Source organism: Mus musculus, chromosome 15 (genome assembly GCF_000001635.26).
Source record: "Mus musculus strain C57BL/6J chromosome 15, GRCm38.p6 C57BL/6J".
NCBI classification, from domain to species: Eukaryota; Metazoa; Chordata; class Mammalia; order Rodentia; family Muridae; genus Mus; species Mus musculus.
This window is the reverse complement of record NC_000081.6, coordinates 54,550,979-54,623,067: the sequence shown is the minus strand read 5'-3', so window position 1 is coordinate 54,623,067 and position 72,089 is coordinate 54,550,979. Positions and strand designations below refer to the sequence as shown.

Below are 72,089 nucleotides of genomic sequence, written 5' to 3'. Positions count from 1 at the left end.
TGTCAGGGATTGGTTCTTGCCCATGGGATAAGGTCTCAATTTGTGGCAGTCATTGGTTGGCCATTCCCTCAGTCTCTCCTCCATCTTTGTCCTTGCATATCTTGTAGGCAGGACAAATTTTGGGTCAAAGGCCTTTGGGTCAAAGGATATTGGCTGTACTTATCCCTCCACTGGGAATCCTGCCTGTCTATATGAATCCTGCCTGTTAGGAATTTCAGCTAGAGTCACAGCCAAAGAAATGTTAGTCAATAAATAATTTAAAAATCCAGAAAACAAAAGTAGAAGTAAGCAGGTGGATAATTTGGAAACTTAACAAAAGAAGTGAAGTTTATTTTCAACAGATGATGGTCTACCAGTCACTCTTTGTTTGTTTATCTACCTATTTATTTATTTATCTATCTATTTATCCTTCTACCATATATTACATCTCAACTGCAATTTCCCCTCCTTCATCTTCTCCCAGCTCCTGCCCCCATCTTCCTTCTCCTCCAGACACACTCCTCCTTCAGTTTCCCTTTAGAAAAGAGCAGGCCTCCCAGGTATATGAACCAAACATGGCATATCAAGTTCAGTATGACTAGGCACCTCCCCTCATATCAAGGCTGGACAAAGCAATTCAGTAGGAAGAAAAGGCTTCTAAAAGGAGGCAAAAGGGTCAGAGGTAGCCCCCATTCTTTCTGTTATGTTCTCCACAAGAAGACCAAACTACACAACCATAACATATTCACAATGCCTAGGTCAAACCCATGGGGCCTCCGCAATTGTCCTGTGAGCCCTTAAAAGCCCAGGTTAGTTAATTCTATGAGTTTTCCTGTGGTATGTCTGGCTCCTAAAATTCTTCTTCCTCTTCCTCTTCCTCTTCCTCTTCCTCTTCCTCTTCCTCTTCCTCTTCCTCTTCCTCTTCCTCTTCCTCAGGATTCAGAAATCCCTTATTCTTTTCTCCTAAGGCTGAAATGGCTTGGTAGCCTATGGTTTGTCTCTTCTGAACCTTGGCACACGAGAGAATTTACATAACTTAGACCTTCCTGCACAGTTCCCCCTACACTTTGGAGGGCCTGAGAAGGTTCTTTTCGGATGCAAGTCAGGTAACTATTCAGCTAAGTGCCTGGATGTGTGTAAATGGACATATTAGATATTCAGGTTTTCCCCAGGGTCTTTCCCCAAATCAAAGTTCTCTCTTTGGTTTATAAACTTGTGTGGAGTTGAAGGCAAACAGTCTGGTGCTTCTGACTCATCTGCATTTAACTCATTACCATGTTATTCTTTTACAGTGGTCTGAAGTTTAAGAAATCTCTTGGGACTTATTTATTTAAACAAGAAAAAAAAACCCATTTAACTTTAAAAGCCCCTTTTAACTTTTTCATCTTAGGAGCAGGAAATTATGATTTCATAAATACAAATAAATGAAAAAAACCTAAGTCAGTTGGCGGAATAATGACTAACAATGCTTGTGTTGCTCTTAAATTAACTAAGTAGATGCCACAGATCCACACCACAAGAAAACAGCCTTGGCCTCACAGCCAATGGGTGTCTCTTTTGTAAACTGGAGCACATCACAGTGCCATAGTTTCCCACTTTACTTCTTCACTTTGTCTCAATGTTAGGCTGTCAGACCTTAGAGATTCCTAAAGTATCAGTCCTGTAATAAAAAACAGCCAAGCCATGACTGCAATCACGCTGACATGGTCTGAATAGACCTTTGTAGGAGGTCGTTTCATTGGTTAAAGAATTTGGGGTTAAAAGACTGGGTTTATGAAAAAGAAGATCTTTATTGGTCTATGTGACACCAAAGGTCACAGGTAAAAAGGAAATGCAGGTATAAGAGACACAGAAGCTCAAACACGAGTCTCAAATTTAGAGATGCTAACAGCATTGATGAATGCCTTCACGAAATGGCAGCATGGGTAAAGTAACTTGACAGATGCTGCCAGGTTCCAGTGGGGCCCTCTGAGGATATGCTCTTGCTAGTATCTCTGTATTTGAGAATATCTAGGTCTTAGACTAGGCCAGAGGACAGTCCTAAACCAAGCCTTATGCTGAAAGCTCACAGTTCTCTCACTGGCCTGTCCTCAGCTGTGTTCTACACAGGGATCTCATGGATTGACTGAGCCATGCTACACTCAGCAGGATGGAGATGGAGAAGGAACATTTGTTAGGTAACTCAAGGCATTGTTTCTACAAGAAGAGACAGTAAACACTGAGTGAAAGCTATCCAACAACATTTAATGAAAGCAAGCAAGCTTAAACAGTCATAGATAAGTAAAGAGTTATGTAAATGGCCACACTGCACATATTCATCTGACATTTGAATCTCCACGGAGAAAGTGGGACCACAATTTGGATCAAAGTCCCCATTTTGTCATAAATTACCGAGTCCACTCTGCCAAGTCCTTTCACTTCCCTGCGCCTCAGTATCCTCATTTCTAAAAGGAGGGGCTTGGACTCCGCGTTCCCTCCAAGTTTCTCCCCCTGGCTCTGAAGTGGTAATGATCCCCCAGCTTGCCAAAGCAGAAAGGGAAGACTCTCCTGGCCTAGGATTTCATGGAAAAGAAAACGGAAGCAGACCCAGGTGCAGGGCAGAAAAGGGAGCCAACAGCCCCTGGGCTATAAAGTGAAGGAAGCAAGCAGGATGCTCAGGGGACTGAGGTCAACCTCAGGACAGGACATCTTCACAAGCTGAAGAGCACCCTCCAGGTTCCTTGAGACTCTGTGAAAAGAACACACTGGAGCAGTGGTGAGAGTTGCCATAGAGAGGGATAAATAGACTGTTGTTTGGTGCAGTAACTTGGATCCTGCCATACGTCTTCTCACACTCAAAATAAATATTATATATGGCTTCCATCAGTGCTGCTTAATCCAGAAAGTAAAACATATACAGTGTCTTTTCTGAGGTGTTAGAAATATAATAATTTGGAGCCTGAGAGATGGCATTGTGATTAAGAGCAGTCTGCTCTTCCAGAGAATCTGAGTTTGATTCCCAATACTCACGTGAGGTAGCTCACAACTGCTTGTGCCTCCAGTTCCCGGGTATGCAACACCCTCTCTGGCCTCCCTAAACACCTCCACGCAAGCAGCATGCGCCCACACAGAAACATTTCCATACACACGATTAAAGCATCACTGTGAAAAAGAAATGCACTAATTTGACATGCCCTTACTCTGATGTAGAGTTCTTAAGATAAATGCATTTTTGAAACTGAAATTTTCTTCATATGCTAAAAAGGTAACATGAATTGCATATGAGCATCTTATACATATATGTGTGTATATGTATATATGCATGTATGTATGTGTGTGCATATATATGTATATATGTATGTATGTATGTATGTATGTATGTATGCATTAGTTCCCCAGTAAGATATGTAGTTGCTTGCATTGAGAGAGAAAGGTTTCAAAGATCTTTTAGTTCAGTTTATATTGGAGTTTTGAAATAAATATTTGAAGAGTTTTTAGGATTTTGCAACATTGGGTAAAAAATCTATGGTCCATGCACACCCCCAGTTAACTGACATTACATCAGGTAAAGTAAGAAAAGAGGAATAGAGTCTGTGACGTCATTGAATACATAGTTGTTTTTTGCTATTATTTCAAGGTATGTGGAATTCAGTACCTTGCCTTTTCCCTCTCTGTGAATTGATGGTGTTGGAAACAAACGGTCCTATCCCTTTTGCCACACTACCTGTGTTCTCATCTCATTCCCCAGCTTTTCACTGATTGGCTCCCATTAGTCTATGAATGATGCTCCAGCATTTGGTGGGCTGAGTTTTCTCCCCTGCTCTTTCTTTACTGCTTCTAGTCAAGCGGTACAGACCCTCTGTACATAGTCTTCCTTTATTTTTATTGGTCTGCTTTCCCTCTCCCTGCTCTGTACTGTTCCTTTTCTCTTGTTCTGCATGTTTTCATTGGTGAGTTCATGGATTGCCTACTGAGTTTATCGGCTTCCTGTTGTTTGAACAAAGTACCCGAGATTATCACCTTAAAAAGAATTACTTTTGGTTCACACTTTGAAAGATTTTTGGCCAATGGTTGGATTTTGTTGACGTGTTCTTCTTGGGCCCGTGGTCTATACAACTTGGTGACAATAATTGATAGGCTGGGAGGCAAGTGGGGACTAAGGTCCCAAAACTCCCTTCAAGGGCATGTCCCTAATGACTACAAAGTCTTCCACTCCATCCCTTATTTTATCAGCCCCTAGTAGCACCTCAGGGTAAGGAATAAATATTCAAGATATGGATCCTTTGGAAACACTTGAAATCAAACCTAGGGCCCCTTTCTAGGTGTTTCTGTCACTTGCCTATTCACATCTCCAGCTTGGAGCTCTGATCTGACTCACCCAAATAAAACCAGGCCTTCATCAAGACTAATGAGTTTAAAGGAAAGTTATTTTATTTCCCTTCCTTCTGCCCTTATACCCTCTGATCCTCCACCCACAGACAGAGACATAGAAACACAGATACAGACAAGGACAGAAAAACAGACATGATAGAAAGACAGACAGAGAGCAGACAGACGTGCGCATAAGCATGTTTGTGCACAGCTACTTAAGAACAACTAGCCACCCATTAACTCAAGAGAGAATCCTGAATGCAGGACTATCAGTTATATTTAATTTATCTTTCCTTTACACTTCTCGTCTCTGTCATTTCTTTTACCATTTTCTTAATCATACTTTCTTCACCTATCCATGTCACTCAGCAGCCTCCGAACTCCCTTCCTTGTGCCCCATAACCTCTCTTGAACCCATTCTTGCAGGTGCTGCTGCTGTCTTTCACAAGGTGTGACCAGGGCAGCACTCTGCCCCCGTGTGTGAGGTCCTGCCCTCAGGATTGAGGTCACAGTTCTTACAAAGATAAGACCCTAGGTTTCATGCTTCTATGCTCCTAAATTCTTCTTTGGGTTCCCACTATGTAGTATGACCATAGTGGCTATTTATAGTACTCCAAAGTCTATCCCCACTTTCCTCGTCCCTTTACAGTTGTCAATCTCATTTTCTAAAGCTACTTTATCCTCTCAAAGCTTAATTAACGTACATTTATGATTCAAATTCAGCTTAGACATCTGTTCCTCCAGGAAGATTTTTTTTTCTGATTATGCCCCGTTAATTAAAAACAAACCACCCCTCAGTAAGTTCTAGATCAATATGCAGGACCTCCTCCGCATACCCAGAAAACTGTATTTACAAGATTCTATTATATCATGGTTTATAACATTCAATTTCTTTTGCTGGATTCAAGCTGTGTGAGTAAAGGTCAGGAGGTTCGTATCTTCATTTCTGAGATCTGTCATTTCCTTCATGAAACCTGCGTTGCAAGATGGAACAAATATGCTTATTCATGTGCCCATACATATGTACACAGACCACACACATATTCAGCCTTCGAAACACATTCAATATGTTTTTATCAGACCATTAACTCTAGGAAATGATGTTTTAATTTTCATAATTCAAATGGGTAGTTATTGCTCAGGATAGGTAAGGTTATTTTTTTAGCGAACATATCTAATCTCAGACATCATGTAGCCTCAGCTCATTACATGGCCCTAGCAGGATAAACCTAGCTTGTGTCTAGAATTGTGAAAAGTATCTGTAATATTTTCCAATCAGAATTTTAGAAGTGAAGATTTTCAGTTTGTTTTTCTATATACTGGGATCCACATCAATGACAAGAAGTAGAGTTTAATCTCTTTCACATGTTGAATTAAAAAATATTCTAGATAATCAATGTGATTTATTTTCTCTCCTACATTATCATTGTTAATAGTTAGTTCTTTGAAGATGATTTAATTACATGCATGTGTTGGGTAGAATGTGAAGACAAGATGCATATGGACAGTGTGTTGTGACCAAAACAGGGGAAGAGATGTCTCCATTTCTTTTTTTTTAATTAGATATTTTCTTCATTTAGAATTCAAATGCTATCCCCAAAACCTCCTATGTCCCCCGCCCTGCCCCCCAACCCACCCACTCCCACTTCCTGGCCCTGGCATTCCCTTGTATTGGGGCATATGATCTTCACAATAACAAGGGCCTCTCCTCCCATTGATGGCCGACTAGGCCATCCTCTGCTACATATGCAACTAGAGACACAGCTCTGGGGGGGGGGGGTACTGGTTAGTTCATATTGTTGTTCCTCCTATAGGCCAACCACAGATTTTAAGTTGAGTATTAACATGTAGTAATTGTACTCATTGGTTGAATATGGTGTGATATTTGAGCATGTGTATAGCGTCTGTTCATCAAACCAGGGCAGGAATGATGCCCTACATCTCCTTATTGCTACTTTGTGTCTGGATACCTCAACCCTATAGATTTTTGAGAGCTCTGGTTATCCCAGCGGGTGTTGCTTCTATTACCTATGACTTTGGTATCTGCTATTCAGCCTCCGTTCCCTTCTAATTATCGTCCAAGTCTTTCGACCTTAAGCCCTCCCTGGCGAGCACATAGCCAAGCATCATAAGAAGCCTTCCTGCCCTGCCTACTCTCCTTCCTAAACCATCACCTCCCCTAGCCTGAATGCTTGCACAGCTTGCTGCTGCCCCCCTTTCCCTCCCCCCTTAACCTGATACATTGCACCTGAAATGTATCCTACTAAGGTCATTGTGTTACCACGTGTCTCATAAACTCACAGAATAAAGAAGGAAACCTAAAGCTCACCACTCAGTGCCTGCTGCACACGTGTTTCCAAATTCCACTGTGACGTTGCTTTCTCATTATCTTCATGGGAAAGCCTTTGGATCATGCATTAGACTCCACTGGACCTTTTTATTTCTTCTTGTTCCTCATGTAATAGGGACAACCACTATCCCTTAGGGTTGTTTAGTGATTGAATGAAGCAATAGGCAATATTTGAAAGCCCCAGTCACATAGTCACACATCCTGTCTGCCCTTGTTATTATTGTGTTGCACTGTTAAAAATACAAATGATAACTTTCTGACACTTCCATTAACATCTCCTCTTGTCTGCATCCACAAAATATGCCAGTGTCATCATTCAATGTCTAGGATTTGTTGAGAAGAGAGAGTTTAATAAAAGGAACACAAATACTGATGGCTGGAAAGCTCAAAGACAAAACAGCCAGAGCTCAGATCTCTGCAATGTGTGCCTCCAGGTCTTATCCTTCAAACGGTGGCAGGACCTTACTGTCTTCAGTTTTGTTAAGTTTCACTGAGACTGTCAACTATGAAGCAGCTGATCTGAGGTGCTATTAGCAAAAGATGGGAGAACCTGTCTTAGTCACTGCCAGGTTTTTACTGCATTCTCCCTTTTCAGCAAAAGAATCGCCAAAGCCTTTGGTTACCTCCTGATGGAGTTGTCAGGGTCAGTTTAAATCCATTGTATTTCTTTTTCTTAAATTGTATTTTATTGATTCTTTGTGAATTTCACATCACATATGCCGGTTCCAGTCCTCTCTCTGTCCCTTCAAGTTCCCTTTGCCCTTGCAGAGGGGATCCCATCCTGTTGAGAAGAAAACAAAAATTTAAAAACAAACAAACAAAAATCCATTTCACCATGGAAGCTGAAGTGTGTCACACAGTGTACCCTTTTACTCAAACAGCTCTACTTACAAGTGTTCATTGCAGTGAGTCAGATTGAGTGGCCAAAGGTATCACACCACATTCTGGCACATTTACTGAGGACAAGGGTCACACACACTTGCCTGTCTTTTATAAATGCACTCAGACTTAATTGCTTGTAATAGTGCTATAAAAATGTTATATTATATAAAACAATTGAACTATAAAATCTAGAAACTTGAGATTTAATTAGTACCCCAGTACATTGTAAATACCTCCATTAATGATGATTGAAAATAACATGATTGCAATAAAGTTTATATTTAAGTCAAAAGTTTTACATATATATGTTCCATTGCATATGAATATATACTCCATTGCATATGTGCTATATATACATATATATATATATACACTATATATGTGTGTATGTGTGTGTGTGTGCAAGTGTGCATGCATGTGTATGGCACGGGGCTCTTGTATAGTTCAGAGAACAACTTGGAGGAGTTGGGTCCTGGAGATTGAACTCAGTTTGTCATGCTTGATGACAAGTACCTGTCTTCTCTGAGCCTTCTTGTTAGCCCCAAATATTGTTTAAGAACCAAATAATATTTCTTCCTAAAATACAATTCAGCGTCAATTGTTCCTGAAGTTAACTTTTTAAAAGTTGCCTTTTCCCCTATTATTTTTGGAGTTAGCATTCTGAATAGAGAGGGGAGCCATGCAGAAGTGCAGTCTTATTTTTATTGAGGAGTCTCTATTCACCCTACATAGATGTCTTAATTAGGGTTTTACTGCTGTGAACAGACACCATGACCAAGGAAAATCTTATAAAGGACAACATTTAATTGGGGTGAGCTTACAGGTTCAGAGGTTCAGTCCATTATCATCAAGGTGGGAGCAGGGCAGCATGTAGGCAGGCATGGTGCAGGCAGAGCTGAGAGTTCTACATTTTCATCTGAAGGCAGCTAGTAGAATACTGGCTTCCAGGCAGCTAGGATGAGGGTCTTAAAACACATACCCACAGTGACACAGCTACTCCAACAAGGTTATACCTCCTAATAATGCCACTCCCTGGGCCAAGCATATACACAAACATCTCAATAAGGAAGGCATTAATGGACCAACGAAATGCCTCTACTCAAGTGTAGCTTTTTGATGAAGTGAGTTTTACTGGAGTTATTTAAACAATTATGGTGGAGGGGTTACTAACATGGCCGTTATGCTAGCAGGAAGTTTCCTGCTTAAGGCAATTGTTAACTGCTTACATATCCTTTGGGAGGGCCAGAGCCTCTCGTGCCTAGTAAACTGCTTTGTGAGTCCACTTCTCCTTCCACAAGTGAATGTTAGTGGGTCCTAGCTTACGTGGTCACAATTACTCTGGCCTGCAGGTTGGGGGAGGGATACGTGGGCACAGGGCTAGGGCTAGTCCCCATATTAAAATACAAGGTATGGGGAACATGCATGTCATTCCAGAGAGAGAGAGAGAGAGAGAGAGAGAGAGAGAGAGAGAGGAGATAAAAGCCCAGGGGCCTCATGCACAGCTACTCTAGCCAAGCAATGAGCTGCAGGTTTAGTGAGAGACCCAGTCTCACACAAACAAGGTTGTGCGTGATGGAAGAAGATCTGGTGTTAACACCTGGTCTCATAAATGTACATGTGTGCACAAGGAAGTGCACATGTGCACATAGCAAGTACAAAAGAAAGCAGAAGAATAAACAAGACATGGCAACGTCCATGCCATACATGGAGGCAGAGCTCCACAAGGAGCCAGAGCTCTACAGAAGAGAGGGAATTTATGGGACAGAGGGAATTTGATGTGTACAGCCGTTTTGATTTCAGGGTTAGAATGAGAGGGAAGTTTGACTTTTACAAACCAGAATGATATGGGTAATGCTAGCCTCAGAAGAACAAAGCACGGCCCAGATAGATACCTCTGGAGGGAGTCACTGGCTGGAGCCAGGCCGCTTTGCTCAAACAATGAGTCAAACACAGCTGCTGTGATTCTTAGGACCCGGACAGACTCATTATCTAGACTGCAGAGAAAAGTGGAACTAAAAATTAAGAGATTTATCTCTAACCATATCCCCCAGCCAGAGTGGAAGGTGTTTTAGCTGAAACTCAATTCAATGCTCCTTTTCTGGAGCCAACAGACCAAACTACCTGGAGAATGACCCGATTCTGGTCACAAAGACAATGACAAGAAGGCTTACCATGGACTTTTCCTTCTGCGTGTACTCCTATTGTGGAACGTAAGTCGACTTTCAAGGGCACTGTTAGTAACTTGATCACTGTGAAGGGTTTTCGCGAAGGAGGCATGTTTGCTAAGGGCGCCCCGTGTCTACTGTTCAAATTGTATCTGGGGTCATAGTGAATGATACCAGGAGGTGTTGGAAAGTCAGCTGCTCGTGGTGACATGTGGAGGGTCCAAGAACATACAAAACACTGTTATGTTCAGTCCCCAAACCTCTGACTCCACCCCCACCACTCCCTTACTGCCCTGTGAAAACAAGTACTTTAATCATATTCCAGCCCTCCATTGCTTTTCAGCCTTGAGCTCTGGTCGATGCCTAAAGAGGGGCTGAGGTTCTTGGCTCTCACCCAGAGTAGCATGTTACACACTGCCGTAAAGTTTCATATTTCCCAGAGGAAAGAGACTCAGAATGGAAAATATTGCTGAAGTTTCCCACCCTTGAGCAGCTGCCTACCACATTTCTAAAATATATCCTGAGCGCCCTCTCCTGACTGCAGGGAAGCATAGCTTAAGGGACAGTAAGCATCGGTTTTGTTGTTTGCTTGTTCTTGATCAATCAGAATAGAAATGGAAATTATTAAGCGATCAAAAGAGAAAAGCAGCGAGGCCTAAGAAGAAATCTCACTTGTGGCTTTGCAATGCAAATATCAGCCCCACCTAATGGGTTCCATGAAAAAGTATTCTCATGCTGACCTGAAGTCTTGTTTGGGGACATTTCACCAGAAGAATTGATCAACTGATCATAAATAGCTACTGTGAGTGACCAGAACTCATTTAAGTTCTAGTTAGGGTTGGGCAGGGTTCAGTAAATTGTAAAACAGAACCCATGAGAGCTTAAAATGCAGTGTCACATTTTAAAGAATTCAAGTACTCACTTGGTAGCTTAGTGACCATTAAAGTACTTTAAGAAAGGATGAAAAGTTTATCAGGCTGGGGTATGAGAACTAAGATAGACAGAGATCAAGGAAGAGGTCCTCTTTTTATTGTAAAATACTCTGTCATTCCTTCATCAGATTCATGGTTTGAGACAAAGATTAGAAAGTCACAGCTCAGCTACTTGCGACTGGTTCAGGGCTATTACTTTTCAAGGCAATGGATGCCATTGCTTGCTGGCTGTGACACACTTCATGACATAGACATGGCTATATTCTGGATGTATTGCTGTCTTAGTTAGGGTTTCTATTGCTGAAATAAAATATCCTGTATGACCAAAAGCAACTGTGGAGAAAAGGCTTTATTTGATCGTACACTTCCACATCACAGTCCATGATTAAAGGCAGCCAGGGAAGGAACTCAAGGTCGGAACCTAGAGGCAGGAACTGAAGTAGAAACCAAGGAGCAATGCTGCTGACTGACTTTGCTCCATCTGGCTTGCTCAGTCTGCTATCTTGGGTAACTCAGGACTGCTTGCCTAGGGCTGGCACTAATCATAGTGGGCTGGGCTCTTTTATACCAATCACTAATCAAGAAACTCTCACAATTAGTTTACATGAGTCTCCTAGCTTTTAAGAGGCTCATTTATACATTGGTCAAAAATGATGGCCATGAGAGAATATACTTGAAATTGTGAAGATTAAATTTGATGTATGCACAATTCTTAAATTAGTGATTAGCACACAATCTATGCTCAATAAATCCTATTGGCTATTTTTTATTCTGCAGCCAAAAGAGGGGGATCACTCACGTGTTCAAAGCTCTGTTTAGTGAAAGAAATGTACACTCTCCTTTTGCAATCATCATGTATAGCAGGCTGTAGAATTATAGTAATTTTAAACATTCGTTGATCTGTCTAATTCCTTCCAAGTTTCACACAACACAGGGATGCGAATTTGTTTTGTAAAACAGGTTATATTATTTGTAAGATTTTTTTCATATAACTGTACCCATTTCTTGGGTATAGTATGATATTTCAAAATATATATAAAACGCCTGATAATTGTGTCAAGGCAATTAGTATAAGGCAGCCTATCTTTACTGTTTTGAAATATATAATTTGTTATTGTTAATTTCAGTCTCCCACTGGGCATGAGAACACTGGGACCTTAATCCTGTCCAGGTGCTATTTTGTACACACTACCTAAGTTCTCGCAATCGTCCCTCTGCCTTCTCTGTACCTGAAAAGCCCTGTTCTACTCTCTGAAGTTGATTCTTTATTTATGTGCCTTCAGATCTGGTCTCTAAAAGACAGCTCAAAATGTCAGAACAGATTTGAATTTTATAGGTTAATGGGAAATGTTGAGGAAGGCATAATAAAAATCCTTATGATGGATATAGAAAGAAAGCGTCATTATTCAAACTGAAGGGGGAAACCCATGAATTCAAAGCAGTCCGGCAATAAGTGATACCCCAGCAGCTTCTCTCACCCCAGAAGCTGTTCTGCGTTTGCTTTCTTTCCTCTACTGTCCATCCAATCAGTGGTCCCGACTACAGAAGACCACTCACTCGATCATGTGGCCCGTGACATGTCCCAAAGTGGAAAAGTAAGGGGAACTTCAGGCTTATCATTTGAGGAACGGGACCGCTGTCAGCCATAGAGTTATTGTATTAGGATGGCAGTTCACTGTACACTGTGGGTGTCACTCAAGGGATTATGGGATCGAGCTGGAGCCCCCTAGGACAAAGCACAGTTTCTCAACCTGACCTGGATGCTTAACCTCTGCTGACACATACCACATGAGTCCTGCAGGCACCACCCTCTTAGCCTCCATGCGCCATCAGAGCAGGAGCCTCTGCCCCGCCCCCCCCAAGCACAATCTCTTCTTTTGAGCCTTTACAAGTGGATACTGCTCTGTCATAACTGGTTCGAGTTTTTTGATTGACTTTTCAGAGTGTCTGTCTATTGCTTCTACCAAGAAGCACTCTGATCCATTTCCCCTTCAACCAGATTAGTTAGCTTTAAGGCCTTCTTCCTAAGGGTAACTAGTTTTGTGATGTTGCATGTTTACTTCTGTGTCTGTCTCTTCAAGGAAAGCCACTGTATGGAGTCTCCTTCACCATCTTACTCCCCACTCTTGGACAGTGACCACCTACGTTGGCTGTCCTTAGTTGTTCTGAATGATTGAAGAGAGTTCTTCCATTGTTCAGAACTTCCAGTTCACAGTTGATACTGAACCTTCCTGGTAAAGCCACCCTTTGGGCATTACCGTAAAGAATGCCCCAAACTCTGCAGATTACTCTGCAGATTGTCAAGACAATCAACAAAACTTTCCTTTTATACAATATCAACTCCTAATTATAATTTACTGAGTGACTAGAGACTAAGTTGCCACCAAGAATGGCAAGGACTACTGGTTGCCATTAGAAGCTATGAAGTTTGAGGGAGGCTGTGGGTCTCAGAGGAAGTCTGGCTCCGCTGAATCTTGATTTCCAACTTCCACCATACAGAAGAGTGGTTGGGTTGTTTTAACTATTAGTCTGTAGCAATCTGTTACTAGTAGCTCTCTTTCTCTCTCCCTCTCCCTCTCTCTCTCTCTCTCTCTCTCTCTCTCTCTCTCTCTTACACACACACACACACAGAGAGAGAGAGAGAGAGAGACAGACAGAGACAGAGAGAGACAGAGAGAGAGACACACACACAGAGACAGAGAGAGAGAGAGAGAGAGACATGCACACATGTAGAGGGGATTGAACCTCTGGCCTTATGAATACTAGGTAATCACTCTACTCCCGAGCTGCCTAATATACCCCTGCCCAGTGTACATTAAGCCAGAAGCCAGACCACAGCATTCCTCAATGGTTTCCCTGCTAACACAGAAAGAGTCCCTTGCAACTGATGAGAATCTCTTTCTATAAGCTTCACCCCGACCCTGCTTTTTCACCTTACCTCACCCAATCCTTTCACTCCTGATTCTCTAGACACAAGATGCTTTTCTTGCTGGCGCTTGATCATACCAGATGATTTCTTAACAGGACCAGGTTATCAGCCTCCCCTTCAGCTGCAGGATTCCTCTTGTTTATTCTGTATTAGTCTTTCCTTCCCATCAGAGGCTAGAGTTCCCTGCCCCTCCTATACGCTACTTGTTTTGATTTCTTCTCTTTAGCACTCGTGAATATTTACCTCAAAATACACAATAACCATCTCTCAGATTCCATGAGAAATTGCCCCAGGACACTCCATGGAAACAAATCTTCATATGTCTAAGTCTCATATGACCATAAAATGGTCATATTTGCATATAACCTATGCACATCTTTGCATATACTGTAAATCATCTCAGCATTACTTATGCATTAAATGCTATGTGAAGAGTTGCTGTGCTATATGGTGTAAAGAATAATAGCAAGGAAAGTTTGCTTATTTAGTTCAGACATAAAATTAAAAATTTAAAATAATATTTAAAAATATTTTCCATCCATGATCAGTTGAACCTGAAGATATACAGAATCTCAATCTACAGAAGGACAATTATATTTTACATATATTTAGTGCCTCCTTGCCCTTAAGTGGAAGCCCCATGAGAACAGGCACCTCATTTTCTTTACATCTAGAACACACATAAAAATTCAAGAAATGCATGTTAAATGAGTGGATGGATGAGAGATCTCTTAAATCTTCTGAGTTTTCCCCCACTGGAAAATTTTCAGAAAAGCAGAGTTCCAAATAAATGTCCAGATTTTGAAATTTTAAAAAGCAAAGTGTACTCAGTACTCTAGCAACTAAATTGCATCCCTTAATAATATGAGTTGAACAATGTTAACAAATTAATTTCCTATTTACTTGAAATGAACTTGAATTTACTTGAGATTCAAAGGTAAAGGAGCCCAGAAGCAGGTAGAAGACATCTAGTCATTTCAGGATTCAGGCTCTCTATTATGCTGGTTTGAATTTGAGTAGCCCCCATAAGCTCGTAGGGAATGGCAACAGGATGTGTGGCCTTGTTGTAGTTGGTGTGGCCTTGTTGGAGGAAGTGTGTCAATGGGGCAGGCTATGAGATTTCCAATGATCAAGTCAGGTCTGGTGTCACTTCCTGGTGCCTGGGGATCCCGATATCGAACTCTCATCTACCCCTCCAGCACTGAGTCTGCTTGCATGCCACCATGCTTCGCGCCATGATGATAATGGACTAAACCTCTGAACTGTAAGCTAGCCTCTAATTAAATGCTGTCCTTTATAAGAGTTGCTGTGATCATAGTGTCTCTTCACAGCAATAGGAAGCCTTAGACAACTATTAAGACATCAAATTAGCATATACCATCAGCAAACATGATCTAGTGGAGATCTAATGAGGAGAGCCATCCATGCTAATATGAAGGAATCCCTCACAACATCCCTGTACGTCTGCTTTAGCTAGCTATCTGATTTCATTTTTTTGTATTGGAAAGGTAAGTCTGTTCAAATTTCTTCAGAGAACAAGAAGAACAACTCAGAAGGAAACAAGCTACAGTTAGTTACTGGAAACACAGTAGATTTATATGACACTTAAGAAGAACTGGTGTTTCTTTGGTTAATGGTGAGTACACTTAAATATAAGATTTGACAAATTTTAAAATCTCAACTGCTTTATTGGGTAAATATAACCAGTATAACAGCAAGTAGGGACATGTGAGGAAGCACTCCTATAAATGTAATGATCCAGATCACAGAAGGTATAGAGGGACAGATAATGACAAATGACAACTGGTGGTCAGTATAACTGCTGTCCTACAGAAGGATAAGGAAACACTGAGGGTTAACAGGGAACACAGAATGTGTCAGCCTGCCTTATGATGAGGATATGAGCTTTTAGAGGAAAAAAGAAACACAAATAAGAAGCCCATCCAAGTTCCCAAAAGTTTATTGATGTCTCAAATGGTATGTGCTACCAAAGAAAATATGCAACCCTAAACTCGTGGCCTTGGTGGAACCTTGAGACATGGGATGGGACATTTGAGTGATGGGAACCCAGTGGATCATGAACACTTAATTCTGTTTGCCCTCCAAGTATTTTGAAGCATTTCCAAACCCTTACTCTACAGTAACGAACATTTTTTTTCCAGTATTATTTTTTATTAGGTATTTTCCTCATTTATATTTCCAATGCTATCCCAAAAGTCCCCCATACCCTATCCCCACTCCCCTACCCACCCACTCCCACTTTTTGGCCCTGGAGTTCCCCTGTACTGGGGCATATAAAGTTTGCAAGTCTAATGGGCCTCTCTTTCCATTGATGGCCGACTAGGCCATTTTTTGATACACATGCAGCTAGAGTCCAGAGCTCCGGGGTACTGGTTAGTTCATAATGTTGATCCACCTATAGGGTTGCAGATCCCTTTAGCTCCTTGGGTTCTTTCTCTAGCTCCTCTATTGGGGGCTCTGTGATCCATCCAATAGCTGAATGTGAGCATCCACTTCTGTGTTTGCTAGGCCCCGGCATAGTCTCACAAGAGACAGCTATATCTGGGTCCTTTCAGCAAAATCTTGTTAGTGTATGCAATGGTGTCAGCGTTTGGAAGCTGATTATGGGATGGATCCCCAGATATGGCAGTCTCTAGATGGTCCATCCTTTCATCACAGCTCCAAACTTTGTCTCTGTAACTCCTTCCATGGGTGTTTTGTTCCCAATTCTAAGAAGGGGCAAAGTGTCCACACTTTGGTCTTCATTCTTCTTGAGTTTCATGCATTTAGCAAATTGTATCTTATATCTTGGGTATCCTAAGTTTCTGAGCTAATATACATTTATCAGTGAGTACATATTGTGTGAGTTCCTTTGTGATTGGGTTACCTCACTCAGGATGATGCCTTCCAGGTCCATCCATTTGCCTAGGAATTTCATAAATTCATTCTTTTTAATAGCTGAGTAGTACTCCATTTAGTAAATGTACCACATTTTTTGTATCCATTCCTCTGTTGAGGGGCATCTTGGTTCTTTCCAGCTTCTGGCTATTATAAATAATGCTGCTATGAACATAGTGGAGCATGTGTCCTTCTTACCGGTTGGGACATCTTCTGTATATATGCCCAGGAGAGGTATTGTGGGATCCTCTGGTAGTACTATGTCCAATTTTATAAGCTCAACTATAATATAGAAGATTCTGATTTCTTAATTTTCCTTTAAAAAATGTAGCCATTCATCCCACTGTTGCCAAGTGATAGCTTACTTCTGCACAGGCTTGATCTGCACTTCCTGGTAGCTATCCGTGTTGACATCTAGTCATGTGCTTGCTGGCTGGCCACTCTTAGCTTTGCTTTGGACTCATTTCGTACAAGTGCTAGGACAAATTTTAAATTGAGTTATCTGATTGAGTTATAAAAATATTTTATACGTTCTGTATACTATATTCCTTGACTTTTCCCCATTCTGTAAGTTACCACTTCACATCCTTATAGTACCTCTGATAGCCAACTTTTTTGTAGTTTGTCTGTTTTATCCATTTCTTAAAGTCTATTTTATTCATTTATTTTTGTTACTGTTGTAGTTGCTTTTGTTGTCTTTTCAGTGTTAAACAGGAGAATCTAAGGCATTTGCAAGGTTACAAGGCTTTATTCCTCTTTTGTCCCCCTGAGTTTTATCTTATGCATCATCTGTGGAAGAAAAATATCCTAAAATGAAAATGCATACATTTGCAAGACAATGGACTTCTAAAATATATCACTTGAAGTGACATCTGACTCAACTTAGCATCCAATCTTGGCAGAATACTCATGAATTTGTCATTATCACATCACATAATGTACCTTCCAGAAGCAACTGCCTGAGTATTGGGGTGGTCTGCTGAAGGCATGAGATACCAACACAGACTCTCAAGTTCAAGTGATGTTTTTGGTTGCCATAGACTCACAGAATCTGAGATTTCTATAAGAAACTGCTTTCCAAATGAAGAACACACTGGGTTGGGGAGAAAAAAGAGATGGAAATAGAAGTCATTCCATTTCCCCATGCTACCTCAACTTACCAAGGACTTGACATTTTGGGTTCTTCTCAGGGAACAAAACGATTCACTCACCAGCTTTAGTCAATGGTGAAGCATTTTAGACTCTTATGAATCAATGCATAAGAGGGCATTGCCCTCTGAGGATAGTAAGAACATATTGGTAAAGAGGACAGCTGTTTTGGCATTGTGGATGCAAAGGGGAATATGAACAGACTTCCATGTTCATATATATATATATATATATATATATATATATATATACACACACACACACACACACATATATATGTAGTGTATGTATATGTGTGTATATGTATATATATGTGTGTTTGTATATATGTGTATATATGTATACATACATATATGTGTATATATGTGTGTATGTGTGTATACATATATGTGTATATACATATGCTCAATGGCCCCATGTGCAAAAATTGTCAGAGAATAAGACTCCTCATGAAGAAAAGTTTCAAGACACACCTGATGTTGCACAAAGGCATGTAGAGAAGGGTGAGTGACAGCAAATTCAGAATTGGTTACTCAGAGGGAGGGAGATGGTGAAAAGTACTTGTGGTTCTCCAACCATCCCCAGTGATATAGCCCTGTTTATTCACTAATGTCTTTTTAAATCTCTTCCCCTTGAGAAGAGTCTCACAGAGGGATGGGTTCAAGGGTATGGAGAAGTGGATTTACTGAGTAGAAGGGACAAAAAGCAGAAGTTAGAATGCATGCTCTTCAGACTTCCAGCCAAGACCCATACACAGAAGCCACACTCAGTCTGACAGCTTCTAGCTACCAGGGCCTATAGAATCTTTGTTAGGGTTTGAGTCAATGAGCAGAGAATTGCCAACGATATGTCATGGTGATGGAACAGGGCTTGCCAAGTTTACGAATCTGAGACTTTTCTGTGGCCTATCTTGATGCTGGAGGTCACGATTAGCTCAGGAAGACTTTCTCAGAGGAGCTCAGGCTGAGGGTCTTCCTACCTGAGCTGACTCCTTCTGCCCTCACTAGAGCCATCCATGCGTGTGGAGCAGGACACCTTCCTACTTATATTCATTTCCCATAGTCATTACCTCCCAAACCAACTCAACTCTGGTTCCTCTTTCCCAGGGACCTGCTCAGAGACTTACAGGATCTTTAGTGGGTGATATGGGAGGTGCAAATAAGCAACTTGCCTTTTTCATACTTCTGTTGAAAGAACTATTTTTTGCCTCTTCTTAAACGTAATATAACCAGAAAACTATGCCCATGCTATGTGAGAAAATTTCAAATTTTCTCAGCTAACTTTTGAGGTAAAGGTGCACAACAAAAAAATAAAATATATTGTATTAGGAAAGAACATGGACTCATGTTTACAAAAAGGAAAATGGGGTAACTATCATCTCTTTTGGAAAACCAAAGTGCAGTATTCATGATAACAGTTAGGACCTATGACCACCAGCCCCAGATTATACATCTCACCTCATTTTCTTATCCACAACATCCATCAAACAAGCATACGGTGTCAGTCCACTTCCATGACTTTGATGTTGGTCATCACACATTAGAAAGGTCTGTCCAGATCAGTTTTAGGGATTGCTATGCAATCTGGCCAACTATTAGCTGACTCAGCATGAGATAATGAAGTTCACTGAAGTGTCTCCTGGCCCCTTTAACATAGCCCCTTCCATACCAAGATGAACAGACTAAAGAACAGAGCAGCGAGGAACTCCTGTGTCTGTCCGGACTGTAGCTGCCGAACAGTATTCTCTTCATGCAGGTTTGACCTGAAATTCTTTTTATTTTTTGAGACAAGGTTTTACATACTCCAGGCTAGCCTTGAATTTACTTTGAAGCCAGTGATGACCTTAAGCTTCTGCTACTTCTGCCTCCACTTCCTGGCTGGTGGGATTGCAGGCACATGCCACCACATTCTGTGGTTCTGGGTATCAAAACCAGAGCTAGATATTAGAGGCACCACCATATCCCCTGCCTCTGCCCCTAGTGGTTGGTCTATATTAGTTTAATTAAAATCAGGGGGCTGGTTTAGGACAAAAAATAGTCTAAGACAAGATATGATTATGTGGTTAAACACTCTGCTAAATACTTTTTGAAGGGCAAAGGAGGTAAAAATCTGGGAGAATGGAGGCTTACAGAGAAATCAAGAGACAAATGTAAGTCTCTGAAGCTTTGCTTTCTCATGGTAAGTGGAGGACTCTGGCTGTCCTCCAATGTGTTTTAGGCCCCTAATCTTTAACATAAGGTAATGGTATCTAGGCCTTCCAGTAGTTCTAATGAGTTGTAGGTGAGACAATAATTTTTAAAATGCTTTAAACACCACCTGACATACACAGTATACAGACAGGCCAGATGCTTTTAAAATACAGCAGAGTACACATTTCACCTCAATTTCCCTCTCATTTTACCTTCTCATGCTCACCCCAGAAAAGGCTTACTGATATTTTCTGAGAGATCCATTTTACTCAGAACTATCAGAAACAGAGCCCATTCATCGGTCTGGAACTTCAATCTGGTTCCTACTAAATAGTTAACTGAATGTTAAAGTGAATGGCATTAAAAAAAATAAAATAAAATAAAAAAGAGTGACCCAAAAGGTTATCAAATGAATACTTTATTAGAGTCATAACACTTATAAAATAAATTTATCAGATTTTAAGACCAGCCAACACTTTTTCATTTTTACAGCTAAGATACGTAGAGAGATTCTTAAACACCTTCGTCTTTGTTCAAGTGCTTCATCGCTCAGCTCACAACATCTAGAATGCAATGAATCTACAGACCTAAGTATTCACAGTTAGTCAGCTTTGAGTTTTCTTTTTGCTAACCTAGAAGCCATACATTTACAAAAGTACCACCAATACATCTGAATGAATTCATTTGAGTTAATACCACACTGAGCATGGCTTGGTACACCTGGGGGAAAACAAAAATCTCAACTAAATTCTAGTGGACTACATTTTAGTGATTCCACGTACAATGTATCTTTATGGCACATTTGTGACTTCATAGTATATAATTCATAATACAGGTTTTTCAGTGTGTGGTCTGGAGCTGGAAAAACAGGAGGGAAGTCTGGCATTTTAGAAGAGCTAAGACATGAGTGGAAAGCCATAAGACTGATTTCTTCAACCTACATATAGAAATACATCTCGTCTTCAGCTGTATTACAAACTGAGGTCCCCGTTGGTTCTTCTTCTGGGGGAGTATTAGATAAACAGCACTTGAACACTGGGCATTGATGCTATTCATTCATGTTTTTCACTATGTTCCAGGGAGTCCAATACTCCAACCATACATGGCACTCTTAGGTGATGGGTCAGCTCGAGAGCAATTCCCAAGCCTCCATTTCCAAAGGCAGCCCTACTAAAACAATAGGGAATTGGCCTGTATGAGAATGCGGTGGGAACTGTGGTCACTCATGATCTGTTGCCAAGCCTGCGACACATACAGGTGGACTAGGATTGTTTTCTGTTCTATTCAGCCAGATCCAGTTTTTGTTTTAGCTCTTGTGTTAAATGTCCTTTGCCTGTCTGACACCAATGTAAAAACAACATAGATATCTGGGCTATTATCAAAGCATGTAAGAATCTATAGCTTTATGTTATAGTTAATCTGTTACTCAAATTCAGCTCAGAAAGCAATGCAAAAACAATAAGAAGTTAAAAATTCAACTCTTCAGAGAGCTATTTGGAAAAGCTTTACATACATAAATATTTATATATTCATGCATAGGCCAAACAACCACAGTCTATGGCATAAATAAACCAAAAGAAAGACATCAGTAGCAAGATACTAGATCCAGTAGTGATTAATTGCCTCTGGGGATCATGTCTTAAGTACTCTCGTGTGAGTGCCTTGCTGAGCTATTAGGAAATCATTAGTTTGGAGTTTATTTCCTACCTTATTTTGCTCTTCATCCAAGGCTCTGCTGGGGTTAGCTTGAGAAATTATATGACCTTCCAAGGGTAATATTTGACTATTAAACAAAGGCAATGTGATTGATGCATAATGAAACAAAATATGTTATGTGGCTTGTCTAATGAGGTTTCATGATTAGTTCAATAGAACACAGAACACCTAAGGTTTTTATGGCAGTAGTTGATAAAATTATGGTCTGTAGACCACATCCAGTTTTGCTCCCTTTTTGAAATAAGCTTTATTAGGATACAGACATTTATTTACACATCATCTGTAGCTGCTTTTATGTTATCATAGGATGGAACAATTGCCACAGAGGCTATATGGCCTATTAAAGCCTACATATGTGCTACCTGGCCTTTTTGTAAAAAAAACATGTGTATCATTTCCTGTTTTATACTAAAGATAGAATTAGATGAGAAGCCTGCATGAGATGTATTGTTTTAGTTATTTACTATTATTAAGGTTCGGGTGACTCAACCAAAAAAAAAAAAAAGGAATACTATTGTTTTGTGAACAGTGCCTGTGTATTTTAAGAATATACAATGGAAATGCATTTAAAAAGAAACGAGAGATGAAAAAGGAAAGGATACTTCTCTAACATCAGAACAAAATGAAAATCCCACCCATGTAACAAACCACAGCTTGCACTGAGGTCCTCTCTGTACTAAGCTAACAATGTTTGGAATGTTATATTGGGACAAATGGTACCCAAGTGATCAGACATATAAAGTAGACAAATGAAACCAGCACACAACTGTCAGTTTCCAAGGAGTGTTACGGTCGCCATCTTCGCAAAGCCAGACCCAAACTGCAACCATAACAAGCTGTTGTCATGAAGGCAAAAACCTAAGAAAAGGAAAAAGAAACACTGTCATCAGATTCACAACATGGACTTTTAGAAGTTGCATCCTGAGAGACCACTGAACAAATCCTCGACAACTGACCTGTAGATACTTCAACAGGACAAGAGTTTAGAGTGATCTGTGTTTCGATGACTTTGCTTCGTTACCTCCCAGAGCTGGCCCTCCCTTTGTACACTATAGCTCTTAGCTTTCATATCTGCAGGCAGCCTTACTTTCACCATTCGCTCACATGTCAAGCTTACTTGTTAAGTATTTATGAAACCCTAGGCAGTGTATTAAAAAATTCACTCTGAGTTATCTCATCATCCAGTAGTTTCATAGCTAAGAAGACAGTAACTATCAGACCCCAAGGACACATCAAATCATTTCTGTCATCTTTAGAACTCAGTAGACAAAACCCATAGGAATGTGTTCTGAGTTCTGTTCCTCCTCAGGTGGGAGACAGTTGTCCCAGGCCAAGCCCTCTTGGAGCTGTTTCCTTGGTGTCACGGTTGGCGTCATTAACACCCGCTGTGCATACATCACTGTGCTTGGTGCAGATAAACAAATAGTACCCATTGTCCAGAAATGACATTCAGAGGCTATGAGTCAAAGGAGAGACGATTCCAGGCCAATTCAAAATGATAAAATATGACTCTATAGGGCAGAGATTCCTTTGTTTGTTTTTCAAGACAGGGTTTTTCTGTGTGGTTCTGGCTGTCCTGGAACTCATTCAATAGACCAGGCTGGCTTCAAACTCAGAGATCGATTGCCTTTGCCTCCCAAGTACTGGGATTAAAGGCATGTGTCACCATCGCCTGGTACCTGGCAAGGGTAGAGATTCCTAACCAGGAAACTGCAGCCTGAGAAGGGAGGACAGATCCATTCACAGAAATTTTTGTCACAGTTTAATTAACCCTTCCCATTTTGCTTGTTTTGGTAATATATTTTTAATATCGACAATGCCCTCTGAGTGAGAATAATTGCTTTGGGAATTTGTCAATAGTGAGAGGGAATTGCCTCTATCCTCAACTCTACTGAGTGAAAAAGGAAAGGGAAACACTTAGCCCAGTGGGACACATGAATGCATGAGCAATTTCAGCTGCTGAAAACTCAAGACCTGGAGTTCTGACTGGACTGGAGTGAGTGGAAAAAAATGGAACGCCATGAAAGACTTGAAGCATTGGTCTACGCATCGAGGTAGCTCCCCTCTGGCAGGGGGGACAAAGACACAGGTTTTCAGAAGAAGCATATCTGGAAAAGAACAGTCTAGAAACTTCCAAAACTAAAGAGGAAAAGATACTAGGTCCGGTAATGCACTATAGGAACTATTTAACATCAATTAAGATGCTTCATTTCAGAAAGCAGTTTCAATTTGTAGTAGTTTTAAAAATTATCCATGAGACCAACCTGGTTTACCAAGTGAGTTTCAGGAGAGCCAGGCTGTTAAACAGAGAAAGCCTATCTCTCAAACCACCTCCGACCTCCCCCCCCAAAAAAATTATCCATGAAAACAAAAAATTATTATTTCTTTTCACTATTTAATACAAAATGACAGGTTCACTACAGTGTATGAATGAGAGAGGATTCATGTTTTAAAGTCCCCAGAGAAGGCTTTCTCCTGTATCCCATCTGTCACAGTGACTGGTGAATTTGCCTTCCCGCTCACCAGCACTGACCCCAACACTAAGAACTGATACTTGTTCATGTCAGCCCCACCCTGAGAAAACACCCTTCTATTTGGCAGACCCACGGTGAATATGCAGCCAATAATCCAAGTTGAAAATGGGCACAAGGTTAAAAAGAGCAAAGTCCCCTCACCAGGTCTGAACTTTACAAAGAGAGAACACTAGAGTGCATTCTTTTTATAAAATCAAGCACTAATAGACTTGTTGCCTTCCCAGATAATGTCAACAGGGTTGGTCTGCAGTACAGTCACACATAATGGGAGTGATGAGAGGACTTTGCTCACAGGACAACAAAATAGATACATAAATAGCTATTATACATTTGATTCTAAAGGCTACTATTAAAAGGCCACTGATGCCCGAGGAGTCTCCTGGATGCTGGACCATGAAAGGACGATGCTTTTCCTATGGTGCACTTACTGTGGCGGCCACGTTGATGTTATACTGGTTGTCGTTGAGTAGTGGCTTCACAGTCATGGTTGTGTTGCACTGAAGGTCATGCAGGGAGGTGGCCGCTGCTTCCAGTAAAAACGCTCCGAAGTAGAAGACAAAGACTATGAAATGGTAGACAAAATCCTAAGGAGCAGAGGAGAGGCATTTATAGGTAACAACACGAAGATGCTTTACTGTTCTTTCTTGTAAATGCAATCTTAAACAGGGAAACTCAGCCCATTTAATCAAATTATCTTAAGTATATCCATTGTTTATTTTGAATAATTTGGCAAAATTAGAAGCATTAGACTCTACATAAGCCCATCCTTAACTGTAGAGGGATAGTGATTGTCAGCTGCAGGGAGAGGGAGGAATAAGTTGACCACGTTCCAGTGGAAGGCCACATGTCCACAAACATTTGGGAACACAATTTGATCTCGAAGAATACTTTTAAAAGAGGTGATACAGGGCTGGATGCCTTGGGTGATTATGATCAAAACATATTTGTATGGAAACTTCAAACTCTCAAAGAACTAATAAAAAAGATCAGTGAATCTATTTAATTTGGTACAATAGTAACTTTTCTTGTATATTGAATTTTCAAATAGAATATAATATCAGTTTAGATCAATATACAAAGATATCCATATTAATTTCAATAAGATAAAAAGGTCTTTAATTTAAATTTAAAACTAAGATAAATGCCATTTTAAAGTCCAAATAAAATTATATCAATTTCATATACTTAATACCTATTTTAGTATTTGTTCTTGCAATTATAAGTATATATTATTCTATATTCTCCAAGATACAGACTTAGTGATAGAATTCAATGGCATGCAACATGTATTTCTTTAAATACAGGGAATCAATACTACTGGAAAAGTTATTTGTTATTTTGTGCACTGGTAGAATTAATGTGAAGCAGAACTTATCATAATGCTGTTTTACTTGAAATATACCATTTATATATTTTATATTTATAGCTGTCACATTCCATTGTCTTCATCTGTGTAAATTCTTATCCTTACAGTTATCATTTACTGTCTCTTTTGCAAACAAAATTTCCTCTTTCTTTTCATACAAAGATTAACTTTGGGGGTAAGATCAGTATCATGCTTATCTGATTCCAAAGTTCTTCATTCTTTCATTAAAAAAAACTAAATTAATTAGTAATTTTTACTGACCAATAGAAATTATATACTCATTGCATGTGTTTTAGCATATGCGTGCATTATGAAGCAACTAAATTGAACTACTTATTATCATCTCATATACTCACCCTTTACATGGTGAGAACTCTCAGAATCTACTCAGCAATTTTCCAGAATACATTGCTATTAACTAGAATCTGTGCTGTAGAGCCTATGAAGGTACTATTTCTTCCTGAGTTACTGCAATGCTTTGGCAAATGCCTTCCCAACCCTATCTTCCCACTTCTTTTTTTCTCCAATGAGTTCAATTTTTTTCACCTTTCACCAATTGAAGTTATGATGAACAATATTTGGTGCCTGGCTTATTCATTTTGCAGATCCTCCATGCTCACCTACGTTATTGTAAATACCAGGATTGTCTTCAGTTCTAAACAGCCAAATAGCTTTGTGTATATACAGTATGTTTTATTTACCTATCAATGATTAGGGGAGACTTAAGCTGATTACATATGATGGCTACTATAAACAATCCTGCAAAGAAAATGTGGGCACAGACAGATGGACTGACTTCATGACCTCTATATACATATAGAGAGAGTCATGGATCATATGGGAGTTCAATTGCTAAGTTTTGGAGAAAATTTCATAGTAACAGTGCTCATTTGCATGTTTGAGAGCTCTCTTCAAAGCCTACCTTTCCCTTCTCAAACAATACTACTAACAAAATTACAAAAGGGAATGTTGTACTAAATGTCCACTAAACAGCATTGTCCATAGAATTATTCCTATTATGCCTAGAATGCTAAATCAAATTTAACCAGGGCGAGATACATAAGGTATAGTGGAAAAATGCTTTCTATGAAACACCTGTCATTGCGAAGTCATCCACATTACATACATCCACATCACATCTAACCCACAGCCAATGCACAGATACATGCAGTCATGTGTCTACTCAATAAATGTTCATGGACAAAGGTCAATATCCAAATTGGAATGTCAGTGGGTTAATGAATTAAATGTATCTTACTGAGTTATTAATTATTAATAGCTGTAAAAATTAAGGTGAATTGAGATTGACTATTAGTCACTCATTCTCAAGTTCAGATTTATCTTAAAAAGCCAAGCTAGGGGGTGGGACAACAGTTCAGAGAGTAAAGTACTTGACATGCAAACACAGAACTTGAATCCTAACCTGGCACTCATGTTAAAAAGCCTGAAATGGTGGAGTGCACCTGTAATCTCAGAACTGAGGAGGTGGGAATAGACAATGGATCCTTGGGGATTGACGGACAGCTAGTCTAGATGACTTCCAGATCCCAGAGAGGGATTCTGTAGAGGTTTAGTCTTTTGCTACATATTGCAATGCTAAAAACGGGCCTCCAGGGTCTGGTTGCCTCCAGGGATGAGGTGTACACCAAATGATGCTATGTAACCTTGCTCTTTAATGTAAAACCAATGGTTGAATAAAGATGCCTACAGCTTTTAGCTAGCCAGAAGAGAGGTGGGTGGGAATTCAGCTCCCAGGGCTGAGGGTCTGAAGCAGAGGCCACAAGGAGAGAAGAGAGAGGTGAAGGGAGGAGATGATGCCAAGGGGTAGGTGAATCACGGCTACATGGTCATGAAGGCTGGCCAGTTGGTGTAAGAGTGTCCCAGGCAGAGCATGGCAATCTATATTGCGGGGTTGACAGAGAAGTAGACAAAATAGCTTAGAGTGTTGATGTCAGCTCAGCTCTAGTGGTATTGAGGCGTATTATAAATATAACGGTTTTGTGTCTGTTCCTTGGGAACTGAATGATCAAAGGTGGATTAGATCTAATTTTTAGTTCAATAGGATTCTGTCTCAAAAAGCAAGATAGAAGGCCCCTAAGAAGGAACAATACCCAAGACTCCACTGACATATTCATCCACATGAACACACATACATAGCTAAACACACACCTCTGACACCTCTCTCACAGAAAGGCAAAGGTACAGTTTAGTGATGTGACTTGCAATAGTTAGGAGATTTACTGCCTATTTTTGGCATGACTTCATCCCATCAGCTTTTGTGACTGGATTTTGGTTCTTATGGGACCTTCTTTCTTGGGTTTCAAATAGATGTGGGATGTGCTTAAGTGTCTGAGCCAAAGACACAGTCTTCTCGAGTGGCTTTCAGGGAGTCACAGTACATTTGGGCTGAACCTAGTGACTGCCCAATACAGGTTTTTCTAAAAAAAAAAAAAAAAAAAAAAAAAAAAAAGTGGTGTTGTGGAGCTTCTCATGGACTTGGCAAACACTGCATCGCAAATGAGGGTTTTCCGATTTATTTTACATCCGTTGGCATTGTCTAATACAGGTCTTTCTTTTTCTCCCCATAAAAGATAACAAATGCATGTGCACAAGAGCTTATGTGCATGCATGAATGTTCTTGTTCTCTCCCTCTCTCTCTTACACACACACACACACACACACACACACACACACACACACCCCAAAATCAAAACCAAAACCCAAACCAACCACTAATAACATAATCTTCCATTTCCTTTTTGGATTTTTAAAAATTAATGTATTCTCTCATATATTATATCCTGACTGCAGCCTCCCCTCCATTCTCCCCTCTCACCCCTCCTCCCCACCCATTCCTCCTCTATTTCTCTTCAGAAAAGAGCAGTTCTCCCAAGGATATCAATCAGATGTGGCATATCAAGTGGCAAGAAAGATCAGGCACCTCCCCTTATATCAAGACTGGACGAGACAACTCAGTAGGAGTTTAAAGTCCCTAAAGCAGCCCCCACCCACTCCCTTTGTTAGGAGTCACACAAAACCACTGTACAACAATAACATATCTACAGAGGGCCTAGGTTAGACCCGTGCAGGCTCCCTGATGGTTGGTTCAGTCTCAGTGAGTCCCTATGAGTCCAGGTTTGTAGATTCTGTGTCCTCATCACCGCCCCCCACCCCGCTCCTACAATCTTTCCTCCCCTTCTATGCAGAATAAACTAACTCCTGCCTTATGTTTAGCTGTAACTCTGTATCTGTTTCCACGAGTTGCCGGATGGACCCTCTGCAAAATCTCCTTTGCTAAATCTTTCTTAGAGCCTGTTCCTTAGTGGCTTTGAGATTACTTAAGCTTTTTTTTTTTTTTTTAAATGTTTTCACTTCTTGACCAGTAAGTAGGTAAGTAGGTTTAGATACGTTATTAACCGCACAATGATTCTTTTGCTGCCCTATCTATTTCAGAAACATCTTGAAAGCCTCTCCCAGGCCCGTGCACCTTGACCACTAAAGAGCTACACACTAACACCTGACCACTCTGCTTGTCCACGGGAGCCACGCAAAATGTCTTCTGCAAGGTTCACTCATGGTTTGGAACACTTGGACTACACTAGAGGTTCTCAGATCCTGGAACAAAGCAGAACCACCTAGAGAACGTACTTAAGCACAGAGAAATGAGTACCATCCCCTAGTCTTGGACTCAGCAGTCTAGAGAGGGTTGGCTGAGGCTGGGCATTTCTTGACAGGAGTCCGGGTGATGCTGATGCCTGGCTTGGTGGCTGCGTTTTAAACCACCATCTTTGACAGTTCTTCATTAGCATAGGCCCAGTCCCATTCTGAGTCTTGTTTGCATGCCCTTTCTCCAAACCAGTCCTGCTAGCTCTCGCATACCCCAGAGCCTTCCTTGCCTCTCCACTCTTTTATCAGACGAACTCGACTTTAAAAACTGCTTGGAATTTTTTTCCAACCCACATGACCATTCCCAAAATTCTAATCTCGAGAGAAGTGTTCTGCTCTTTTGCTCAGGGATGAACATTAACTAAATAGTTTGAGAGAGGTGGGGGAGGGAGAAGGAGAAGGGAGGGGCAGAAAGGAAAGAAAGAAAGAAAAGGAAAGGACAGAAATATATCTGTACACCTATGGGGAACCCTGGTTCCACAGCAGCAGAGAAAAGAGAAGACAGCCACTAAAACCTAGTTTTACCGTTGGTAGCATACATCATAACCCCAGCATAGGAGTTTGAACAAGGTGGATGACCAGTTTGGGCTACAGTCTGGTTTATATATGTGTAGCAAGACCTTCTCAAAGGAAAATAAGTGTCCAGGTCTAAGTGGCATAGAATGTAGCTCAGGACATTTAAATTATTAGGTGATGTTCTTAGCTGGAATCTGATTAAATGTATGCTCACGAGACTTCTGTAAAATAAAGTGGGATTTGTTAAATTGTATAAGATTTAAACATCTCTTTTAAAAAGCATTCTTCCTTAGCATATTTCCCCTAAAAAAGGGAGGGATATGAATATGAAATATCTTCTTCAAAGTTAAACCAAAGTGGTGTTATCCTTCTATACAGGGGCAGGGAAAAAGCCCCCCATCTGCAGTTACTTCAAAGTCAAAACTGGCTTCTTTTCAGGGCAGATCTGTGATCCTCACCAGTTGGAGGTTGAGGTAGTCAAGTTCAATGGCATCCTGGGAAAGTAAGACCCTGCCTCAATATAAACAGTGAAAAAGGTCTGGAGATGGAGCTCAGAGATGGAGAGCCCACTTAGCATGCAGAAGGCCTCCTGAGGGCCAATCTCCAGTACTAGTCAGAAACAGGAAAATCTTGTCTTTCTTCAAATGGAGAAACAGTTTTTTTGTTGTTGTTTTTTGTTTCTTTTTTTTTTTAAAAAATGCACCAGCTATACCCAGAATAGAAAGCATGTGAAAAAATACTAAACATATCTTACATTATGAATGTGAATTTAATACCAATTAATGAAAAATAGAAATTTTGCCCAGGAAATGACTTGGTGGTTAGAGGGCTTGCCAGGTAAGCAAGAGAGTCAGACTCTGGCTTCCCTAGCTCCTACTTAAATGCCAAGTATGTGTGGGAGCTCCCTCATCTTCCAGTCTCCAGAAAGCAGAGGTCCAGGAACCCCAGAGCAAGCTGGGCACCAAGACCAGCTCAATCATTGAGCTCTGGTTTGAATGAGGCTCCGCCTCACAGATGGACGTGGAAGAATGATTGAGGCTGAATCTTGACCTTAACCTTGGGTTCCCAGACATAGGCACATGCATGTTTGCATACCCAAACATATGTGTCCATGCATGTGTACCCACATATATGCACACCACATTCACACACTATAAATATGGAAAATGAAAAGAAATCGGTTAGTGTTTACAATAAATACTTGTAGAGAGTAAATTAGTTCTAAAATGCACTCTTATTTCTCTCAATTGGAGTATAAAATAGCATTAAATTATTCGCAGGGGTAATAATTAATTTTTTATCAGTTAATGCCTAATAATTTCAGAATGCAGCAATTAGCACTTCTACCAATCTGATGAGGACGCCGTGATGAGCATGACTCAAAAACTCTCGTGGCCTGGGAGCGCACAGCAAGCATTACAACCCCCGTAAGGCCTGGAGTTGTGATCAGAACAGGCATCTATGTGAGTAAAGCTGCATAGAACATCGAAAGGAAATCTTTTTTTTTTTTTTTAACGATTTGAAGATATTTTTATTGAACTATTTTGTTTATTGACAATTTCATATGTATATATAATATATTTATATAGTTTGATTATACTCAATTCCTTTTTTTTTTTACTTTTTAAAATTTATTTACATTCCAAATGTTATCCTCTTTCCAGGTTTCTCCTCTGCAAACCCTGTACCCCATCCCTCCTCCTTACCCTGCTTCTATGAGGGTGCTCCCCCACCCACCTACCCACTCCTGTCTCACTGCCCTAGCATTCCTCTACACTGGGGCATCAAGTCTTCACAGGACCAAGGGCCTCCCATCCTAATGATGCCAGATAAGGCCCCTTCAGCTCCTTCAGTCCTTCCTCTATCTCCTCCATCAGCCTGTGCTCCGTCTGATGGTTGGTTGTGAGCATCCTTGAAATCTTTATCTAAACCTAAACAGCACTTAGTAAACTCGATGGAGGCAGGAGCTGGAATGCCCGCCATGTGCTGAGCCCCTGCCATAGCAACAATAGTGTCACATGTTGTGTACAGCTATTGCATGGTGGATAATGTTAGTGGGAAAATACGACCTCTGAGATGGCCCAAACATTGAAACTGAGCACTAAAGTTGTGCAAATATCCCCAAATTTTAAAAGTCTACACATTTGAGGCACTCTTAGCTCTAAGCACCTTCTCAGCCCATACCTAGTTCCTTTCCTTAACTGACAAATGTACGAGAACATAGGGTAATCTTCCCAGATGAACTATGGGAAAAGTATTAGAGGTTTCCTTTTTAAAAAATTTTTTGTTTGTTTGTTTTGTTTTGTGTCACTGTGTTAGCCCAACGTGGCCTTGGACTTAAGACCTTCCAGCCTCATTCTACAGAGTGCTGGATTATGGATTTGCACCATCAGGCCCAGATTTCCAACAGTCACTTTGATATAGTGGTGAAATTTAAACAAGGAGAACATTTATAGTTTATTGCTTGATCATTACAGGTAATACTACAAACGGGAGGGAAATGCCAAGTTGGGAAGACCAATAAACTACTAAAAATGCTTTAGTACTGAAAAGAAGATTCAATATAAGCAGTGGGGAGGAATACGGTACGGATATCTGTCTAACAAGACCAGGAATGACATCATAAAGTATTTAAGCATTTAAATGGTACATGTATCAACCAATTAGAGAGAATACAGGATCCCGGAAACATTTCCAGATTGAACACTCAGTTGCTAGGCAATCAGGAGATCCAGGACTCCCATGGGAATGGTCTGGTGGTGTGTGATACAGCATTTGAGAAGAGCCAGCAAGATGGGTAATGATTATTAAGGCTCCTGAAGTACCAGCAGGAGCAGAGCGGAACAAAGACATGGAGCAATCTTTAAGTCGGATGCCTGAAGGACCTGCTTTCCCTTAGTAACTTTGGAGATCAGCTGATCCACTTGCAGATCTTCTCATGAGAAAGTCAGGCACTTACAAAGAGGAGATGAACTATTTCTCTGTACCCTAATTTGGGACTGTGGACTTTATCATATGATCAAATAACAAATATTGAAATTTGGGAAAATGTAGGAAAACACTACCTTAGCAACAGCATAGAACTAGAACCCTCAAAGTTCTGAATTACAAGCCTCTTGTCTTTAAGGAATTATAATTATTGTCATTTGGCGAGTATGGCCCAGTCACAAAGCTAAGCATTATGAATGCATTAATTCTATTATTCTTTAAGGGCATCTGGCAAGGCAGTTGCTATTACTTCCATTTTACAGAGGAGAGAATTGGAATACAGAGCAGTTAACTATTTTGTCCTAGGCAAATTAAGCTTCATGTGAAAGCCTGTTGAAAGCTGTGACCACTACACTAGACTGCTTTCTTAGCTTTATCCTAACCCATGCCACCCTTAGCCTGTGCGTTGTCTTAGAGGACAGCCCTATTTGCTGGATGCCTCTGCTAAAAACATTTGGATTATAGTTCTCCGTACGTTTTGTAAGTAAAACACTTTTCCTTAGCATTTGCCCCTAAAGCTGCTGAGCTGGGGGAATGCTATTATGCTCAAAAACAACATATAAAGATCAAATGATGGTCTGACTTAAGTTCCAAAACACCCCAGTGTGATTCAGAAGCTAAAGAGAGTTCTCTATGTGCATCACTAAAGCCCTGTCACTGTGGATTGGATTGGAATCATCCCCACCTGTCTTTCAAAATGCATCCCAGAGAATGAAGGACCATGCTATGAAAGAGAATCTCCACGCAACACATGGGGAAATACAATGTCAGTCATTTGCAGGGAATGGTAGCTTATCTTAAACATTGAGTTGAACATTGTGCTATCAATTTATCTTTCAGGACTCAGCAATTAATTTTAGAGAAGAACTAATGATAAAATATTCTCTTTTGAAAACAATATGGAGCTACACGTTTTCTGCAAAGCTTGGACAATCTGGCCACTTCTGTGTCTGTGAATTTCCTGGGTGTGAATTTAATCAATTATGCATTGAAAAATATTCAGAAAAATATGTGTCTATAGTAAATATGTACAGACATTCTTCTCCTGTCTTCATTATCCAAACAACACAGTATAAAAACTACATGCAGGGGCTGGAGAGATGGCTCACTGATCAATAGCACTTATACTCTGGCAGAGGACATTGGTTCCATTCCTAGCAACTACATATAGTTCTCAATCATCTTCTGGCCTCCACAAACACCAGGAATGCACAGAGATACACACAAGTAAAACATTCACACATAAAATAAAATGAATGAATCTTTTTTAAAGCTGTGTGCATAGCATTTACGATGTGCATTCTAAGTAACCTACAGATGATATAAAACTTGTAATACAATGCATGTAGATACTATGTAAATTATACCTGCATGCTTAATTATATATTTAAATATATACAAACATATGTATGACCTGAGAATCTATAGATGTATAGAATCTATAGTATCCCAGGTAAGAGGGTATGTTATGCAATCAGCGCCCTGCTTATTAAGGTATGACTAAACCCATTTAAATATACAAAGAAGAAATTAATGGAAAATTTCAAGGCATATGTAACTGAGATCTCAAAGGCATCTGTTCTAATGTTCAGTTATAATTCAATTCATCTGTTGTATGATATGAAATAGTTTTCAAGTAAATCATAAAAATAGCAGTGTGATTTTTCAGTTCTATCAATGTGGGAATTTTACAAACCAAGGTCCTGCTGTCCACCATACCCACACATGGGCACCATAGTGGCCTCCTCATGCTGATCTTGTCCACCATACCCACACATGGGCACCATAGTGGCCTCCTCATGCTGATCTTGTCCACCATACCCACACATGGGCACCATAGTGGCCTCTTCATGCTGATCTGTCTTCTCCATGCAGCAACAGAGAGAGTAGAGTCGTGGGCACTTCTGAACAGAGTGGGATATTTGTACATTTCTTACATTTTCTTGCATTAGGCTTATTATAAAAATTTCTTACCAGGAAGTTCCAGTTGGCATCAATCTGAGTCACCATACCAGAGAGGAACAAGCCCAGGAAGAGAAGCGAAAAGAAGAAAGCTGTCACCGACACAAACATGACCCATCCTTGGAGCAGAGGTAGAGGAACATTGGAGGAAGCAACCAAAATCCAGACAAGTCCTCCAAGCACCTGAAAGAAAAAAAAAGAACACAGTCGTCGCTTTGCATTCGAGAACTCAAAAAAAAGAACACAGTAGCAGCTTTGTATTAGAGTACGCTTCTCTGCTGAGTTAACCCCATTTGCATCCACATTGCTCTCCCATTCTGACCTGAAGCCCCTATATGCCTCTCTGCTACCCCAGTTTTCATTGTTTCCATATCATAACACAACATGTGTTCTTCCCATAGGTGCAAAACTAGCTCTAACACAGAGGTCAAGTCAGCTCTGGACCTAGATTTTCATGTTGGAGTCTCTTCCTCATCCAGGTGTTCTCTAATTATCTACACACACTGCAATGTTCCCCAGCCATTTGCACACACCTGCAGTGTTCTCCAGACAGCCACACACACCTGCAGTGTTCCCCAGACATCCACAACACCTGCAGAGTTCCCCAGACATACACACACACACACACACACACACACACACACACACACACACACACACATGCAGTGTTCTCCAGACATCCACACACACCTGCAGTGTTCCCCAGACATCCACAACACCTGCAGAGTTCCCCAGACATACACACACACACACACACACACACACACACACACATGCAGTGTTCTCCAGACATCCACACACACCTGCAGTGTTCCCCAGACATCCACACACACCCGTGGTGTTCTCCAGTCAGTAACAGATACCAGTAATGCTGCTGCCTCTCGAAACACCACCTCATGGATGGGTTTTTTTTTCCAGTCAACATCGTACTGCTTGGCCTTCCTTTCCCGCTCCTTCCTTTCTCACTGATTGTTAGAGTTTCTGAGAGAAGGAGAGCTGTAACTCTCTAATTTCCCATGTGCAGTGCTCATGGTTCTGTGTCCATCATACCTACTTGTACTTTTGACATCAGTTCCTACCCTATACAATCATAGCTGCAACTGTTGTTCAAGAGAGTTAGCAAGGCAAGCAATCAGCACTCACTGTCTGCCATGTGCTGGGAATCACATTTGTGTCTTAGATTCATGTAATAAGTGATAGCTACTAATAACATCCAGGCACTGTGCTAAATGCTGGGAATAAAATCAAGCTGCACTGGCCTCTATTACACAACTGAGTCTATTCTAGGAAATGGACAGCAAGGCAAGTGCTGAAAATACTACTGAACCAATGCCAGAGCTGGCAGAAAACTGGGCACTACACTTCCTCTAAGTAAATGCTCCGGATGCAGATCTGAGCAGTCAGGGAATGTATCCTAGAAGTCATAAGCCCCAGGATGGGGCTGGGTGTAGAGGGAGTCTAGGCAGGAGACAAATCTGGTGGTGACTGATAGGAGGACAGGTACCTTAGCACAGCAAAGAACACAGATCATAGCCAACCGGTAATAAGCTAGAGGGTCTTGAGGACACATAGAGCAATTCAGTTCATGGAAGGGCAATGGAGGCCATGATTGTCTTGAACAGGAAGTGGTGTATTCAAGGCCTGCACCTGGAAGGTTTGCTGGCTAGAATGTGAGAACGGACTGAGTAGGGAAGGATGCAGGAGAGGGAAGGATGCAGGACTGAAGGCCACATGGGATGACAGTGTAGCATTACTTATCATGAATGAATGGAGAACAGAGAGGAGGTAATGGGTTAGATCGACACTTCTAAGTAGAGGATGATAGTGCTTGAACAGATATAGGACATGGCAGGGAAATCCCCAGATTCTGGCAAAGGGAACTAGGATGACATCAGAAAACACTGGAGGAGAAACTGGGGCAATGATACCCAGTCTTCTCCCATCAAAGCAAGAAAAGTGGGGTGGCCTTTGTAAGACAGAGTAGGCTTTCTGTGATCTTACCAGTCTCTTATGTCCTTTTCCTTTAAAAAATTTATTTATTTTTATTTATGTGCATCGGTGTTTTGCCAGCATGTTTCAGTTTGATGGTGGCAGATCCCCTGGAACTTGAGTTACAGACAGTTGTGAGCTGCCATGTGGAGGCTGGGAATTAAACCTTGGTCCTCTGATTGAGCAGCCAGTACTCTTAACCGCTGAGCCACCTGTCCAGTCCCCCTTTTTATCTTATGCCACCAAGCCCTATCACAGAAAGAGAAAAAAGTCCACAGCTCAGAAACAAATCTCTTTTGTGTCTGAGTGGTTGGCACTGCTGGACCAGAAAGTCATTGGAGTGTGCTTGAGTCCCTAACTCATACCTAACCTTGAACCACTATCTTCAAAACAAAACAAAACAAAACAAAACAAAACAAAACAAAACTCTGTTGAGCTCTACCTATTTTCAGCTACCCTCTCTCGTGTCATTATCCCCAAAGGGATGTGAATACTTGGCCTTTTCTCTGTCTTCACTACCAAACTTTCTTGACAGTACACTGTTTCTTATATCACTGCATCCAAGTCATTTATTATTCCCATGGTAACTCTTTCCTAACTACCAGTCAAAGACTAGTATACATTTGGCAACACAAAAAGTCCGCTCGCACCCTTGCTTCAAAGATGCCTTGGGCAGCTAGGAACCCTTCTTCCTGCTCCCCCACAACCCCGTACAAGATGTTCTCAATATTTGTTCATTGAACATACAGACTACAGTGCTAGACAAGTACTTATCTAAGAGCAATCTGAGCTCCAACCCTGAAAGGCCAGCAGGCATCTGCTTGTAGATTTCTTTGTACTTAGGTAATATACAAATTGTACAAATCACAAAGGATAAAACTTCAAGTTTTACAACAAATGGCTCAAGCTAGGTGTGGTGGTACATTCCTTTAACTCCAGCAGAAGCAAAGGCAGGTGGATCTCCAAGTTTAAGGCCAGCCTCATCTATAAAAGTGAGTTCCAGGACAGCCAGGGCTACACAGAGAAACACTGCTTTTAAAAAAAGCCAGACAAAAAACTCAGTCATATATCTTGATGATATACTCTGAAGAAACATTCTACACACAATATATAACCACTTGTGTAATGATAGTTCAAGTATCCATTTAATAAACTTATAGCTGTGGTAATATATCTCAATTCCTATTACTTTCAAATAAAAAATTAACAACCCCTAATATTTTATACAATAAATTTAAGTGATGAATATTAATGTATGTTAATTTTAACTGCCACTTTATTAGTTATCATGAAAGTTAGAATAAGCTTGTTCCGGAGTAAAATATCCTCTCTTACATCGCTTACTGAATATTTGAAGGCAGTAAGAATGTCTCTAACTTGCTTTTCACAGTCTTTTTGCTAGTAGTCTTTCCTTATTCTCTACTTACAAAAATTTTATATTACTGAAAATACAATTTATAAGTTGTGAATCATTATTAAATTTCAATTAATTCAGGCAACATTTACTTCGAAGCTCTGTGCAAGGATAATGAGGAACCAAGAACAACTGGTCATCATTTATTTAAGAGCCAAATTGAGCAGACAAGCACACTCACACAACTGAGGCATTGTGGTAAGTTCACATCTCTAAATAATCCTTCAGAATAAAAGTAGTATTGAATAAACCTGAACTCAAATAAATGGGCCCCAAACCTATTCTGCTAGACACATAGCAAGAGCATTCAAGAAAACACAAACAAAACAAAACAAAACAAAACAACACAAAAAAAAACCACAACAACAACAACAACAACCCCGCAAACAGATGAGATTCCAGCTCTGAGCATTCTGAGGGAGAAATACAGGCCATTAAATCTGATTGGGGAACAGATTGTGGCAAGTGTTATAAAAGGGAGCACAGTGAGTTCTGTGTGATGGAAGAGGAGGCCAGCAATGTAACCGGAGGGATCCTGAAAGGTGGGCAGCATGGCAGGATTGATGTCAGACTTGGGCAGAGAGACTAACAAGAAAGAATATGGGTTAACTGCTCTCTCGAACTCTAAATTACAGCCTTTCCTACACCTTGCGCTTTGAAAAGGAAACTGGGTACTTATAGAAGAAGTGATGTGATTGGCCCCATTTGTGGAGTGTGGGTGGCATGGCAACGGAAGGGAGAAGAGAGAATGAGTGCTAGTTTCTTCTTTCTCAGTTAATCCCACCCACAGAGCAACATCTATGTGTTTGTTCTGCTCATGGGCTAGCTTTGAATGACAGTGGATCAGTGCACTTAAGTTCTCATTTAAGGGAATGAGTGGATGGCACAATAATGCTTACATTAGATAGCCATTTTTCCCCACTTCAAGAGTTTCATTAACTGTCATCTGCAAGACCCTGGGTTCAAAATACACACACACACACACACACACACACACACACACACACACACAAATATCCAACAGCAAATTGAAACAGATGAAAAGACACATGGCCAAATATTGGGCAGAGCTTGGGGAATCTTTTTTTCCTATTGTTTTTGGATATTTTCTTTATTTATATTTCAAATGTTATCCTCTTTCCTGGTTTCCCCTCTGAAAACTCCCCTATCCCCCTCCTTCTGCTCACCAAACCACTCACACCTGCTTCCTGGCCCTGGCATTCCCTCACACTGGGGCATAGAGTCTTCACTAGACCAAGGGCCTTTCCTCCCATTGATGTCCGATAAGGCCATCCTCTACTACATATGCAGCTGGAGCCATGAGTCCCACCATGTGTACTCTTTGTTTGGTGGTTTAGTCCCTGGGAGCTCTGGGGGTACTAGTTAGTTCATATTGTTGCTCCTCCTATGGGGCTGCAAACCCCTTCAGTTCCTTGGGTCCTTTCTCTAGCTCCTTCATTGGGGACCCTGTGCTTAGTCCAATGGATGGCTTCGAGAATCCACCTTTGCATTTGTCATGCACTGGCAGAGCCTCTCTGGAGAGAGCTATATCAGGCTCCTATCAGCAGAGCTTGGGGAGTCTTGTGGAAGAGTTAGGGAAAGAACTAAGCAAGCCTGAGGGGTCAAGGACAAAAGACCTACTGAGTCAACTAACCTGAGCCCATAGAGCTCAAAGAGACTGAACCACCAACCAAAGAGCATGCAGGGGCTGGACACAGGCCCCTCACCCCTTTGTAGCAGATGTGCAGCTTGGTCTTCATGTCAGTCCCCTAACAATGGGCGTGGGGATTGTCTCTGAATGTTGCCTGCACTGGATCCCTTTCCCCTACCTAGACTGCCTGATTGGGCCTCAATGGGAGAGGAGGTGCTTAGTCCTGCTGGGACTAGATGTCCTAGGGTGGAGTGGTACCCTGGGTGGGGGGAGCTCCTCCTTCTCTTGGAGAAAGGGGGAGGGGGGAGGGATTTGTAAGGGTGGGATTGGGAGAAGAGGAGGGAGGGGGCTGTGATTGGGATGTAATATGAATAAATAAAATAATGGAAAGAAGAAGAGGAAGAGGAGGAGGAGGGGGGAGAAGAAGAAGAAGAAGAAGAGGAGGAGGAGAAGGAAGAGGAGGAGGAGAAGGAGGAGGAGGAGGAGGAGGAGGAGGAGAAGGAGAAGGAGAAGGAGAAGGAGAAGGAGAAGGAGAAGGAGAAGGAGAAGGAGAAGGAGAAGGAGAAGGAGGAGAAGGAGAAGGAGAAGGAGAAGGAGAAGGAGAAGGAGAAGGAGAAGGAGAAGGAGAAGAAGAAGAAGAAGAAGAAGAAGAAGAAGAAGAAGAAGAAGAAGAAGAAGAAGAAGAAGAAGAAGAAGAAGAAGAAACAACAACAACGTTGATTCTGTAGAAGTCACTATGGTTTTGACCCATGTATTTCTTCCCTTCTTCTGATTTCCTTTCCCTTCTAAGCCTTTCAATTTGGCTTCAACATTAATACGTGAGACTCCCATGAGACTGGCTGTGCTTGGAATACTGGATTCCAGTTTTGGGCTTCAGTAAACTTTGAACATTTCCCAAGGAAGTGATAATAGCCAGTGTCCCTGTTCAGGGGAGGTATTCCGCTATTAGGGATGAACAGGAGAACACTTAAATGGTTAATAGAGGGAAAGAGCTGATAAAGTATCCTGGCAACAGCAAGCATGTAAACTGCAAAGAGAGGATTGCAAATGCCATCACACCCCCACCTTCATTTACATCTTGGATCTGAGACCACATTCTGACCTCATGTCTACCTCTGCCTGCTGCTGCTCCCCAGTGTTCTAAAAAGCATGATAATTATGTAGAAAATGTGCTTTCACTTCAAATTTCTGTAAGGAACTAAACCAGGGCTCACGGATTCCACCAAGCTTCAAACAAAAAGGCTCCTCTGCATCTAGGTAGCACAAAGGAAAAGAACCTTCTAGAAACACCCTCCAGCTTCCCTGTTGTTGGCTGTTCACATCTTCTTGGCCCAACTTTATGAGTACCTAGCAAACGTGTGTTCAATCATGTTCTGAGGTGAAGTTATTAATGCGTTCCCCATTAGGCTTTGAGAGTGCAGTGTTCACCTGAGGCTGTGTTGGGTGGCTGTGGAATTTTTTGGAGGTGGGGGCCTACCTGGAAGAAGTGGGTCACTACAGGTCATGCTTTGGGGGTCATAGTCTAGTCCCCTTTCTGGCTTGAGTTCTCCTTCTACTTCTAACTTGCTGGTTAGAAGCGATCTGAGGAGTCATAGGTGCACAGAAGTCCACGATGCATTCCCGACTCTGATGAACCGTATCCCCCTAAACCGTGAGCCAAAGTAAATTCTCCTTTAAGTTGCATGAGCCAGGTAGTTTATCATCACAGCTAATGGGAAATAAAAGCAATAGGCTACTCATTTCTAAAACAACAGATTTTGTTTTTTGGGTTTTTTTGGTTTAAAATGCATATGCTAATTAGCTTTCAGCTCTGTAGACCAGAAGCCTCCCCCCCCCCACCATAAAAACAAGAGGGACAGATAGTCACCTACAGATCACAATACACTGAACCCTCACAGCTGGACCTGAGCACAGTTCCCTGAGAAACTACAGGCTGGTGAAATACACAGCCCCACAAGAAAACATGGTCCTGGCAGGGGCGAGTTGCTTGTGATTTGGGCTGTGTGGATTACAGACTTCTCAACCTGCCTTCTATTTGGATGGCTCTCCTAGGCTCCCAAAGGAATCCTTTCGGCAAATAGCTCTTCTCTTTTCCAAAGACACCCATTTCCTTCCTGACAGGTTCTGACATTTTCCAACCTACTTGACACCTCCATTTGTTATGTACCTTACTACTATTAAGTAAACATGCAAATTTGTAATGTTTGAGAGAACACCAATCTTAAGAGACAATTTCCCATACCTAATACCGTAGAGAAAAACACTCCGTTATTTAGAATTTTGTGCTGTATGGTTATCTGCATGAATGGCCATGCCATCTCCTGCAGCAGGGAGACTGAACAACCAGCAGGCTTGGGGGTGGGGAGTAACTCTGTCTCTCAGGATGGCTTACAGAATTAATTTGAGCATGAAATCAACAATAATACAATCACAGAATTATTAGCCAACCTATACTGGGTTTTTATGGTCAGATCTGTGCTAAGGGTTTTTTTTTTTTTTTTTTTTTTTTTATCAACGTAACCCTTACAGAGCCTGAGAGATATTATGAGCCCGCTTTATAGGGAAGTTAGTTGAGGGGCAGAACACTCAGTCACCTTGCCAAAGCTGCACAGTTAACAAATGTGGGATTTCAACCTGGCACTGGGTGCCAGAGCTTGCAGGGCTTATGCTTTTATCAGTATACTTTTCTGCCTCTTTAAACATTAGTGTTTATTCTAGACTTAGACTTCTACCAACTATCCAAATGACTGCCTCCAGTCACATAAAACTGGCCCAATGGTAACATGGGGAAGTTTCATCCAAATGTTTTAAACCCTTCACCTACGTATTAAGTGCTTCTGTGCCCATTTACTGGGTACCTATTCAAAATTATAGTTACAAAAATAAGTTGAATTAGAATTTATTACCCACATAAACAGAGAATCTATAATAACTACATGCTACGTTCAATTTATATCTTGAAGTTTTTTTTTTTAAACTGGAAACATACTTATGTCAAGAGATACAATAGTTCACTGATAGATACCTTTACAAGCTGGGCCATAAAATACAAATTCATTTACAATGTAGCTGTGCCCAAGAGTCCTCATACTAGAGAATTTGGGCACCCACCCACCCACATCAAACCTCTTTCATTCAGTAAAGTTCCGTTCTCAATCCCTTTTCTCTGTATTCCAGTCCATTATTTCATCCTTTGCACACAAAGAATGAGCCACACTTGTCCATGTGTCTGCCCAGCATGCCACAAATCACTGCATAGCTGACCTGTGCTACCGTATCTCCCAGAAAAACTTCTCTGGCCAGAAGCCACCCTCTGTGTTTCTGTGGTTACTGGTGCATGCATCCTTTTGACCATTTACCACATCTAGATTGAAATCATAGGCTCACATGCCTTTTACTCACTGGGCCGTAAAGTCAGAATTGGCGACATTTCCTGAAATATTTCTGAAAACTGGGAAACCAGGTGGTTCTTTCTACATAAGGTGTTCAATGGTGTTCTGCCCCAAAGGGACAGAAACCAATCAGTGAGCAAGACATGCACCTTCAGATCCAAGGTACACCTGGCTGTCTGAAGGCCAGCCCATTTCCTGGCATGAGATGGATGTCTACGACAGGTGGGACAAGCAGAAGCATGTCCTTCTTAGTTAATTTTCTAGTAATTATTGGCAACAAGCACCACCCGTGACAAGATCTTTGGATACTGAGGAAGAACATGGACGTGATGGAAAAACAGTCATGTCTTGCAAACAATACCCGACCAAGACCAATTTTCAATCTTCTTTGGTCTCCATTTGCCAAAATACCTTATTAATTCCTCAACTGCTACTGTTAAGTTTTGATTACTTTAGCCCCTAGGCACCTGCCTGCCTGCCTGCTCCCTAACCATGCTGACATCCATTCAGATTGCTCCTGGATTAACCTTGGCACAGGTTATAGATTACACTAATCTGGAGGCTCAAGTCAGAATGATTTGTTATTTCTGAATTAGGGACACAACAGATTATAAGAAGCAAGGGCAGAAAAGGACATATGCAGACTTGGTCTACGAACTCAAGTCTGTTAACTACAAAATAAGTTTTACTTTCTGGTTTGTACTTAAATTACGTTTGTCAGTGCTACAAAGTCATCCCTTCACCTCATATGACTCAAACTTCCATGTCAGTTTTCTGACTAGCTACTGCAAACCCTAAAATAGAAACCAAATGGTGCAGTAGAGAAGTGAGCTCTGGCCTCTTTACATTTATATTTATCATTTCCCGTGCTTTCTGAAATCTCCTTTTAGTATGTAGCTAACACACTATCATGGGCATTAAACATGCCTGCATAACAATGTCCTGCCAAGAACTGGACAGACTATTACCTTCTTTTATTCTACTGACAGCCTTCCTTCTGAAAGTCTTTATGCAAAAGTTAAGAGTATCAGGCAGGGTTGCTATGAAAAGACTGCACCCTCTTCTATGAACAGGTCAATGAGGAGTTCAGGTCAAACTGTCTAACTTGGAAAAATATTAGAATTTACAACCTTAAACAGCATATCTGCTCCCACACTGCTTTTCTCCACTCAACAGTTCTTTTTGAATATTCTTAAACGCTGTATTATAAGCCAATAGCATAGCATTTGCTGACTTCTGCATGTGTGTCACACCGAGTCCAGTAGCCTGGTACCTGTTCCTCATCACTGGCCTTGTTAATTCAGTCCCATCCCAGCAACTATGTCAAGGCTACAGCTCTTACTACCAGGCACATTTTTATAGTCATATAAAGCAAATCTCTCCCCTTTGACCTTTCCGTTTGCAGCTCAAGGTCAATCCTTTCAGCAAGTTGGTTCAAAGTCTTCAAATTTTTAGTTCCTATTTCCTACAGGGCTGTGATTCAGGGAACACGAATGGTGAACAAAGACATCTGGCACGGGCATTGGCTTACTTTCTCTTACAAAAAGTTAAAGGGTCTTTTTTTTGTGATGGAAGACTGTTAACTCATAGGTACAAGGGGGAAAGGTATTATGCATAGGATAAAAACGTTTCTAGAGATGCAAGCACATTGGTTTCTAGGCCTTCTAATCTACTTCAAACAGTGTCACTATGCAATCAAAATCTATTTTCTAGACAAGGAAAGAAAGCTCTAAATACCAGCACATTTACATGTTAGTAAGACTGTATTCAAAGACATTGATTAGTTGGCAATAACTGGAAATACCTTCCACAGTACCCTGCATGACTGCACTTGCCTCTGCCCCTTCCTTTTCACCAGCCTCCCCTTGTGCTCCTCCTCAGATACATCTTATATTTCAGTCATGTCTAGTAGCACCTGAGAGAACATCCAAGTTCACATATTAGTTGACCCACTAATATAGGAACCATTAATATATGAACAACCCACTACGAAGCCTCCAGCTTTTCTCCTGTAATTTCTCCATCCTTCTTTTTCTTGGTATTATTTCAGGATCTTATCAGTTCCTATCTGAACTATATTAATCGATCATTGATCTCCTGCCCTTTTAACTTTAATCTCTGTGTTTTACAAAGAAATGTCATTAAAGATTTCTAAGTTGCAAAGTTTGACCCTGTCCTCAGCAATCCTCTGTGGAGAACAGATTCAAAGCCCGACTTAGCATCTGCCAGCAAACCACAGCTTCGGCTTTACTAGCAGCATCTTCCTTTTCTTTTCCTATCTTCTCACCAGTCACACCAAAATAGTAACTCTTGCTAGAAATTTCATGGTATGGTCTGACTATTTTTCTCTTTTCTTAATCTCTGAGGCTTGTATGTGCCTTTCTTCCTACCTGGAATTTTGTCTCACCACTTCAGGCTAACTTCAAATGTTACTGCCCCCATTCCAGCTCCCAGTCCTAGCTCTCCAGTAGCTAAACACTCTCTTTCTTATAGCATTTCCAAGTCTATCTCAGCATTTCACAAAACTGTAAATGCGTTTAACTTTTATATCCTGCTACACCACCTATCTATGTATCCATCTATGTATCCATCTATGTATCCATCTATGTATCCATCTATGTATGTATGTATGTATGTATGTATCTATCTATCTATCTATCTATCTATCTATCTATCTATCTATCTACCTATCTACCTATCTACCTATCTACCTATCATCTGTCTACCCGAGACAAGGTCTCTCTAAGTAGCCGTTGGCTTCATGTAAGAAGCCAAACTAGCTTCCATCTCACAGAGATCCACTTGCCCCCGCTTCCTGGATGTGGAAATTAAAGGCATGCAGCAATATGCCCGGCATACACAACTGCTTTTAAGGGCAAGGATTATACTGGCTATCAGATTCTCAGGGCATAAAGAGACGGCCTGACGAAGAGTGTGTCCTTTAGTATATTATTATGTTAAACAAAGGGAAAATAGTTATGGCACTAAAACCACTACAGTTAGAAGAATGTAGAAACTGTATTCTAGAATTCCTCTCATAAAGAGAAATGTACACACACAAATGATTTGGAGGTGTTTTTAAACAGTGAAGCTGTGAGAGCCACGGAATAAGTCAATGTCACTGTTTTCCACAATTAACAGTGCTATGCTTGATCTTTCTTACACATTTTTATAAAATAATGTCATTGAGGACAGAAGCCTAACCATCTCATGTATCATGTGAGTAAAGACCCTCTGATATTACAGCTAGGCCCAGTCAGAAAATGGTTTTCAATTGTATTTTACCTTTCATGACCACATTTCTTCCAAACAGAAGTGACTTTTTTTTTTTTTTTTTTTTTTTTTTGGTACAACCTCTTATCTAGATCATAAGAGCTTTCAGGTGAGGAGGCATCCAAATAGTTTTGTGCGCACTAGGAAGTCATTAAATCTTCACTCTAGTAACACTGAGAGGATCTGACAAATGTAACTTTTGTTCATGAGAACAAGTGTGGGCATGGCATGGCATGGCATGGCACTGTGTTAGTGTGAACAGCCTTGGGTGTCAGACCTCACTGTTCCTATTAGTTGTGACATCTGCTTTGCTGTTCACTGTCTAAGTGAGGCTCTCTGGTCCATGAAGTTTCTGGGATTCCATTGTATCTACCTGTAATCTCACACAGGAGCAATGACTGCAAACAGAAACTACCCCAGAGGCCAGCAATTCTCGAGTTCTAGTGTTTGAATACAGGTCCACATACTTTTGCTTCAAGTCCTTTACTCCTTGAGCCATGGTCCTAGGCCAGGAAATGACAATTTTACTGTTTCAGTCTGAGCAAAAAAGCTTGGCTTTGCAGATGGGATGGATCCATAGGTGAGATGGTCTCTGGGTGGCCTTTTCTCCAGTCTCTGTTCCATTTTTTGTCCCTGCCTTTCCTTTGGACAGGAACATTTCTGGGTTAAAAATTTTGAAATGGGTGGGTGGCCCCATCCCTCAACGGGGGGTGGGGGGGCATGCCTATGTACTGGAGGTGGCCTCTTCAGGTTCTATCTCTCCTTTGTTGGCCATTTCAGCCATGGGCTCTAGGAATTCATCTCACCTGCAGACACCAAAGCCCCACACTATAGTTGATGTCAAGAAGCACTTGCTGACAGGAGGACAGGAGCCTGGTATGCCTGTTCCCTGAAGTTCTACCAGCACCTGACCAATACAGATGCAGATAATCACAGCCAACCATCAGACTGAGCCTGGGGACCCCAATGAAAGAGCTAGGGGAAGGACTGAAGGAGCTGAAGGGAATTGCAACACCATAGGAAGTACAGTATCAACTAATTGAACCACCCAGAGCTCCCAGGGACTAAACTACCAACCAAAGAGTATACATGGAGGGATCCATGGCTCCAGATACATATGTAGTAGAGGATGGCCTTATCTGACATCAGTGGGAGGGGATGCTTGGTCCTGTGGATGCTCGAAGCCCCAGCATAGGGGGATCCTAGAGCTATGAAGCAGGACTGGGAGGAATACTGTCATAGAGGCAAAGGGGAAGCGAGGGAGGGATGGGATACGGGGTTTGTAATCAGAAAAGGGGATATCATTTGAAATGTAAATGAATAAAATGATTAATAAAAAAGACTTGGCTTTGCAATTCTAACTTTGCGTTAAATTTTATAGATACATGGTAAGGATATATATGGAAAGAATAACTTAGTCCAAACTCAAAAAGGTTGGCAAGTCAGAAAACCAGTGGTAGAACATAACATCTAAAAACAATTTCATGAATGCAAAGTTGGAATATGCTCCACTTATGAAAACAGGTATTGTAAATTGCCCTACTTATTGGGGGGGGGGCAGGCACTATTTACAGAGAGTCATAAGTGCAGTACAGTACCAGAGACTGGAATTAAATTCCTTGAGCAAAGTTAGTATGAGAACTGAGTTCTAAGATCACAGTCTCATTAGCAGAATCTCCTACTGATAGATGAAACCATCTTCACCGAATACAGCTTGCATAGCTTCAGACAGCAACATGACCCAAAACGAAGAAATCTTGGCGGTAAACAGATTTCAATGGAAGGCCAAACTTTAAAGAGAGTATAAGAGATAGCTAGAAACATTAACAGAAATTAAAAGATTTGGTTCTCCGTGTGGAGTTTACTTAGTATTTGAGACTGTGCCTAGGGAATCCTCACATTTAGTTTTCAGGGAGAGGAACCATGGGAGTCTGTGACTTAGGAATCAAAAAAGGAACAAAAAAAATCCTAGAGCAATCACCAAATGTAGGGGACAGGGCGTTTCAAGTGAGTCACTTCTCTCTTGTCTGAACACCCCTCAGGGTGGGTACTCTAGTTAGAAGACCACGGAGGTGATCTGGCTGCTCTCTTCATCTTATGATCCAGTATCACTGAGCATTCCAGAAGGACGGGGGCCAAAACCTTTGGTTTGGCTCCAGGAGGACTCTCATTTCCGTGAGGTCGCTGGGTTCATTGGTACATTTTGATCCTCCCCATGGGGACAGGTAACAGAAGTTCAGGGAGGAGGTAAAAAGATAACTTCAACTTAAATTTGGAAAGACATTTGACCATTAAAAAAAAAAAAAGAAAGAAAGAAAAAAAATTGTAGGGCTGGTAGAGTAGCTTGGCCAGTAAGGTGCTTGCACTTTAGTCCTGAAGTCCTGACTTCAACTCTCAGGATGCACTTAAGACAAGCTGGGTATGTTGTTGTGTGATGTCTATGCTAGCTGAGCCCTGGCCAGCCACACTATTCTACAGGGCAGTAAGAGAACTTGATCAGCCCGATCCCCATGCTCCCCCTCAAAAGAGTTGACAGGATGGTGAGATGGTTCAGTGGTGGGATGTCTCTGACCTCAAGCCTCTGAACTTTAGTTTGACCCCTGGGATCCACAAAGTAAAAGTAGAGAATCCACTCCTGAAGTTGTCCTCTTACTTCCATAAAGTATTATGGAAGTGATCATGCCCCCCCTTGCTTCAATAAGCAAAATATGAAAAAGAAACAGTGGGCAGTCTCTGAGGAATGACACCCAAAGTTGTCCTTTGGCCTCCATATGCACTTGCACACGCAAGCATGAGCCCACACACATGCACCCACATCAACTGAACATGCATGTGTGCGTATGTGCATGCACACACACACACACACACACACACACACACACACACACGGTGCAAATTCAAAGAGACACTTCTATCTTTATAAGCGTCTGAGCACATGTCAGGGTTAGGTAAGTTTCCAGAGGAGCAGAAGTTTAAGAAAGCAGGAAGCAAGCTACGTTTTTGGAAATGTGTGAGATACTTCCTCACATTTCCAGGATCTAATCATCCTATCTGTTCTAACAAACATACATATTCACATTTGTGAGGAAATTCTCTTTTCTACACAGCCTGGTTCAAAGACTCTATCAGTGGGTTGCAGCTATACTATGTATTAGAATCCCCAGGGACCTTTAAAAAAAATTAGCTGACTCTGGGTGCTCCCCTAGAGACTCTCATTTAATTAGGCTGGGCTGGCATCAGGACTTGTAAGAGCTGCCAAGTTATTAAGTACAGCAAGAATTGAGAACTAACTACTATGGTAGATAGGAAAAGGAGATATGAAGTTGGGAGGGGCTCAATAAGTCACCTCTTTGCTTTGTTAACCTTTAGTACTAGTGTCCCATGAAGTGTGGCACATCCACAGGTGGATCCTGAGTATCACTTGATTTAGTAAGACTTCCGTGCACCACACACACACACACACACACACACACACACACACACATACATACATACATACATATGAAAGACTTCTGTGTGTATGTTTTACCTATATATTTGAATAACTATGAGGAACCAACCTATCAAATTGGAGATTAACTGTACATTACTCCTGAGGATTGAGCCTAACTTCTACCAAAGTTTAAGCTGTGCCTCTATGTCTCCAGATCCTCTGTAAATTTCAGGATAAGTAGGACGTAACTAAAGCCGTGGGAAGAACTCGTGAAAGAGGAAGCAAGCACGTGGAACTTGAGGAACACGGCAGGAAAGGAGCCCAGAATCTGGGAACTCTTTCTCTGCAACGCTTCCTGTTTTAAAAGCTGTGTCCCCTCCACAGTCAGGAGTCTGGTCCAACGCCATCTCCTCCCTGTTCCTCTCACATGGATGCCTGCCACCCACCTTAGTCATTCCTACGATGCTGAATTGGGCTCAAATCCGAACCCATGCCAGGGTCTTCTAGTGTCACACTCACTATCTGATCTCAGGTGCCACTGCCTGTGACTCATTCACTTGGGTCTCTTCTTTCAGATTCAAATCTGAGCTAAACCCAAGGTGGCTTGGCTACCTAAGCATAATGGGGCAGAAAACCAATGCCCACAAGGTTTTCAGCTCAGCAGCACAAAAGGGAACCCCGAGTGACCTAGATCCAGGTTATGCAAACTCGCAGGAGTGGATGAGGGTTGACATGAAAACCCTAAACAGAGCAAACAGAACCAGCCGACAGGAATGACACCGCTTTGCTGACATGTCTTTCTATTTGACATTCTCCCAGCATGACGCAACCCCAGTTGCCCAATTTCTATTTGCACATTTCCCCCTTGTCCACAAGGAGCTTCAAAAACTCCCAACTCCACAGCATTCCTTTCGCTAAGTTCAAGTGTCTAGTTCAACAAGGTGGCAGGGCAGGCTTGTGGCATCAACTTGACTTTGGGCGGAGCAAAGTGTTCTGAGGTGGTTTGGAATTCTCAGGTAAACTTAGAAAAGGACAGGAGGTGCAAAGGCAAGAGCTGAGGCTGACTGCCCCACTTCCACTTTGCCCCTCCATTTTCACACCCACTTGATTACACACTGCCTGCTGCACCTACAACCTCACCTTTCTCCCTGCCCTGTTCTTTCTCAATCCAAAGGGCACTGGCTATGGCAAGGGTGAGTCTGGTGAAAACCATACCCAGGCTTCAGCCTCCTCTTCCTTTCCCTGGCGCCTCCCGTCCAGGCTTTCCACATCCTAACAGCTTCCTGGCCACCCAGTCATCAGTTCACCTTTGCACCACCCAACAAAATGGCAGGTTGGCAACGGGAAAGGCCGAGAACGCTGGTTCCTCCTCTAGTCAAACGCAGCTCCTATCCAAAGCCCAGAGTCCCCGAGATCCAACAGGAGAGGGCTCCTGCCCAAGTCCCTAATCATGGGCCCCTAGCCTGATCGGTCTCTAGGGCACATTTCCATTCCAGGCCGGCGAGCAGGTGTCCGCGTAACAGGTGCCAGGCAAGAGGCCCGGGTCCTAAGTGGAGAGGACCCCGAGACTGACTCCAGTAAAAGGCCACTTCTAGAGGATGAAGGCTGAGGGAGGGGTATTCAGAGGGACCAACCCCGGGCTGGGGGCAAGGATGCTGCCTGTCCATGCTCCCGGGACTCGATCTTCACCTAAGCTGCCCCACTTACAATCTCCAGACAGACGAAAGCTCCGGAGTACGTCCTTAGGATGTCGGGGCCAGCGGGCAGGGTGACCCGGGGCGCCGGGAAGGACACGGCAGGGTTCGGGGGCGGCGGGACTGCTCCGCCGGCCGACATGCTGCCGCTGCTACGTCTCCGCGCACCGCCACCGCCGCCACCGCCTCCCGCGTCCCGCCGCCGCCTCCCGGGCTTGGCCGCCGCCGCCGCCGCCGCCGCCGATCCGATCCGTGGGGTTCAGGCGTGCTGCTCGCGGAAAGGGTGTGGCCACGGGCCCTCTGCCGACAGAGGCCCGCCCCGTCACGTGGGCACAGGTGAGCGCGCCTCCGCCCTAGCGACAGTCAGGGTCACCAGCACAGGTGTGGTGCGCCCCAGCCTCAGCGCCAGCTCTGCAGCCCTCCTGGATCTTCAGATCACTTGCTGCTCCTGCACTAACTGTCTGCTGGTTCCCACCTGCCCATCCCACTCAAGTCTCCCCGCTGGTCCTCACCCACTTTCCCCAGTTGGGTAGGAAGACAGAGGCTGTGACTCAGAAGGAAAACACCAAGTTGCCAGGCACACCTGGAAAATGGGATGCCTGTTTTAAAGGCGATTCTAGGGGGATTTTCAGGGTCATGTAGCACATTGGAGTCGTTGGCAGTGGGACCCTGGAGGAAGGCCTTGAGTCATTTCTGTTCTGGTCTCAGAAATCCGTACGAGGATGTCCACCAATGATGGGCAGAAGAGTTAGGTGTACAGGAAGCGATGTAGCTTATAGGATGGTAGCTATTTTTTCCAGTTTTGACGTCAATAATCATACACAAAATGTTAGCTTCATTACGTTTCCACACAGACACTTTTTATTCCATTTTCAGAAAGGTATTCTTTGCTACTGCTTTTAAAGACTTAACAATTATTAAAACAGAACAGGACACTACTACATATGAATCCCAAGCCCCAGTTTCCCCCCCTTGCATTCCCATTTTATTGGTTTTGCTGTCAATGTTCTGAAAGTGGAATGAACAAAGGGACATTTCTCAGAGATCATCTAAAGATAAGTTCCACAGATCAGCACATATGTAGACCACGTTGGTAAAACCTGACCCAGGCATGGGGATACACGCCCGGAATCATAGTACTTCACAGAGTGTGGATTGCCCTGAGTTTGAAGTCAGCATAGACTGCAAAGCTGGTAATAGAATAGCTTGGGATACCTAGAAAGAACCTGTCAAGCAACAAGAACAGCAATCAAGTATGTGGATATGTAAATGTGTGTCTACTATACACATATGCATGCGTGCACACATGTACACGGACACACAAACCTATTCGAGTATCGGACATTCTACAAATTGAGTCTTGTTCTGATCTATTAAGTTTAGCTCTTGAACTGTGAGTTGTTCCCTGCATGGGTTGTCAGCAGGTTTTACCCTATGTCTTCATTATTTTAATAATCGAAACTCTTAGGTGTGGTGGTGGCACTACAGTAAAAGCCACAAAGGAGGGTGTGGATGAAACCTTGTTTGGGCTTCCTGACACCACCACCTGTTAGTCACCAGTTTCTGGCAGTTCGTGTGTGCTGGCTATCTAGTAGGAAACCTCAACTTCTCTGTATTGCTTTGTTCAATCGATGAACTTTTCTGTGTCCAGATCCTGATTGGCAAGAGATCTTTATATTTTATTTTCTGCCTAGGCAGCCCTTAAAGGATCTTCAAAGGTGAGGCCACTCCCGAGAATTTGTTATGGAAATGCCCAGTAACTACATACAAGGTACCAAAGTGTTGTGGTGAGTGAACTTGGAATGACCTTGGAATTTGTGGATCCATTAACGACCTAAAACTTCACCTGTGTATATTTTAAAGGTGTCACCAAAAAGAACACAGTGACTACACCCTTTCCAGCACCTACTTTGCCATAACTGCTTTTGTACCCACCCCTACCTACTTTGGTTTCCCAAAGTCAGGAGAATGAGAGACTGTTATGTACCTCTCTCCTACAGAATAGCAAATCTGCTCCATAACTAATGCTCTTTCTGGAATGGACTCCCTTTCCATGATCACTATCTATATCAGTATTGTTTTTCTTGATGATCCCAATTTCATCTCCATGATGGCAACTCTAGCATCCGTTCCTTCCATGATTATTTCTTTCTCCACAAAATCAGCTCTGAGTTCTTAATAGTGTCATCCTCTTATCCATTTCTATGACCTCTAGCATGCCTTACTTTGCTGAGGTTTGGTCTTTTGCTATGTATTGTAACTCTGGTCCCCACAGCCTGGTTGCCCCCAGAGACAAGAGAATTTCCACATACACAAAGTACTGTCATGTGAACCTGTCACTTAAATTAACACCATTGGTTGAATAAAGATGCCAACAGCCTATAGCTAGGCAGAAGTTAGGTGGAGTTCCAGTTCCCTGGGCTTGGGGTCTGAGGAGAGACCACAGGGAGAGAGAAGGTGGAGAGTGAGAAAGACTCCATGGGATAGGTGAGTCATGAACACATGGCCGTGAGGGCTGGCCCATTGAATGTAAGAGCTGCCCAGGTGGAACCTAACTTAGAGGGTAGCTATGTGCCCAGCTCTACTACATTAAAAGCTTACTGTAAATATAAGAGTTGTGTATTTTACCTGGGAACTGAATGACCACAGGTGGGGTAGAAACCTGACTGAGATTAAATAATGACTACAGCATTGTTTTGCTTGTAGATTTTTTCTGAACCCCCTTTCTTTCTTTCTTTCTTTCTTTCTTTCTTTCTTTCTTTCTTTCTTTCTTTCTTTCTTTCTTTCTCTCTCTCTCTCTTTCTCTCTCTCTCTCCCTCCCTCCCTCCCTTTCTTTCTTTTTTTCTTTCTTTCTCCTGCCTTCCTTCCTTCCTTCCTTCCTTCCTTCCTTCCTTCCTTCCTTCCTTTCTTCCTTCCTTCCCCCTCCCCCTATCTCTCTTTCTTTTTAAAAATCATTTGCTATATGTAATAGGTATTGAATCTAAGATCTTGCCCATGCTAGGAAAGGTACATCTCCACTGAGTTAAAAACCACTAGCTCTCTTTTAATATTTTGTGGCCACATCTTGCTTAAATTGCCCAGACTGGCTTCAAACCATATGCTGCTGCCCCAGTCTCTAAAACAGCTGGAATTCCATGGATGCTCTTTCCCATTCTGCTCAATGTCCACACTGGTGACGTTTCCACTGGTCCTGCTTTGCCAGCCCTTTGCTGTCTTTATATGGTTCAACCACTTCTGGTGGTACTTTACTACTGGGAACTGTGTGAGCATCATGCTTTCTGATGGACACCCCTATTCCTTTATTTCTCTCTCACTACCAGTTCCTTGGTTTCTAGCTGTTTATCCTGTCTGTGTTTCCTGACTGGCGATGCATTTCTGGCATCTCTATCCACCTTGGGTCATGAGGAGGGAATTAGGTAGCACTTGCATTAAGCTCACAAACTACTTCCTTTACCTTCAGTGTTCCTTATTCTCTGATTCTGTTCAGTCCAACTCCTCCATCTGTCCCCTCTAATGTTATCACATTTCTCAGGGTTACTAAACAGGCATTAGAATCATGACTACTGGTTCCAGCACTGCTTGTGGTAGCTGGCCTTGGTTGGGCCTTATGAATTCTTCCACCCCAGCCCCTTTCTCTTGGTTATTATCCCACAGCTTCTGGCTTTTTTTTTTTCCCAGGCTCTAGTCTTTGTGCCTGGAACTGGTAAACAAAGTGTTGAGTGGATGAAAATAAACCTAGACTATTCAAACCTCTCTGACTTCTCTTATTTTTGTAAGGAGTTTTAGAACATCTAACCAATGGTATTTGTTTCATTGAAAACACTGCTGTTGATGCAGTTATCCGGGACAAACACATGAACATCTCTGTTTGTTATTCTCTCTCATGGTACAGCTTCCACATATGGATTATGCTCAGTATGACATATCCAGTTCTCCTCATTCTCATTGTCTCATTCTGCCTCACAGAACACAATTCCTTCTTGCACTGAGCACCCTATCCATCCAAATGTCCTCATTTGTGTACCATATTCTGTCACCAAAATGACTTATAAACACAAAGGTGACTATTGTCCATCCTCTACTCGTAACCACTCTAGAATCCCATGCTTCTCTCTGGGTCAATTCCAAATGTCATAAAAGGCAAGCATTTCTATGGCAGGGCTGTTGCTGAATGTTCTCGCCTCTCAGCTCTATTGAACCACTTACAATCCCAGTAACAGCCCCATCTCCTGACTTTCCACACAGTCTTTCTTCTGATAATACATCCTTTCTTTTATACTACTTCCATACCCTAAGGACTCTTTCCTAGAAGATGCCTTTGGGGACAGCACTTTCTGGCAGCTTTCCCTGGTCCAAGGTTTCACAGGACCTGTCCCTTCAGGTGTGTGGCCATGACTTGATGGACTTATTCCCCTCACAGCTATTACCTTGCTGAATTAAAGTTGTGTTCGCTTGTCTCCTCTCCCTTAGCTAGAGTTGTGTAACAGGATATTAATTTCAAAAGTTCAGTGGTGGCCCCAGGAAACGGGGAGTATCGGGTATCAAGGTGAGCTGTGTATCAGACTATTGGAAGTTTAGAGTGGGATTGGTTTGCAAGCTCATTAGACAATCTGTGAACTACTGTCTTCTGTTAGGAATATTTCAATCTCAGGAATGAGAAAGTTCGAAAAGAAGATTGTTGGGGGGGGGGTGGAAGAATCACATGGGAGGGGGGAGAGGTGGAAGAATCACACTTCCTCTCTTCTTATTCTTCACCATTCCCTGCCTGACTACAGGAAGTTTTTAACCTTTAGTCCCATTGCATAATGCAAGTTCAAGTTCAATCAGCCTCCCCAGTGAACTTTCTCGGCTTTGTGGCCATTCCTTTCTTTCTTTCCTCTTCTTCCTGCTCATATGAAAATCTGAAGTCTGCCTCAGCTTGTCATTTTACATTTCTGTCTGGAAATGAATCTTTCAATTTCCTTTTTTTTTCACTTTCTAATTTACACTTTCCATTCAGTCTTTTCTCCTCTATAAATATCTTCAACTTTCCTTTATTACTTAAGCCAGCAACATCTGACCTCTACTCTAAACAGGAGAACTAATATCCCTGAATTACAAGGAACAACTAAAAGCTAAGAGGAAAATACATGAAATCATGCTATTTTTTTAAGGCTTTGCATAGCATGTAGTGCAGGATTGTGATTGGATAGGAAAGTAACGATGGTAGCCCTATGGATTTCTGAGGTTGAAGAATTTTCAGAGTGCAAGAGGGAGCCATCCTTGGTAGAAGGCTGCAGTCTTCTGGAGTTTAGATGATGGAAGCTTGAAATTTAAGGAAATAACAGGCTCAGAGTTCATGGGTTACTGAAAAGGAAAAGTTGTATACCAGCCAAAACTGAGGAGTCACCAAAAGGGTCCCTGAAATCTTCTGGGGAGTACAGATGGATAAAGTACAGTGGGGGAACTCCCAATAAATGGTGTACTAGATAGACTCAGTACTGTGCCTGAGTACTACACCATGTCCATATTGGATAAATGTCTGCTTTAGTCCAACATCACAAATCTTTTATTAACCTCTCTTTGTTTTTTGAGATACATTCTTCTAGGTTTGGTGTAACCTTAAACTCCTGATATGACCCTCCTGTCTCTGTTTGCCAAGTGCTGGGGTTAGAAGTATGAGCTAAGACATCTGGCACAAATCCTTAAAAAAAAAGTCATCAAAAATGCCAGGTCACCGGTGGGGTGGATGCTTTTAATCCCAGCACTGGGTTGGCAGATCTCTGAGTTCAAGGCCATCCTGGTCTACAGAGTGAGTTCCAAGACAGCCAGGGAAACCCTTTCTCAAAACAAAAAACAAACAAAAACAAAAACAAACAACCTTCCAAAACAAACAGAAACCAAAACACACAGCAAACAGCAAGATAAAGTTCACAGTGTTGGGCATTCAATCATAAGTCGCCAGTCTTATGGGGAAAGCAGGGATAATAAAATATATCAATCAACCTTTATATAGAGGCCAGAAATCAGCTCAGGTGATGCTTTTCAGTGGAAGAAAACAATAAAATAGTTATTATAAATGGATGTCATATGTTTATAAAGAAAAGTGGAACACATTAAATAAAAACAGATATAACCAAATTGAGCTGTATATAAAGACAACAACTTGACAAATTAAAACTACTCTGTAGAAGATTAACTGTAGGCTAGCTCCTGAGGAAGTTAAGACTATTTAACTTGAAGATGTGTAAGTAGAATCTAATGTTTTATATATACTGGGAAAATGACTGAATGAGTCTGTGAAATATGTAGTTGAAATGTTTTGATATATTTGTAATCAGAGTCTTAAAAGACGATGGACTAAGAGGATTATTTAAAGAAACGATAGCTGAATGATATTCAATTAAAAAAAGTTATACCCACAGAGCTAACAAACTCTACAGATTTGAAACCTGAAGAAACCAAATCACATGCTAATCAACTTGCTTAAAAGCCATGATGAAAAGCTTTGAAGTAACAAGAAAAGAAACCTCACATTATTCAGAGCAACAGAGATAGGAAGACCAAGACTGGACAGAGGTAGCAATTTAAGCCAGTAGACAGATGAATGCCATCATTAAACTACCAAAAGGAAGAAATAAATATGGTCCCTGTACAAGTCTATGCACTATAAAACAAAAATTATGTTTTCAAAACTGAATGTGAAGCATAATTCTTTTTTCATGTATGAAAAGAATTCAAAGTGATTGAGAGTGGGAAATACATTACAGTAAAGGGCATGTGGAATGGTTTAGGTAGGAAATGTTAGGGACACCTGAAAATCTAATTCTACACTGAGAAAATACAGAGAAAGGATGTACATGTGAGAAACACAGGATGCCTTGGATTGTGTGTGTTTCTGAGGTGAGCATGCGTGTCTCTCTCTCTCTTTCTTCTTCTTCTTCTTCTTCTTCTTCTTCTTCTTCTTCTTCTTCTTCTTCTTCTTCTTCTTCTTCTTCTTCTTCCTCTCTCTCTCTCTCTCTCTCTCTCTCTCGCTCTCTCTCTCTCTCTCTGTGTGTGTGTGTGTGTAAGAGTGCCAGTGGAGGCCAGAGTCTGATATAAGGTGTCTTCTTCAGTTACCTTTTTTTGTATTAACTTGGAAATCAATTTTTAATATTTTCAAGTATTCTTTGCCATTCTTTTTAATATTTCCCACAACAGGTGGTGAACCAACGTGTTGGGCAAGAATCCACTAGAAACTTAAGATTATTAGCCTGAGAGTTAGATTTTTATTTATTTACTTATTTTTATTTAAGTGAGTAGTTGGATAGTACTGAGATGAGTCCCATGGACTCAAGGGTGGGAACTGCTAACAGCAGGCTCTGACATTCCCAGTTGTGGGAGCTGCAGGCTGCTCTGAGTCAGGAGAAGGAGGATGGGAGTTGCCTACCTCTTAAGGCAGAGATGGATTGAACTGTGAATTCATAAAATTGGGATTATTTGCTTTTAGGAAAGATTTAGATACCGATTTTTTTCCGAATCATGTGGGGATTTTTGCCCACTGTTCAGAACTAGCATAGGGGAAATTAGTCACTGACTCCAAATAGAGAGGACAGTGCTAATTACCTGCTATAACAGATATTAATCAGTATAATGTCTGTAGCTCCAGGTGGAGAGCTCAACAGATATTATAACAGGTATTAATAAAGTTAATGTCTGTGGCTCCAGGTAGAGAGACAAACAGAAAGATGGTATACAGATAGATATATTGCTCCAATACACCTCACATGATACTCAAATTCTGTGTAACCTGGACACCACAGAAATCTTGGGTTTTTATCCTGCTTGGCAAAATAGAAAAAGCCAAAAAAAAAAAAAATAGGAACATTCAGTATTTTAGTTTTCTTCATTTGTTTTTGGGTTGTTTTAACTTTCAAAACAGGGTGTGATTTTGAGTTTTGTGGTTATATTATTCCTCTGGGAGAGAGATCAATATAAAAGTTTTTCTGGTCACCGGCTCAAGCATATGCTGATTTGGAAGAAAGGTTTTGACTTTGCATTTTTAGAAAAGGGATTAGTGTTTATACACCTTCCACAGTAGTATGGATCAGATTTGATAGAGGGAGACCCCCCCCCCCCCCAGAGGACTAGATTCCAGAGAATCAAACAAAAAAGTTATCTCGATGATACTAAAAATTTGTTTTGAGATTTGTATATTATAGGATATACAGCCTTGGTGAGTCTCACAGTCAGACACGCTGAACTGACCTGCTTGAACTCCTGATGTTTTGGACTTCAGCCGGATCCAGTCAGGACACAGACACCAGAGACTAATACAATCGTTGGTGTGTCCTTCTTAAGGCCAACCAACTCCCCCATTTTTCCTACCCTTCCCCCTCCTCCAAAAATATCTCAACATTCATATTCATATTCAGCTTGAAGAAGTTACAAAGAGTCATTGTCCCAGTTCCCTGGGCTTTGGGGCTGGAGGTAGATATTCTGAGGTTGCCTTTCTAGAGAATTTAGACATGGTCATAATTGGAACAGGGAGGAAATAGCTAGAATTGATGGTATATCTCATTTGGTAGAAATCTTTGTAATTGTTACTAGTTGAAGTTATAATTCCTTATTTTGGTACAGAATTTATTTTGATGCAAAATCAGTTTTCATTGATATACATTTCTTCTATTGATACAAAAATTTTAAAAGTACAGGGCTTAGGCTCAGTCCTTCTATAACTGTTATTATAAACTGATCTGAGATGATTAAGCCTGTGAGTTGAGTCAAATAGCAAATCCATGGCTCTGAGTTTATTGCTAGAGTGTTTTCAAGATATTTAATTAGAAATCGCTGAAAGTAGTTAACGGAGAACAGTCCAGATTACTTTAAGACAAATCTGCTCTTAACAGCTTCCCATTCATGGATTCACAGAAGCAACTGAGCATCTTACCTCCAGGTGAAGCTGTACATTTGTGGCTAGGTTGCCACTGGGCAGAAATTGCCACTCTCTCCTGCAGACCTGTACTGTTCTTGAAAGGACACAATTTATAGGTTAGGACAGCTTAGTTCTGCCAAGACAAAATAGACTAGTCCTTAATAACTCCTATTTTTTTCAAAGGTCTGTCAGATGATCCTGGGCCAGAAGGCTGAAGACAGATGTTCCAACTTCCTGACTTACTGGGGCTGTATAGGTAAGTAGCTGTCTCTACAATTTGTCTCGGTTCTGGGAACTGTGTTAGGCTTCCTATACATTTTCAGTTAATGTTGGTCATTCTTGGTCATTCAGCTAATGTTGGTCATTCTGACTAGGTTGAAAGATTACTTATAGTCTCATAGCCAACCCAGACTATTTCCATTGAGAGAACAGATTTGAGAGGATGGTTTTCAGATGGCATACAATCTAAAGGCAGGGCATAAGTCAGGTGTAGAATTTTAATTCTTTTAAATTAGGATAGATGACAATGTTCTATTTTATCGGCAAAATGATAGACTGGGTTTTAAGTCTATCTTGTACTTTATAAATTACAAAATGGTAATAGTTGTGCTCAATTTATATCTGAGATAAAAGAGTCTTTTAAGTGAACAGAAATGGGGAAGTATTGCCATGGTGCTATTGTATTTTGATGTTAATTTCATTTTTCCCAGGAGGGGTTGTCTGGACCAAGGAATGAGTCACGTACACAGTACACAGGTGACTCCTTGTGAACTATTCCCTAATGAATAAAGGAATCAATCACTGGGTGAGTAGGCAGGGATTTTGGGGCAGGAGGAGAAAGAGAAGAGGTAGGAGAGAGATACAGGCTCTTGGATGGGGACAGCTGGAGAACAAGATGTAGCATCTTCTGGATTAGATGGTGAAACCTCCAGGATTTGCCACAGGAGGATGGCTTACAAGATTAGCATTCTAGTTGTTGTATCCAGAGATTGACTCACCATTGATTCCAAACTAAGTTTGTGTGGTGTTTTTCTTCACGCAGCAGCTCAACTGGGTTCCAGAGAGAAAGTTATGGTGGCAAAGTTATTTGTTTGCCTGATGTGCATAACAAAAGGCAATGGAAATTTTGAAGCATGGGGCTGGCATGGTAATGACCAGCCAGTGGGAACTTAGGGAGCTGGGTGGAGAGATGTTGGAGCTCTGAGTCAGAGAGTCTCCACAAGAACTGGTCAGTGAGACTGCAGGGGCTGAGAGTAGCTGGGTCAAGCGTGGGAAGTTGCTGTTCTTTTTAATATTTCCCATAACACTAATTGATACATGCTATTGGGTCCAGATGAGTTTATGATGTAGACCAGTCTCACCTCAAACTCACAGAGATCTGCCTTCTTCTGCTTTCTGGTGCTGGGATTAAAGGTATATGCCACCAGGCAAGGCTTGTGTTTTTTTTTTTTTTTTTTTTTTTTTTTTTACATCAATGGTGCAGATCCAAGCTCTAGTCTTTATACTAATATGGAAAACACTTTTTGATCTGAGTTTATAAAATATTTTAGCCAATTCCTTGAGATATGTTAATTTTAAAAAGTATTTTACATTAGAATTGGTTAAATAAAATTCGACAATTTTATATTTTAAGATTTATAGTAGGTGTAAGAATTACACTGCAGTTCTATAATATCACAGAGGTCTTGAGAAGGAAATACCAACTGTATCCCCAACTCCGTCTGCTTCACTTACACTGTTTGAATAGTGCATAAAGTTAGATTATCAAAATGTAGAGATGTCATTTGTGAAATCTGAAGGATTAACAAAAAAGAAAGAAGGTATAGCTGATAAATAAACAAAGGAGCCATACAGAATTCACAAAACATGCACAATTAGCTCAAAAGAAGCCAGGCAAAAACAAAGAAAAGATTAAAAAATCAGATAAACTCATTGTCTGCAAAAATCTTACTTTAAATACAAAGAAAAAAAATAAAGCTATGTGGTGGTGCTACATGCCTTTAATTTAAGCACTCAGGCATAGACACTGGCAGATCTCCGAATTTGAGAGTATAAAGTGGTATACCATAAGAAGAATAATTTTTAAAAGCTCATGGGATGCATTTACTAGACTAAACATTTTTCAATTCCATGAAAGCTATCAAGGATAAGGTGGGTCAGTGAATAATGATAAAAGGGCCAATTTATCAAGAGGGTTTAACATTTCCAAACTTTTATTTGCTTTATAATAATTTATAAAATATATGATATAGAAATAATAATTACAAGTGTAGAAAGGTGTAAAGAAATCCACAACTGAAATGAAGCCTTACATCGCCACCTCTCTTGATAATTGGTAAATTAGAAAAATCAGCACTGGTACAGAAGACTTATCACCCCATCCAAAAATGTGTCTGCTCTTCTAGAAGTGTAGTTTTGTGTAAATAATTGATACATAAATGCTTTGGGGAAACCTGGACTGGGAATAAATAAAAGCTAGAAACTGAGGAGGCCAGAAAAAGTGTGTGACTTTAGGCCAAAGTCAGGCTGATGCTGTTGAAAAGCTGGGGTGGAGTTGTAAGATATCCTAAAGCCCTCAGGTCTGTTGACCTGACTATTAGACTACAACCCCAACGAAATGGGAATTTCCCTAGGAATCACATGCTGGGAGAAGGAAAAGCCATCAACCAGAGGTGGAACTTGTTGCCCAGAAAAGAATTTCACACAATTCCAAGTACTTGAATGAGCCTGAAGCCCAGACAAGGATGGTTCAGAGGTTGTCCAAACTATGCCTTGACAGATTTCTTAGATTTGCAAATTCTTGGCTGTTCATTTAAAACTTTAATGTCACTTAAGGACAAAAGAAATGACTTGTGGACATTCACTGGATCGTCCCTCCTCTTTCTAATATCTCTGAACGAGATGAATTTCCCTTTTCTCTGTTTTACTATCATTTCATTCGTCTCTTCTCTCCTTATTGAGGATGGGTGGCTGGACTCAACTTAGGGCACAGGTTAATCCTCCAAAGCCAACACTTTACTTGGCAGTCACTGGAGAAGGTGAAGTGCTCCAGGCATTTGCACATAAAATGGCTCCCTGTCTTTCAGCCACTCACCTAGGGTACCATCTCATAAGGCACACAAGAGGGGTGTGTAAAAGGAATGGACTTGGGGGTGCAATGGCAACAGTTCCCTCATTCCCTTGTTACACCTCAAATTCCAACCTCTTGCACAGATTTCTGTCTTTTGGAATGACCTTGCTTCCGAAGCTCAGCATGTCCTAGAGTAAAATTTCCTTCTAACTCTTTACCTTTCTTTTGGCTTCACCTTTTTCTTTATTTTTAATTAGGTATTTTCCTCATTTACATTTCCAATGCTATCACAAAAGTCCCCCATAACCTCCCCCCCACTCCCCTACCCACCCACTGCCACTTTTTGGCCCTGGCATTCCCCTGTACTGGGGCATAAAAAGTTTGCATGACCAATGGGCCTCTTTTTCCAGTGATGGCCAACTAGGCCATCTTTTGATACATATGCAGCTAGAGTCAAGAAATCCAGGGTACTGGTTAGTTCATATTGTTGTTCCACCTATAGGGTTGCAGATCCCTTTACCTCCTTGGGTACTTTCTCTAGCTCCTCCATTGGGGGCCCTGTGATCCATCCAATAGTTGACCGTGAGCATCCACTTCTGTGTTTGCTAGGCCCCGACATAGTCTCACAAGAGACAGCTCTATCTGGGTCCTTTCAGCAAAATCTTGCTAGTGTATGCAATAGTGTCAGTGTTTGGAGGGTGATTATGGGATAGATCCCTGGATATGGCAGTCTCTAGATGGTCCATACTTTTGTCTCAGCTCCAAACTTTATCTCTGTAACTCCTTCCATGGGTGTTTTTTTCCCAATTCTAAGAAGGGGCAAAGTGTCCACACTTTGGTCTTCATTCTTCTTGAGTTTCATGTGTTTCGCAAATTGTATCTTATATCATGGGTATTCTAAGTTTCTGGGCAAATATCCACTTATCAGTGAGAACATATCATTTGAGTTCTTTTGTGATTGGGTTACCTCACTCAGGATGATATCCTCCAGGTCCAACCATTTGTCTAGGAATTTCATAAATTAATTCTTTTTAATAGCTGAGTAGTACTCCATTGTGCAAATGTACCACATTTTTTTTTATCCATTCCTCTGTTGAGGGGCATCTGGGTTCTTTCCAGCTTCTGGCTATTATAAGTAAGGCTGCTATGAACATAGTGGAGCATGTGTCTTTCTTACCAGTTGGAACATCTTCTGGATATATGCCCAGGAGAGGTATTGCTGGATCTTCCAGTAGAACGATGTCCAATTTTCTGAGGAACCGCCAGACTGATTTCCAGAGTCATTGTACCAGCTTGCAATTCCACCAGCAATGGAGGAGTGTTCCTCTTTTTTCCACATCCTCGCCAGCATCTGCTGTCACCTGAATTTTTGATATTAGTCATTCTGACTGGTGTGAGGTGGAAGCTCAGGGTTTTTTTGATTTGCATTTCCCTGATGATTAAGGATGCTGAACATTTTTTGAGGTGCTTCTCAGCCATTCGGTATTCCTCAGGTGAGAATACTTTATTAGCTCTGATCTCCATTTTTTAATGGGGTTATTTGATTTTCTGGAGTCCACCTTCTTGAGTTCTTTATATATATTGGATATTAGTTCCCTATCTGATTTAGGATAGGTAAAGATCCTTTCCCAAACTCTTGGTGTCCTTTTTGTCTTATTGACAGTGTCTTTTGCCTTACAGAAGCTTTGCAGTTTTATGAGGTCCCATTTGTCAATTCTCTATCTTTCAGCACAAGGCATTGCTTATCTATTCAGGAATTTTTCCCCTGTGCCCGTAACGTCAAGGCTTTTCCCCACTTTCTCCTCTATAAGTTTCAGTGTCTCTGGTTTGATGTGAAGTTCCTTGATCCACTTAGATTTGACCTTAGTACAAGGAGATAGGAATGGATCAATTGACATTCTTCTACATGATAACCACCAGTTGTGACAGCACCATTTGCGGAAAATGCTGTCTTTTTTTCCACTGGATGGTTTTTAACTCCCTTGTCAAAGATTAAATGACCATAGGTGTTTGGGTTCATTTCTGGGTCTTCAATTCTATTCCATTGGTCTACTTGTCTGTCACTATACCAGTACCATGCAGTTTTTATCATAATTGCTCTATAGTAAAGCTTTAGGTCAGGCATGGTTATTCCACCAGAGGTTCTTTTATCCTTTAGAAGAGTTTTTGCTATCCTAGGTTTTTTTTGTTATTCCAGATGAATTTACAGATTGCTCTTTCTAATTCATTGAGGAATTGAGTTGGATTTTAATGGGGATTGCATTGAATCTGTAGATTGCTTTTGGCAAGTTAGCCATTTTTACAATGTTAATCCTGCCAATCTATGAGCATGGGAGATCTTTCCATCTTCTGAAATCTTCTTTAATTTCTTTCTTCAGAGACTTGAAGTTCTTATCATACAGATCTTTCACTTTCTTAGTTAGAGTCATGCCAAGATATTTTATATTATTTGTGACTATTGAGAAGGGTGTTGTTCCCCTGATTTCTTTCTCAGCTTGTTTATTCTTTGTGTACAGATAGGCCATTGACTTATTTGAGTTAATTTTATAACCAGCTACTTCACTGAAGCTGTTTATCAGGCTTAGGAGTTTTCTGGTGGAATTTTTAGGGTCACTTATGTATACTATCATATCGTCTGCAAAAAGGGATATTTTGACTTCTCTCTTGCCAAATTGTATCTCCTTGATCTCCTTTTGTTGTCTACTTGCTCTGGCTAGGACTTCAAGTACAATGTTGAATAGGTAGGGAGAAAGTGGGCAGCCTTTTCTAATCCCTGATTTTACTGGGATTGCTTTCAGCTTCTCTCCATTTACTTTGATGTTGGCTACTGGTTTGCTGTAGATTGCTTTTATCATGCTCAGGTATGGGCCTTGAATTGCTGATCTTTCCTAGACTTTTATCATGAATGGGTGTTAGATATTGTCGAATGTTTTTCCGGGTCTAAGGAGATGATCATGTGGTTTTTGTCTTTGAGTTTGTTTATATAATGGATTATGTTGATGGATTTCTGTATATTTAACCATCCCTGCATCCCTGGAATAAAACCTACTTGGTCAAGATGGATGGTTATTTTAATGTGTTCTTGGATTTGGTTAGTGAGAATTTTATTGAGTATTTTTGCATCGATATTCATAAGGGAAATTGGTCTGAAGTTCTCTATCTTTTTTGGATCTTTCTCTGGTTTAGGTATCAGAGTAATTGTGGCTTCATAGAATGAGTTGGGTAGAGTACCTTCTACTTCTATTTTGTGGAATAGTTTGTGCAGAACTGGGATTAGATCTTCTTTGAAGGTCTGATAGAACTCTGCACTAAACCCATCTGGTCCTGGGCTTTTTTTGGTTGGGAGACTATTAATGACTGTTTCTATTTCTTTAGGGGATATGAGACTGTTTAGATCATTAACCTGATCCCGATTTAACTTTGGTATCTCTTATCTGTCTAGAAATTTGTCCATTTCATCCAGGTTTTCCAGTTTTGTTGAGTATAGCCTTTTGTGGAAGGATCTGATGGTGTTTTAGATTTCTTCAGGATCTGTCGTTATATCTCCCTTTTCATTTCTGATTTTGTTAATTAGGATGCTTTTCCTGTGCCCTCTAGTGAGTCTGGCTAAGGGTTTATCTATCTTGTTGATTTTCTCAAAGAACCAACTCCTTGTTTGGTTGATTCTTTGAATAGTTCTTCTTGTTTCCAGTTAGTTGATTTCGCCCCTGAGTTTGATTATTTCCTGCCATCTACTCCTCTTGGGTGAATTTGTTTCCTTTTTTTCTAGAGCTTTTAGGTGTGTTGTCAAGCTGCTAGTGTGTGCCCTCTCTAGTTTTTTTTGGAGGCACTCAGAGCTATGAGTTTCCCTCTTAGAAATGCTTTCATTGTGTCCCATAAGTTTGGGTATGTTGTGGCTTCATTTTTATTAAATTCTAAAAAGTCTTTAATTTCTTTCTTTATTCCTTCCTTGACCAATGCATCATTGAGAAGAGTATTGTTCAGTTTCCACGTGAATGTTGGCTTTCCATTACTTATGTTGTTATTGAAGATCAGCCTTAGTCCATGGTGGTCTGATAGGATGCATTGGGCAATTTCAATATTTTTGTATCTGTTGAGGCCTGTTTTGTGACAAATTATATGGTCAATTTTGGAAAGGTACCATGAGGTGCTGGGAAGAAGGTATATCCTTTTGTTTTAGGATAATACGTTCTGTCGATATCTTTTGAGTCCATTTGTTTCATAACTTCTGCTAGTTTCACTGTGTCCCTGTTTACTTTCTGTTTCCACGATCTGTCCATTGATGAAAGTGGTGTGTTGAAGTCTCCCACTATTACTGTGTGAGGTGCAATGTGTGCTTTAAGCTTTACTAAAGTGTCTTTAATGAATATGGTTGTCCTTGCATTTGGAGCATAGATATTCAGAATTGAGAGTTACTCTTGGAAGATTTTACCTTTGATGAGTATGAAGTGTCCCTCCTTGTCTTTTTTGATAACTTTGGGTTGGAAGTGGATTTTATTTGATATTAGAATGGCTACTCCAGCTTGTTTCTTCAGACCATTTGCTTTGAAAATTGTTTTCCAGCCTTTCACTCTGAGGTAGTATCTGTCTTTTTCCCTGAGATGGTTTTCCTGTAAGCAGCAAAATGTTGGATCCTGTTTGTGTAGCCAGTCTGTTAGTCTATTACTTTTTATTGGGGAATTAAGTCTATTGATATTAAGAGATATCAAGGAAAAGTAATTGTTGGTTCCTTTTATTTTTGTTGTTAGAGTTGGCATTCTGTTCTTGTGGCTGTCTTCTTTTTGGTTTGTTGAATGATTACTTTCTTGATTTTTCTAGGGCCTGGTTTCTGTCCTTGTTTTTTTTTTTTTTCCTGTTATTATCCTTTGAAGGGCTGGATTCGTGGAAAGATGATGTATGAATTTGGTTTTGTCGTGGAATACTTTGGTTTCTCCATCTATGGAAATTGCGAGTTTGGCTGGGTATAGTAGCCTGGGCTGGCATTTGTGTTCTCTTATTATCTGCTTAACATCTATCCAGGCTCTTCTGGCTTTCATAGTCTCTGGTGAAAAGTCTGGTGTAATTCTGATAGGCCTGCCTTTATATGTTACTTGACTTTTCTCCCTTACTGCTTTTAATATTCTATCTTTATTTAGTGCATTTGTTGTTCTGATTATTATGTGTTGGGAGGAATTTCTTTTCTGGTCCAGTCTATTTGGAGTTCTGTAGGCTTCTTGTATGTTCATGGGCATGTCATTCTTTAGGTTTGGGAAGTTTTCTTCTATAATTTTGTGGAAGATATTTGCTGGCCCTTTAAGTTGAAAATCTTCATTCTCATCTACTCCTATTATCTGTAGGTTTGGTCTTCTCATTGTGTCCTGGATTTCCTGGATGTTTTGAGTTAGGATCTTTTTGCATTTTGTATTTTCTTTGATTGTTGCGCCGATGTTCTCTATGGAATCTTCTGCACCTGAGATTCTCTCTTCCATCTCTTGTATTCTGTTTCTGATGCTCGCATCTATGGTTCCAGATTTCTTTCCTATGGTTTCTATCTCCAGTGTTGCCTCACTTTGTGTTTTCTTTATTGTGTCTACTTCCCTTTTTAGGTCTTGCATGGTTTTATTCAATTTCATCACCTGTTTGGTTGTGTTTTCCTGCAATTCTTTGAGGGATTTTTGTGCTTCCTCTTTAAGGTCTTCTACCTGTTTTCCAGTGTTCTCCTGTATTTCTTTAAGTGAGTTATTAAAGTCCTTCTTGATGTCCTCTACCATCATCATGAAATATGCTTTTAAATCCGGGTCTAGCTTTTCAGGTGTGCTGGGGTGCCCATGACTGGGTGGGGTGGGAGTGCTGATTCTGATGATGGTGAGTGGTCTTGGTTTCTGTTAGTAAGATTCTTATGTTTGCCTTTTGCCATCTAGTATTCTCTGGAGTTAGTTGTTATAGTTTTGTCTGGTTATAGCTTGTTTCTTATGTGATTATGTTAGCCTCTATCAGCAGACCTGGGAGACTAGATCTCTCCTGAGTTTCAGTGGTCCTAAGATCCCGTGGAGAGTCCTGTGGGGACCTTGGGGGTGTCTGCAGACTCCGTGCCCAAGGTGCGTCATCACGCTGACTGGAAGGCTCTTTTGGCTTCTTCTACTGCTCTTTCTATTACTATATTTCACAGATACCTAGTTTTTAATTTTATTTAAAAATACTTTGTTCTGTCAAACTTCCTATTTCTAGTCATTTGTGATGACTAATTCCAAGTCATCATGACCCTTCCTCTCTGATGTTTCATTTATAAGCCACTCATTCATTTCCATTTCTAAAAACAAAGTTGAGTTACCTCTCCTTTGAATGACACATACTAAAAGTTGTAAATATGGACATTTGTCATCTACTCTCCATTCTCTGGTAAATTTTAGATAGTTCTCTGACACTGGCTTCATCAAACTGGGCTAGACACCTATTCTTGCCCCCCCTTCTTCCCCTTCTTCCCTTTCTCCTCCTCCTCCTCCTCCTCTTCTTTTTTACTTTTTGTTTTGGAACAGGTTCTCATTAACTTTCAAGGGTGGCCTTGAACTCACCCTGTTGCCCACATTTGAATTTGAAATCCTTGTGACATACCCTCTCTAGTACTGAAATTACAGGCTTAGCTTAAGTCATCCTTTTATTTCACAGATTCATTTTGTATTGTGACCAATCTTTCCCAGGCACTGGAGATATACTGGCATATATGATTGACAGAAACTTTATCAGCCTTCTGGTTTGGGGGGAACAGACATCAGTGATACAAAAACCTGTTTTAAATTATGATAAATATTATAAAGGGCATTGGTTAGGACTCTAAATTGCAAGCAATAGAACTGGAATGTAGGTGGTTTAAATAGAAGTACATTTTACCGAGAAGACTCGTAGACATTCACAGACATGGCAGGCATGTTATAAAACTTAAACTCAGAAAAATAACAGAAAATAGAGCAGATATATAGCTAAAGTCACAAAATCACATACAAAGCTCAGTGACAGGAATAGTCTAGTGCTGATGACATGACCTTTATTCTTTCTTTCTTATTACTCAAAGTTTCTGTAGCCCTAGAGCTTAATGTAGAGACCAAGCTGGCCCCAAGTTCAAGCCAATGCTCCTGCCTCAGCCTGCTCAAAGCTGACATTGTGAGTATGAACCACCATGCCTAGTCAGGCTCTACTTTCTACTCTACCATTCACTCTTGCAATAACTAGATTCTTGATTTCACCACCACACAGTTCTCTTGCCACCCATGTCTCCCTAAAATTGGAGCCTCTGCCACCACCTACACTTCTTATAGCTGTGCATTATTTAAATCTAGAAGCCAGTTTGACCATCCCGCTAAAACTGTGGTGTAGATGAAAGGAAGATGAGGAACATGGGTCTCTGCTTTTAGACTTACATAGTGAGAAATGGCTTCATGGCTCAGTGTAGCTTAAACTTTGGAAACTGGTCAGATAAACATTTGGTTTGGGTACTGAGCTGTCAAGATGACAACAGCTGATGTTCTTTACATTGTGAGCACTCAAATATTTAGTTGAGTATCTTCATCCAACATGGGAAGCTGGGGAGACCTTTAATCAGTAAATGACTTACACTCAAAGATGAATATAAACTCATTTGAAGGATAGAGTCATAGAGTCTAGTAGATGTGTGCCTAAGATACACAGTAAACATCTGTTGTGTGATAAACATCATTAATAATGAGACATGAATCAAAGGAAATATCCCTGAAAAATGTATTGTTACTTTTGTTTCTTGACACTTACCAAATTTTATCCAACACACAATGATTTTTAGAGTATATAAAATAAAGAAATGGATTGATGCTTATACAAAACATTTATACAAGAGAGAATGGCTGTTGCCAGGACTTTTACTTAAGAAAAGCCATTTGAAATTGTTGAGTTTATACTAAGCACTATGTCACATCAAAAGAGAGAAAGAAATGTTTTCCTAGGGTTTTGTACTATATCAGTGTTCTTTAAGACTTGCCCAGAAGCAGATTCTACCTTGCTAGAAAATTATTCCATGATAGATAAGACCTATTAAGCTAATTATCTTCTAATAATATTACATGTATAAGTATAGCCTGTAGGCAGATATTAGCAGAGATCAGCAGCTTCTGAGGATGTAAGATTGTGATTCATTTTTTTTAATTTGGAATTTTCCTCGTTTACATTTCCAATGCTATCACAAAAGTCCCACATACCCCCCCCCACTCTCCTACGCACCCACTCCCACCTTTTGGCCCTGGTGTTCCCCTGTACTGGGGCACATAAAGTTTGCAAGTCCAATGGGCCTCTCTTTCCAGAGATGGCCGACTAGGACATCTTTTGATACATATGCAGTTAGAGTCAAGAGCTCCGGGGTACTGGTTAGTTCATAATGTTGTTCCACCTATAGGGTTGCAGATCCCTTTAGCTCCTTGGGTACTTTCTCTAGCTCCTCCATTGGGGGCCCTGTGATCCATCCAATAGCTGACTGTGTGCATTCACTTCTGTGTTTGCTAGGCCTTGGCATAGTCTCACAAGAGACAGCTATATCTGGGTCCTTTCAGCAAAATCTTGCTAGTGTATGCAATGGTGTCAGCGTTTGGAAGCTGATTATGGGATGGATCCCTGGATATGGCAGTCTCTAGATGGATCATCCTTTCGTCTCAGCTCCAAATTTTGTCTCTGTAACTCCTTCCATGGGTGTTTTGTTCCCAGTTCTAA

At 41.1% G+C, this 72,089-nt stretch overlaps 1 protein-coding gene across 1 annotated transcript; it reads right to left on the bottom strand.

Annotated features, from left to right (window-relative positions):
- Nucleotides 1–20,221: 20,221 nt before the first annotated feature.
- Mal2 (mal, T cell differentiation protein 2) lies at nucleotides 20,222–51,702 on the bottom strand. Its single transcript, NM_178920.4, has 4 exons — nucleotides 51,431–51,702; nucleotides 34,584–34,754; nucleotides 24,502–24,657; nucleotides 20,222–22,397 (listed from the first exon to the last, which is right to left on the bottom strand). The coding sequence occupies exons 1-4, from the start codon at nucleotides 51,557–51,559 to the stop codon at nucleotides 22,326–22,328; spliced, it is 528 nt and encodes a 175-aa protein (NP_849251.1). The 5' UTR covers nucleotides 51,560–51,702; the 3' UTR covers nucleotides 20,222–22,325.
- Nucleotides 51,703–72,089: the final 20,387 nt, after the last annotated feature.

Bases quoted from the DNA above. Each gene is read 5' to 3' on its own strand.
- Mal2 (NM_178920.4), bottom strand. From the start codon at position 51,559: ATGTCGGCCGGCGGAGCAGTCCCGCCGCCCCCGAACCCTGCCGTGTCC. The intron at 24,658-34,583 runs GTAAGAAATTTT...TCTGCTCCTTAG, and splicing joins ATGCCAACTGGAACTTCCTG to GATTTTGTCTACCATTTCAT. The intron at 22,398-24,501 runs GTAAGTGCACCA...TCCTTTTCTTAG, and splicing joins ACATCAACGTGGCCGCCACA to GTTTTTGCCTTCATGACAAC.